The 72089-nt window shown below is 46.2% G+C and overlaps 1 protein-coding gene across 2 annotated transcripts; it reads right to left on the reverse strand.

The window, feature by feature from the left end:
• Positions 1-23847: 23847 nt before the first annotated feature.
• On the reverse strand, positions 23848-50842 carry LOC141072983 (uncharacterized). 2 transcript variants are annotated; one of them, XM_073560250.1, is made up of 7 exons: positions 50590-50842; positions 35078-35227; positions 34769-34948; positions 34562-34685; positions 32725-32822; positions 32434-32524; positions 23848-25308 (listed from the first exon to the last, which is right to left on the reverse strand). In XM_073560250.1, the coding sequence occupies exons 2-7, from the start codon at positions 35153-35155 to the stop codon at positions 24035-24037; spliced, it is 1845 nt and encodes a 614-aa protein (XP_073416351.1). In that variant the 5' UTR covers positions 35156-35227; positions 50590-50842; the 3' UTR covers positions 23848-24034. The 2 variants fall into 2 exon arrangements, with proteins under 2 accessions (XP_073416351.1, XP_073416350.1); XM_073560249.1 differs by having other exon boundaries at positions 23848-25311; positions 50590-50841.
• Between the last annotated feature and the right edge of the window lie 21247 nt (positions 50843-72089).

Consider the following 72089-nt stretch of genomic DNA (forward strand, 5'->3'; position numbering starts at 1 on the left):
TTTCGCCGACGCCATCTTTTTGGATCCCGATGTCGTCCACGCCAGCGACATGTTGTTGCGGCGACGCTATCTTGAATATCGCGGGATTTCACGAAATCCAAGATGGCGTCGCGCAAGAACATGTCGGCGGCCTGGAGAACGTCTGGATCCTGGATCGCGGCGGCGGAGGAAGATGTCGGGGCAGCGACGATGACGGTGCGAGTATGAGAAACGGAGTGAGAGAAAGGAACGTATGTGGAGTGAAAGAGTGAGTGGACATGAGTGGAGGTGAAAGGTGAGAGGAGTGTGTGTTGAGGCGGTGTGGTGTGTTGAGGGTTAACATGGCAAGAGGTGTTAACGACGTCGGCTAAATCTCGCGAGATTTCGCCGACGCCATCTTGCATTCGTGAAATTGCGTCATTTACCTCACACCGACTTGCTGTGCGGACGCTTGGCATTGCCTGTACCACCATAACTACTGCTGCCTTGGTCCTATGCCTGTTTACTGCCGGTGTCTAATTACTGGACCAATTTGCCTGTACCGCCATAACTACTGCTGCCTTGCTCCTCTGCCGGTGTCTAATTACAGGACCAATTTGCCTATACCGCCATAACTACTGCCTTTGTCCTCTGCCGGTGTCTAATTACAGGGCCAATTTGCCTATACTGCCATAACTACTGCTGCCTTTGTCCTCTGCCAGTGTCTAATTACAGGGCCAATTTGCCTCTATCGCCATAACTACTGCTGCTTTGGTCATCTGCCTGTTTACTGCCGGTGTCTAATTACAAGGCCAATTTGCCTCTACCGCCATAACTACTGCTGCCTTGCTCCTCTGCCGGTGTCTAATTACAGGGCTAATTTGCCTCTACCGCCATAACTACTGCTACCTTGCTCCTCTGCCGGTGTCTAATTACAGGGCCAATTTGCCTCTACCGCCATAACTACTGCTGCCTTGCTTCTCTGCCGGTGTCTAATTACAGGGCCAATTTGCCTCTACCGCCATAACTACTGCTGCATTGCTCCTCTGCTGGTGTCTAATTACAGGGCCAATTTGCCAATACCGCCATAACTACTGCTGCCTTGCTCCTCTGCCGGTGTCTAATTACAGGGTCAATTTGCCTCTACCGCCATAAGAACTGCTGCATTGCTCCTCTGACTGTTCACTGCCTGTGTCTAATTACAGGGCCAATTTGCCTTTACCGCCATAACTACTGCTGCCTTGCTCCTCTGCCGGTGTCTAATTACAGGGCCAATTTGCCTCTACCGCCATAACTACTGCTGCCTTGCTCCTCTGCCGGTGTCTAATTATAGGGCCAATTTGCCTCTACCGCCATAACTACTGCTGCCTTGCTCCTCTGCCGGTGTCTAATTACAGGGCCAATTTGCCTCTACCGCCATTACTACTGCTGCCTTGCTCCTCTGCCGGTGTCTAACTACAGGGCCAATTTGCCACTACCACTTCATAACTACTGCTGGGCAATTACAGGGTCAATTAGTATCTGTTTACTCTACAATACTCCAGGACGCCTTCTTCACTGCCAGATAACTGCCAAATAGACTCCTTTACCTGTGCCAACATGAGTCATAACAAAAAGTATGCCAATGCCAGTGAAAGGAAAGCAGCTTTAGCACTACGACAAAAACAACGCCGTGCTAATGAGACTCCTGAGGAAAAACACCATCGCCTTGAGAAGATTAAGGCTTATAAACGCCGTCGCCTCACACACGAATCCCCTAACTCTAAATCCATAAGATTGGCTGAAGAAGCCTCTGCACGCCGTCACCGCCGACAACAGACGGCCTCTTCCTCATCATTATTATTAGACTCACAACAGGATGCTTCCACATCAGCATGTGGAACAATTTACTGCTACACTTCATCCCATATGCCGTTCACTGACATAACTAATCAGCAATCTGTTTCTGCCCTATCAATACCACCATTCAATACCGATGCACAGTATGCCAATGCCAGTGAAAGGAAAGCAGCTTTAGCACTACGACAAAAACAACGCCGTGCTAATGAGACTCCTGAGGAAAAACAGCATCGACTTGACAAGATTAAGGCTTATAAACGCCGTCGTCTCACACACGAATCCCCTAACTCTAAATCTATTACATTGGCTGAAGAAGCCTCTACACGCCATCACCGCCAACAACAGACGGCTTCTTCCTCATTATTAGTAGACTCACAACAGGATGCTTCCACATCAGCATGTGGAACAAGTTACTACCACACTTCATCCTATATGCCGTTCACTGACATAACTAATCAGCAATCTGTTTCTGCCCTATCAATACCACCATTCAATACCAACGCACAGTTTCTTCACATACAAGCTGCAGTTAGCCCGCAGAAAGTGCAACCAAGACAAATATATGTTGGTCTCAAAACTAGGCGCACCCCATCGGTTGGACATGCACTTCTACTACAACCTCACATTTTCACTAATGATGAAAATAGTATTACCGAACACAGCTGTGGTGACATGACCCATGTATGTGAGCATTGCGAAGCTTTGCATTTTGTAGCAGAGATACCTTCTGATAACAACTTTACGCTCTGCTGTCAGAAGGGTAAAGTCCATGTACCCATACTACAATACCCTGATGTCTTTACACGTTTGCTGAAAGGGCAAAGTGAATTTAGCAAAAATTTCATGGATAATATTCGAAGTATTAACAGTTCCTTTGCTTTTGCCTCCATGGGTGCAAATATTTCACCACCTCCTGGATATGGCCCATACTGTTTCCGCATACATGGCCAGATCTATCATAGAACTGGAACACTACATCCCTCAGATGACCAGCAACGCGCATTTGCCCAACTTTACATTCTCGATACCACTACCGCAAACGAACAACGCTTACGATGTAAAGAAAATCAAAAATGTCATCCTACATTGATGAACATTATTGCCCTTCAAATCCAAACTATTAATCCTTTTGTGGAAGCTTATCAAATGTTACGTGATGTGGAAGAACAAGAAAAAATTAAATCTCTACAAAACGGAACTGTCATGCCAAACATCACTATGGCTATTAAACAAGATCGTACTCAAGACCCTCGACGCTACAATAATCCCACTGTCAGTGAAGTAGCAGTCGTGTTTCAAAATGACAATGGTGAGCCACCTTTCAATGGAGACATATTAATTCATTTAAAACCTGATCCCCATAACCCTTTAGCTCCAAAAACACAACAAATTAGTATTCTCCATAGCAATTTGGATGCCCTCCTCTATCCAATATTTTTCCCTTATGGAGACCAAGGATGGCATGATGGACTCAAACAACAAGGCAAAAGTTCGAGGAGGATCACTCAACTCCAATACTATTGCTATATGTTATCTGTCAGAAATTACTTTAATCCACTCCTCAATGGTGGTAAGCTAACACAGCAATATTTAGTAGATGCTTATGTCAAAATCGAAGCTAATCGCCTACATTACATCCGCAAACACCAAAAAGATTTAAAAGTGGAGGATTACTGCCTCCTTCAAGAACATCTACTCAAAAAATCGGTTCAAAAGGGCATCCCTATTGGGAAAACCGTCATTTTACCATCTTCTTTTGAAGGCAGTCCAAGAAACATGCAGCAGCGCTACCAGGATGCTATGGCTATTGTTACAAAGTATGGTCGACCAGATCTATTTATCACCATGACATGTAATCCTAAGTGGAATGAGATTACTACACATTTAGAACCGTGGCAGCGTGTTGAACACAGACCAGACTTGGTTGCACTTGTCTTTAAAATTAAACTGGAATCCCTCTTAAAAGACATTAGCAGTGGATTATTTGGAAACGTCACTGCAATGGTCCATGTCATTGAATTTCAGAAGCGTGGTCTCCCACACGCTCATATTTTAATTATTCTTGACAGCCTGTCTAAATTACGGACTGAGGCGGACATAGACAATATAGTCTGGGCTGAAATACCTGATGAAACAATCTACCCTCAGCTCCATAACATTGTTCTTCAACACATGATTCATGGTCCCTGTGGAGAACACAATCCTAATTCTACCTGTATGGATCTTGGAAAGTGTAGCAAAGGTTTCCCAAAACAAAACCAACCATATACCATCAAAGAAAAGGATGGCTATCCCACTTACCGCAGACCCATTGGCAAAACATATGAACACCATTCTAAGACGATTGACAATTCATGGGTAGTTCCATATAACCCATTTTTACTCACCAAATACAAGTGCCATATTAATGTAGAAATATGTGCTTCCATTCAAAGTGTAAAATATTTATTTAAATACGTTTACAAAGGACATGACAAAGCCAACCTTGAAATTTCCCAAAATAACATCCAACATGATGAAACACACCAATTTACGGATACCAGATATGTTAGTGCACCTGAGGCTGCATGGCGGATATTTGCTTTTCCTATGCATAAACAATCTCATGCCATCATTCGCCTAGCCATACATCTGCCTAATTCTCAACCACTCTATTTTCATGAGAATGACTCTGCAGACAACATCCATCAAAAGCTCAATTCCAATTCTACACTTATGGCGTATTTCAACCTTAATAAGATCGACCACAATGCACATAACTATTTCTACCGCGAAATTCCAGAACACTACGTTTGGAAACAAGGCACATGGGAACAAAGAAAACGAGGGGGTCTCACAGTTATTGGAAGAATGTATACTGTTAGTGTGAAAGACCAAAAACGCTATTATTTACGTTTGTTGTTACTGCATGTAAAAGCTGCTACCAGTTTTGACAGCATTAAAACCGTCAATGGAGTTATGCATGAAACCTTTAAGGATGCTGCGTTAGCACTTGGATTATTATTCGATGATAGCATCTGGAGACATACTTTAACAGATGCTTGCATTCTTAACATGCCTTCCCAACTTAGAGACATGTTTGCTTATATCTGTATTTTTGGCCCCCCCAGTAATCCACTTGAATTGTGGAATGAATTTAAGGACCATTTTTTACAAGACTATTGTCATACATACCACAGCAACACTGAAGAGTGTATCGATTGTGAAGGATATGCTATGAAAGATGTCCAAGATGTCCTCATAGTCCATGGAAAAACTTTTGCTGATTATAATTTACCACGCCCAGCAAAAAATATTAAACAACTCCTTAAACAATATGATAAGGATTATGAGTTAAAAAAAGCTGCAGAGATGAAAGAAACTCTTAATCAGGAGCAACTTTTTGCCTATGATGTCATTACTGAAGCTTTACAAAATAGCAGTTTAATACCAAAGTGCTTTTTTCTCGATGGACCTGGTGGCAGTGGAAAGACCTACCTATACCATCTACTTACACATCATTTAAGAGGACAAGGAAAAATTGTGTCACCTGCAGCAACTACAGGAATAGCATCTAACTTGATACAAGGAGGCCGAACAATCCACTCTCTATATGGCATACCTATTCCGATCAACGAAACATCTGTTTCCAGGATTAAAAACGATACAAATGCAGGAAAACATTTACAGAGTACAAAACTTTTTATTATTGATGAGTGCACTATGGTCCAAAAACATGCATTGAATGTGATAGATAGACTTCTACGTGACATCATGACAACAAATGTTGCTGAAAAAAATAAAACACCATTTGGAGGCAAAGTTATTGTTCTTGGAGGAGACTTCAGACAATGTCTTCCCGTCATCGCTCATGGAACAAGAATAGACATTGTAGATTCCTGCATTAAATATTCAGAACATTGGCAACATTTTACCAGACTACCGCTAATTAACAACATGCACTCCACTGATCCTGAATACAGCACTTGGTTGCTTAAACTTGGAAATGGTGAGCTGTCTAATGAACATAACCTTGGAGAGGATGTCATTGAAATTCCTCCAGACATGCTTTGCACTGGCTCTATAGTAACCGAGATCTTTGGAGACCATATTTGCATTGATGTTAATGACCAACAAAGCCTCGACACTGCTGCATCACATGCTATACTATGTCCGAAAAATGATGACGTCGATTTTCTGAACTGTAAAGTAATGGATCGCATTAGTGGTGATTATACTGTATATACAAGTGATGATTCTGTCGATGCTGATGAGGCAGAGGAATGTGAAAACTACCCAGTTGAATTTTTAAACTCTCTGACACCATCAGGAATGCCATCACATCTCTTAAAACTTAAAATTGGCACCATTGTGATGCTATTAAGAAACCTAAACACCAAGAAAGGTCTCTGCAATGGCACTCGCCTCATTGTCACTGCCTTACTCCGCAACATCATACAGGCTAAAGTGATTACTGGCTCAGCTGAAGGAGACATTGTGTTTATTCCACGCATCGATTTGTGTCCTTCAGAAACTGGGTTACCTTTTAAATTAAAACGTCGACAGTTTCCTCTAAAACCTGCTTTTGCTATGACCATTAACAAATCCCAAGGACAGACCCTCAATCGAGTTGGAATTTTTTTGCCCGAACCTGTATTTGCCCATGGACAATTGTATGTTGCATTCTCCCGAGTAAAGCAACGCAGCAACGTTAGGGTCAAAGTGGTGGATACACCACTTCAAGGACAATTGCTACCTAATAGCCCAAAAATCTTCACTAGAAATGTCGTTTACAAAAATGTCTTACTTTAGACTATTTAAGTTGGTCCTAGAATTGATAGATATATAGATATATAAATAATAGTTACATTCTAAATAGATATAGATAATAGACTTCTAAGACTTCTATACATAGCTTGATATATGTTATATATATAAATATTTTAAGCAGATAGATATATCTTACACTAATTATCTCTTTCACATATATGTCATAGACATATTTAAATCCATAAAAATATACATAGGTATATATAGATTTAAAAAAAAAAAGGCAAAAACAAAAAAAAATTTAGACAAACATACGTAGATTTCAACTACATAGCTAACACATACCTACATAACTTAGGTAATAATAATTAATTTTTTATTTATTAATAGAGTACTATTATTTCAATAGCACTTTACATACATCAGTAATACTGTCCTTCTTGAGGCTCACTATGTAAATATCTTATCCACATAAAAACATAGGTGTGATACATCTATCTACTATAATAAATGCGCTAAGCAGCTTCCGGGTTGTAACAACTTCCGTCCAGTTGTAACTGGTGATGTCACAGCACACCTCTTGCCATGTTAACCCTCAACACACCACTCCTCCTCAACACACACTCCTGTCACCTTTCACTATCTCCACTAACGTCCAGTCGCAGGATTTTAGAATACTCAAGATGGCGTGGCCGCAAGAACATGTCGCCGGCGTGGACAACGTCGGGATTTAGGATGGCGCCGGTGGAAGAAGATGTCAGGGATCGTGGAGCAGCGATGATGATGGTGTGAGTATGAGAGACGGAGTGAGAGAAAGGGTCGTATGTGGAGTGAAAGAGTGAGTGGAGATGGTGAAAGGTGAGAGGAGTGTGTGTTGAGGCGGTGTGGTGTGTTCAGGAGGAGTGTGTGTTGAGGGTTCACATGGCAAGAGATGTGTCACTATCCTCCCGATGCGATAGCATCGGGCCTTAATCTACTATAATAAATGCGCTAAGCAGCTTCCAGGTTGTAACAACTTCCGTCCAGTTGTAACTGGTGACGTCACAGCACACCTCTTGCCATGTTAACCCTCAACACACCACTCCTCAACACACACTCCTCTCACCTTTCACTATCTCCACTAATGTCCACTCGCAGGATTTGAGAATACTCAAGATGGCGTGGCCGCAAGAACATGTCGCCGGCGTGGACGTCGGGATCAAGGATGGCGCCGGTGGAAGATGATGTCGGGGATCGTGGAGCAGCGACGATGACGGTGTGAGTATGAGAGACGGAATGAGAGAAAGGGTCGTATGTGGAGTGAAAGAGTGGACGTGAGTGGAGATGGTGAAAGGTGAGAGGAGTGTGTGTTGAGGCGGTGTGGTGTGTTGAGGAGGTGTGTGTGTATTGAGGGTTAACATGGCAAGAGGTGTGTCACTATCCTCTCGATGCGATAGCATCGGGCCTTAATCTACTATAATAAATGCGCTAAGCAGCTTCCGGGTTGTAACAACTTCCGTCCAGTTGTAACTGGTGACGTCACAGCAAACCTCTTGCCATGTTAACCCTCAACACACCACTCCTCAACACACACTCCTCTCACCTTTCACTATCTCCACTAATGTCCACTCGCAGGATTTCAGAATACTCAAGATGGCATGGCCGCAAGAACATGTCGCCGGCGTGGACAATGTCGGGATCCAGGATGGCGCCGGCGGAAGATGATGTCGGGGATCGTGGAGCAGCGACCATGACGGTGTGAGTATGAGAGACGGAGTGAGAGAAAGGGTCGTATGTGGAGTGAAAGAGTGAGTGGACGTGAGTGGAGATGGTGAAAGGTGAGAGGAGTGTGTGTTGAGGCGGTGTGGTGTGTTGAGGAGGACTGTGTGTTGAGGGTTCACATGGCAAGAGGTGTGTCACTATCCTCCTGATGCAATAGCATCGGGCCTTAATCTACTATAATAAATGCGCTAAGCAGCTTCCGGGTTGTAACAACTTCCGTCCAGTTGTAACCGGTGACGTCACAGCACACCTCTTGCCATGTTAACCCTCAACACACCACTCCTCAACACACACTCCTCTCACCTTTCACTATCTCCACTAATGTCCACTCGCAGGATTTCAGAATACTCAAGATGGCATGGCCGCAAGAACATGTCGCCGGCGTGGACAATGTCGGGATCAAGGATGGCTCCGGCGGAAGATGTCGGGGATCGTGGAGCAGCGACGATGACGGTGTGAGTATGAGAGACGGAGTGAGAGAAAGGGTTGTATGTGGAGTGAAAGAGTGAGTGGACGTGAGTGGAGATGGTGAAAGGTGAGAGGAGTGTGTGTTGAGGCGGTGTGGTGTGTTGAGGAGGTGTGTGTGTATTGAGGGTTAACATGGCAAGAGGTGTGTCACTATCCTCTCGATGCGATAGCATCGGGCCTTAATCTACTATAATAAATGCGCTAAGCAGCTAACGGGTTGTAACAACTTCCGTCCAGTTGTAACTGGTGACGTCACAGCACACCTCTTGCCATGTTAACCCTCAACACACCACTCCTCAACACACACTCCTCTCACCTTTCACTATCTCCACTAATGTCCACTCGCAGGATTTCAGAATACTCAAGATGGCATGGCCGCAAGAACATGTCGCCGGCGTGGACAACGTCGGGATCCAGGATGGCGCCGGCGGAAGAAGATGTCGGGGATCATGGAGCAGCGACGATGACAGTGTGAGTATGAGAGACGGAGTGAGAGAAAGGGTCGTATGTGGAGTGAAAGAGTGAGTGGATGTGAGTGGAGATGGTGAAAGGTGAGAGGAGTGTATGTTGAGGAGGTGTGTGTGTATTGAGGGTTACCATGGCAAGAGGTGTGTCACTATCCTCTCGATGCGATAGCATCGGGCCTTAATCTAGTCAAATATAATATTTTATTAATTCAATCATAAAATTGTATATATCTAATATATAAAGCTGAATGTGTGTGTGTGTATGTGTGTTTGTCCGGGATTGGCATCTGCACCGTCGCAGCTACAGCCACAGAATTTTGCATAGTCACATGTCTGGACCCCGAGAGTGTCATAGGCTATGTTGTGAGGCGAAATTTTAACCCCGTGCATTCCAATTCACCAAACAATTTTGCCCCTATCTACAAAATGGGGAAAAAGTGTATTATTCTAATTCTTTATATGGTGTTATCGTCCTTCTGTAAAGCTGGAAATAACACAATTTATTACCGTGCCAACGGGACCACCCTCTGACACAGACTGCAGGGGGAGCCCAGTATCACACAGGATGGGATTAGATACACGGCTCAGCAGTCAGTGTCACACAGGAGAGGATTAGATACACAGCTCAGCAGTCAGTATCACACAGGAGAGGATTAGATACACGGCTCAGCAGTCAGTATCACACAGGATAGGATTAGATACACAGCTCAGCAGTCAGTATCACACAGGATAGGATTAGATACACAGCTCAGCACACAGTATCACACAGAATAGGATTAGATACATGGCTCAGCAGTCAGTATCACACAGGATAGGATTAGATACACGGCTGAGAAGTCAGTAACACACATGATAGGATTAGGTACACGGCTCAGCAGTCAGTATCACACAGCATAGGGTTAGATACATGGCTCAGCAGACGGTATCACACAGGATAGGATTAGATACACAGCTGAGCAGTCAATAACACACAGGATAGGGTTAGGTACACGGCTCAGCAGTCAGTAACACACGATAGGATTAGATACACAGTTCAGCAGACGATATCACACAGGATAGGACTAGATACACGGCTGAGCAGTCAGTAACACACAGGATAGGATTAGATACACAGCTCAGCAGTATCACACAGGATAGGATTAGATACACAGATACACATGTTGTTTATCAAAAGGCTCTTGAATGAGCTGAAAATAAAATACTATCAATACTTGGGTAATCGTTTAGTTAATTTGTGTTGCAAATCTGTAGTGTTGAATATATCATGTGAAATATTTTTATGTGCAATTTAATCATTATAATTTGTTAGAACTAACCACAGTTGGTTACTATGCCCGGGCAACGCCGGGCTCTTCAGCTAGTAAGATTATAAAATTTCATCATAATAAAATTGTATATATAAGGCTGGTTTCACACGAGCGTTTCTTAGCGCTGCACTTTGTGCGCAATAGAATCGCATACAAAAAACACATCATCATGCGTTTTTTATGCGTTTGCTTTTTTTAGGCGCATGCGTTTTAACCATTTTCTAGCCATGTTAACTCTTAGAACGCACGGGATTTTAAAAGCAGGAGTGCGCATATCCATGCGCACGCCTGCGTTCCCATAGACTGTAATGTGATTTTTTTTTGCGCATTCCATGCGCAAGCGGTTTTTTGAGACAGGTCGGATGGACCAAAAATGCAACAGGTTGCATCCGGCGCACCTAGGCGCACACAAAAAAAATGCATGCGCACGAAAAAATGCATACGAATGCGTGCATACGATAGACCATTCACCCCCATGTTAAGGATAGGGGGGCAGGACGCATGCGCATGGACGCGCACGAAGCGCAGCGCTAAAAAACGCTAGTGTGAAACCAGCCTTATATATACAATTTTATGATTGAATTAATAAAGCTTTGTAATGAATTGCAGTGTATTGATAACATTAAAGTGTACTGTATTGTGATAACTTATCCAACAGCACCATCTGAAATTCTGAAACTGAATGGGAGGAGACACAGATTAGATATTAGAAAAAACTTTTTGACAGTTAGAGTGATCAATGAGTGGAACAGGCTGCCACGAGAAGTGGTGAGTTCTCCTTCAATGGAAGTCTTCAAACAGAGGCTGGACAGACATCGGACTGGGATGATTTAGCGAATCCTGCTTTGAGCAGGGGGTTGGACCAAATGGCCCAGGAGGTCCCTTCCAACTCTACGATTCTATGATTCTATGATCTGTTGACAATGTTCTCATCACAGCTTTACTTTCTGTTTCATTTGTTGCTGTGCAATTATTCTTTGCTCATCAAGGCTTCCGTAGTTTCCCATCAGCCTCTGCATTAGCCTTGCCCACGTCTTCTCCAGCAACCATCTTGGCCTCATGTATGCTGATTATCTCTCCCTGATTTTCAGCCCATCTGGTTGTTTATCTCTACATAGCACAGTCGGTGAGTTATTATTTTCCCCTTGTTAAAGCTCACCATATAGTATTATGTAGCTACTTTGTTCTACATGTTTTATATCGAAGTAGTCATTTGATATTAGCGATATTTTCATTGTCCGCCATGTTGTGTGATTACGCTGTGAATGTCTTGCACAATGCATAACATTATGTCCGTTACTTATGTTGTGTGCCTTGTACTGAGTACTTTCATTTTTCTTGTAGTTTTACACTGATCCTATTAATAAAGGTTGTAAAGGACGCCCTGCTCTGATAGGAAAGAGTTTAGCTGTCGGTCAACTCGCTTTTCTTAAGCACAAAGTTGAGGGTGCCAGAACACTATTACACGCTGTGATATATTCCTGGAATATTCCATATGGCACTTGCTGCACTTTATATCTCCTATTTTTATTCCAGGAATGTAATGCACTGTTAGCTCTTTATTTTCTTACTATTTATACCCTTTGCTCTGTGTCCTCTCATTATATAACCTATTCATTTATAAGTGCACAGTATCTATTGACCTTATAAACTGATATCAAGTGATATATCTACAATCCATTTATATATCTATGTAATTTTGTAATTATTTGTATGTATACATGATCGATTACCAATTGTGTCTCTGTAAAAACAATCCCCTTTAACCCCTTTCCGACATCGGGCGTAAATGTACACCGATGTCAGACTCCCTTCCTTTGATGTGGCCTGCGGCGCTGAGCCCACATGTCAGCTAACAGCCTCTGACAGCGGCAATTAACGTGCACTTCCGGCAAGCGCACCGGAAATCCCGCCCAACGGTGACCCCATCACGTGATTGTGGGTCACCGATGGGTAGGCATGACAACTAGAAGTCTCCAGCAGACCTCTATGGTTGTCACTGTCGGATTTCTATGAGCGCTGCCAGTTTTGCTACATACAGGCGACCTGATCATCGACCTGTATGTAGCAGAGTCGATAGAGTTATGGCGGCTTTAGTCTCCCATGGAGACTATTGAAGCATGCCTGTGGAGACATGGGAGGGGGGGGGGGGGGGTCGGTGGGCGCCCCAGGTCGCTATCCGAAACCGCATGGACAGGGATCTTCCCACCGAACGCCCGCTCTCCTTTTAATGTGGGTAAAACGCTACTCAGACAACACAAGGTGAGGGTAAAACAGTGTGGTAATGCTTTATTGAGCCACAAAACAGGCAGATAACATATAGAACTGTCCCAGCAAAATACCCAAGATGGTGATTAGGGTCTCACCGTTCCTCTGACTCGCCGGAACGATCTTCCAGGGTCGGTATCCCGCCTGTGGCACAAACACAGAGAGGAGGTAATGACTAGCATAGAAAGATGACAGTCCATTGAGTCCATACAAGGTAAAAGGCCAGTTCATCTGAGGATCACAACCTGGCTACTCAAAATGTATCCGTGGTTCAGCGATGGTCAATGGAGCAGATCTGTATTCTTCCAACCGAGCCTGAAAACCACGAGATTGTTTCCTGTAGAAAGATCCGTGTCCCTTGTGATGGAGCCATGATGTAAAATGGCTGCTCTCCTGTTTCTGGTCCTTTGGATGTATGGATATCGTGACAGAATTTTGGGCTGTTTCTCTCTCTCAGTCTCTTTATACAGAGGCATGTAACCTATTTTTACACTTAAGTGTCCCTCATTCAGAATTTACATAAAGGGTAAGAATGGAGATGAGATCAAGTAGCATTACTTGATTATTTAAACTATTTGCATAGTTTTTCCCTCTCTGCTTTTGAAGTCAACAAACTGGCTCCATAATACAATGCATAATTAGCATATCAGCAAACATCGCTAGTGATCAAGGATAAGCACACATTAAAAGTCAATATTACAGGTTTATACAAACAAAAGTCTAGAGGCGCTTTGTACAAAAGTCTATTTTCTTGACCAACCAGAAATCAACACTTATATATGAAAACATCATACAGATAGCATTCTATTATTCTTGGTTTGCTAAAAATAGTCGATTGGTTAATTAAGATACAATGCTATATGTCATCACAATGCCAAAAGTAAAAAAAAAAGTTTAACAATATTAATAAAAAAAAAGTCTCAGGCGATGTGCCCACAGTAGCGTTTTTAAACGCTCAGGAAACGGGTTCTCCTTCCCAGAAAACGTGCGTTTTTTACTGCGATTTTTGCGCGTTTTTTTCGCGCGTCTTTTGGATTATAGGAAATAGCCAAAACTGCGGCCCTAAGCGGAAATTAATGAACATGCTGCGTTTTTTACCGCTAAGCGTTTCCTTAGCGGTAAAAAACGCATCCATTGGCACAAAAAGGCCAAAATGCATGTAAATGAATGGGATGCTTCTTTTAAGCGTTTTTGATGCGGTTTGACCCCGAAAAACGCATCAAAAATGCTTAAAAAAACGCTACGTGGGCACACAGCCTAAAAGTTCTAATCACACCCCTTTCGCCCCATTCAAAATAAAACAAAAAAAAAAATCAAACATATGCATATTTGGTATCCTTGAGTTCAGAATCGCCCGATCTATCAATATAAAAAAAGAATTAACCTGATTGCTAAACGACGTAACGAGAAAAAAATCAAAAACACCAGAATTACTCTTTTTGGTCGCCACAACATTGCATTAAAATGCAATAACGGGCGGTTAAAAGATCATATCTGCTCTAAAATGGTATTCATTAAACATGTCAGCTCAGCATGCAAAAAATAAACTCTCATCCAACCCGATATTCTGAAAAATGGAGACGGGTATCGGAAAATGGCGCATGTTGTTTAATAAACTTTGGAATTTTTTTTCAGCACTATACATGTTTGGTGTCTATGAACTTGTAATGACCCGGAAAATCAAAATGGCAGGTCAGTTTTTTTTATCATTTAGTGAACATGGTAAAAAAAAAAAAAAAATTATGGGATTGCACTTTTTTGCAATTTCACTGCACTTGGGATTTTTTTTCCCCATTTTCGAGTACAAGACATGGTAAAACCAGTGCTGTTGTTTAAAAATTCAACTTGTCCTGCAAAAAACAAGACCTCACATGGCCATTTTGACCAAAAAATAAAAAAAAAAGGTTATGGCTCTGGGAAGAAGTGGAGCGAAAAATGAAAAACCAAAAATACCTCTGGTCGTTAAGGGGTTAAACTTGGTTTTTAATTGTATGTTCCTTTATACTTTACCTAATAAAGAGGAGCTATTTTTACTGATAAATGTTTGTTTTGGGTCGTTTATTTTCTGTTGGTATTTTGTTTATCCTATAAAACTCCCATATGACCTTTCCTCCTTGAACGCACGCCGCGCGCATCATGTTTCTGTACCATGTCAATAATATATTTAGGTTCTCCACATCTGAGTTATTTTTGATGGTCAATTTACGATTTTCCTGTAATTTATTTCTCACTCTCTAGATAGGATAATGACTTCTCTCTTTGTGGGATTTTTGATGTTTAAAAAGATTGTCCACTAGTTGGACCACCCCTTCTCATTCCTCATGTTTGGTCCTATTAAAATAAAAACACTTCTACAAACCTCCCATGCTGGCACCGTTTCAGCGGTATCGGCACTTGCGTTCTTGGGTCTCTTGAGGTTTTTACGTCATGTGAGCCCTGTGCCCAATCAGCGCTGGCGTCACTGTCTCCACTTTTGGACAAATCGAGCATCATGAGGCAGTCAGAGAGCAGCTGTGGCCCAGGCTTCCTGCTGATGTTCAATACGTCCAAACACGGGTGACAGGGAAGCTGCCGCTGACTGGGCGCAGGTCTCGTGTGATGTGACAACTACACATAAGCCCCCGGGCAGTGAGTCTCAACATCGCTAAAGTGGAACCCGTACGCCAGCGGAGTAGGAGTGTTTTTATTTTAATGAGGTCAAACATTAGGAATGAGTTCACTGAAAAAAAATTTTTTTTATATATTATATTTTTATTATTTCTTGATTAGAAGATTCACAGACAAGAGGATAAAACTAAACTTTATTATATTGAGGTGACATATACACACTCTCCAAGCCTCATTTCTGTGGGTTTCGTCGTCCTCACCAAAGACGACTCATCAGGAGACTATTTAATATTGACCCATATTGAAGCGAGACTAGACAAAGAAAACCCTAAAATCATGTATCATGTTATCCGAAACAGTCAGAAGACTAGCAGTATATAGGCAGATCCTAGACTTCAAACTATATAAAGCCACTCCAGTGTGAGGAATAGATAGCATGTGAAAATACAGTATATACCGCTTAGGGAACCCTTAACTTCCAGAGATCATTTCCATATTCATACTAAATAATTGCACAGATCTCTCAGACATTACGGTCACACATACAAGTACACACCAAAAGTTTGGACACACCTTCTCATTCAATGAGTTTTCTTTATTTTCATGACTATGAAAATTGTAGATTCTCTCTGAAGGCATCAAAACTATGAATTAACACATGTGGAATTATATAATTAACAGAAAAGTGTGAAACAACTGAAAATATGTCTTATATTCTAGGTTCTTCAAAGTAGCCACGTTTTGCTTTGATTACTGCTTTGCACACTCTTGGCATTCTCTTGATGAGCTTCAAGAGGTAGTCACTGGAAATGGTCTTCCAATAGTCTTGAAGGAGTTCCCAGAGATGCTTAGCACTTGTTGGCCCTTTTGCCTTCACTCTGCGGTCCAGCTCATCCCAAACCATCTCGATTGGGTTCAGGTCTGGTGACTGTGGAGGCCAGGTCATCTGGGGTAGCAACCCATCACTCTCCTTCCTGGTCATATAGCCCTTACACAGCCTGGAGGTGTGTTTGGGGTCATTGTCCTGTTGAAAAATAAATGATGGTCCAACTAAACGCAAACCGGATGGAATAGCATGCCGCTGCAAGATGCTGTGGTAGCCATGCTGGTTCAGTATGCCTTCAATTTTGAATAAATCCCCAACAGTGTCACCAGCAAAGCACCCCCACACCATCTCCTCCATGCTTCACAGTGGGAACCAGGCATGTAGAGTCCATCCGTTCACTTTTTCTGCGTCGCACAAAGACACGGTGGTTGAAACCAAAGATCTCAAATTTGGACTCATCAGACCAAAGCACAAATTTCCACTGGTCTAATGTCCATTCCTTGTGTTCTTTAGCCCAAACAAGACTCTTCTGCTTGTTACCTGTCCTTAGCAGTGGTTTCCTAGCAGCTATTTTACCATGAAGGCCTGCTGCACAAAGTCTCCTCTTTTTTTTTTTTTTCATAAATGTGCTTATTAAACTTTTCAAAATAAGGTACAACAATCCAGAAAGATGATATACATATGAATACATCAGAATATACAGACAGGTAAGATACAACAATGTGAGGGACAAAACAAGCTTGTAATCCTAGATATCTCAAATCAGACACGTTATGTCCATTCACATTTTAGTAATCTTTGGACTAATCATTCTGAGATTGTGTAGGAAAAAGGCAGATATAGAGAAATAAAGTCAAGAAGAGGGAAAGAGAAGAGAGAAAGTGGGTAAAAAATGGGGGAAGGGGAGGGGGAAATAAACCAACCTCGGTCCCAGCTACCCTACGAAAATTATGGAAACTCAGTTAACCAGCCCGGAAACTCCGAACTCTCCTTGAATGCCTCCCAGAGGAACCACATTTGTCCCCGCTCGGTCACAGATTCATCATCTTGAGCCTTCACTCTATCCATCTCGGACACCCAATCCACCGCAGATGGAACCCTTGTCGCTCTCCAGTAACGGGGAATAATTGTTCTGGCCGCTATTAAGCAGAACTTCATAATTCCTTTCTTTATGGTTGTTATAGACCCAGGAATCAGTGAAAGGAGAGCTATTTGAGGGGATGGCTCACAGCGAACGGCTCCAAAAACAGCTTCCCAAAATGGACGTATTAGACTGCAAGACCACCATATATGAAGCATAGACCCCTCCTCATTGTCACATCTCCAGCATAAGTTTGAAATTGCAGGATTTATTTTATGGAGGAGCACAGGACACCTATACCAACGTGTTAATATTTTATTTTTCTCTTGTGATCTGCAAGAGATAGAGGTCTTGTGGGTAAGGGTAAAGATCTTCAGACGGTCTGCTTCAGAGAGGGTGATCTGCAGATCTCTCTCCCAAGCTAGGAAGACCTGTGCCCCCGTGTCTTGGGTCTGGTCAAAACCGAGAGCCTAATTCGGGGTCTACGAGCTCCCCAGACAAAACTATTAATAGCAGATTGTAACCGATTAAAGAAATAGTCAGGAATTGCTATTGGGACTGTTTGACAAAAGAAATCAGGGTAGAATGTCCATTTTGATGACGTTTATACGACCAAACCATGAGAGCTGAGAACTATTGTATTTTTTAAGATCCGATAGAGTTTTGTGTAAAAGTGGGACATAGTTTAGGGAAAAAAGATCCACTTCGTTTCTGGGGATCCAAACTCCCAAGTATTTTATAGCTTTATTTTTCCATTTAAAAGGGAATGAAGCCCTGAGTCTCTGGACCAGGTCATCAGGGAGAGATATATTAAGGGCCTCTGTCTTTGAATAATTAACTTTAAAGTTAGATACTTCTCCAAACCGTTGGAACTCTCTCATCAGCACTGGGAAGGCAATGGTCAGGTTAGTGATATAGATCAATAGGTAATCTGCATATATAGACAATTTAACATGATTCCGACCAACCTGAAGGCCCTTGATATCAGGAGCATTCCTCAGTGCGATTGCAAGATGCTCCATTGCAATAATATAAAGTAAGGGCGAAAGAGGGCACCCCTGACGTGTGTCATTAGCTATTTGTAAGGGGGATGACAAAGTACCATTAACTCTAAGTCAGGCTGTGGGGCCTTGATATAGTGCCAAAATCCTACCCTGCATGTCAGGTGCCAAACCAAGCTGTGTCAAGGCAGATCTCATAAAGGTCCATTCTAGACGATCAAACGCCTTTTCCGCATCAATGGACAATAGACATGCTGGAATTTTATGTTTACGCATATGACAGGCAAGGAGCAATGTTTTCACAGTATTATCTCTAGCCTCCCTGCGTTGTACAAAACCAGCCTGATCTGTGTGAATGGAGCCAGGGAGTAGGGGGCTTAGTCTTTTTGCAATTGCTTTGGCGAATACTTTTACATTAACATTAATTAGGGAGATAGGCCGATAATTAGCGCATAATAAGGGGTCCTTTCCTGGCTTGGGAATAACGACAATCGTGGCAGCTAAAGTTTGGGGGGCAAAAGGGAAATTCTCAGAGATAGATTTGAAGAGTTTCGTCATAAATGGAATTAAATTTGATGCAAACATCTTATAAAAGTTAGCCGGGAATCCATCCGGACCGGGGCTTTTGCCATTTGCGAGAGACCTGACTGTATCCAGTATCTCCTGTTCCGAGAAAGGGGTCTCAAGGGCCATTACGTCCTCAGATGGAAGAGGAGGAATCGGAGTGCTATTTACATAGTTATCCACTCTTTCCTGGAAGTCGGATACAGCCATGTCTGCCAAAGGTCCTCTAAGGTTGTAAAGGGAGTTGTAATAACCCCTAAATGAGTCTGCAATCTCCAAGGGGGAGTGGAGGAATTTACCTGACCCAGACTTAATGGTAGGTAAATAGGTAGTAGGAATTCGTGGGTGTAAAAATTGTGCTAAGGCCCTACCAGGCTTGTCAGAGTATTCATATAGGTATCTGTGGAAGCGGTCTCTCTGTCTTGCTGTTGCTGTATCTAGCAATAAGCTTAAGTCAGTTCTAGCTTTCAACAGGTCAGTCATGACTTGTGGATTTTGTGACCTTTTGTGTTCCAACTCAAGCTTGGATGTGCGTCAACAAATTAGGAATGGCGGAAGCCCTTTCTCTCTTTAATCGTGCCCCCTGTTGGATGAATACTCCCCGTATAACTCCTTTTAAGGCCTCCCACTGATATGACAAAGCTGTGGGGTCATCTTTGCGAATATTGAAAAAATCTGTGATTGCCATACTGATTGCCTCCTGACAAGAGGGATTTTTGAGAAGCCCCGGGTGTAAGGACCAAGTCCATTCATTCGATGTGAGTTCTGGAACTGTCAAGGATAGTAAGACTGGGGCATGGTCCGACCAAATCATCGTGTCAATTTGTGTCGTCGGGTGAAACTAGAGCAGCCGGTGACTAATTAAAAAATAATCTATCCTACTATACGAATCATGTACCGCAGAATAGAAAGTATAGTCACGTGTAGTTGGGTGGATCAGTCTCCAAACGTCAACCAGTCTATATTCCGTTAGCTTAGATTTCAGACTCTCCAACTGGGAGGGGGAGATGACCGACCTACCCGAAGAGGAGTCCAGGACTTGATCCAATGTAAAATTGAAGTCTCCTCTGACAATTACCGCACCCTCTGTGAATGCCGAGAGGTCGCGTAGGTAAGATTTACAAGTTCTGATCTGATCCTGGTTAGGGAGATAAAAATTAGCAATGGTAAATACATCTCTGATAATTTTAAGCTTTAAAAACAAATATCTTCGTTGCGTATCAGATTTAGAGGCAATTACTTGAGCCTGTAGCGACTTGTGTAAGGCAATACTAACTCCTTTGGATTTTGAGTCTGGGTTGCCGCTATGGTACCAGTGTGAGTAAAATTTATGGTTAAGTGAAGGTATCCGATCTGACCAAAAGTGGGTCTCCTGCAGAAGCAGCACATGAACCCATTTCTTGTGCATGTGATAAAGAACCTGCGAGCATTTTTCAGGAGTATTAAACCCTCTGATGTTCAAGGAACAAAGGTTCAAGGTGGCCATCGTAAACTAGTACAAGTATCAGTAGTAGGACTAGGTGGTGGTAGGGGGGGGGAAGAGGTGTTGGGTAAAGAAGAGAAAGCACTTAAGAAAAAGGATATAGAAGGAAGTTTTGAGGGAAGAATAGAAGAGAGCAGAATATAATGTGTGAAGAAATATAAACAAAAATTTCAGACGGAGCAGAATAGTCCGTCTTATTAGACCACAGGTAGCTACTCCTATGGGCTAAGAATTAAGCATGGAAATTCTCTGAAGAAAGTGTCAAAGACACACCCTAACTTGGGAGGTGACTGGACTCTAAAAACTCTAAAACAGAGCGAACAGCCAGGCCCCCACAGCAAGTTACTTATACATGTTAAACAACCAAACAGATTCAGTGCCCCAGGCCTCAAGGCTATACTGACTATGTATTGGATCCAAACAAATATCCCACAAACACAACATCATACCAGACACAACTTTGAGGTGATGAGGATCCCCGCAGGCTACTTTTCTAGTTATAGTAAACCACCATAATGCATAATAAGGCTCCACCCCGGGGACACAAGGCCCCTCGTTAGAAAACCACCAATATTCCCCGACCCAAGGAAAAGGACAGTGGAGAGAGCAAGTGATTAATATAGGACAAACTCCTCAGTGCTCAGGCGTCACCCGAGGGACCACCGGAATCACGGTGTAATTTCTTCTCCTCTTCTTCCCACGTTCCGATGGTACTCTCCCACCTCCTCGAACTCCCCCGAACCCAAAAGAGAAAAAACGGGGCCACTCCCCACAGGGTGACCGGTGGCAACCCCAGAGCCGAAGAGAAATCCAGGAGATCCGACGGGGATCTCAGGATTACCGTGCCATTGTCACCCTGAGCTTGTAGCTGAAAAGGGTATCCCCACGTGTAGGCAATGTTTTTCGCGCGCAGAGCCTCCAGGAGAGGTCGCAGGGCCCTTCTCTTAGGCAGAGTTATAGGGGAGAGGTCCGCTAGATGTTGAATATTTATTACATGAAAGTCTATAGCGTCTTTCTCCCTAGCTTTACGCATAATGTCCTCCTTAATTTGGAAAAAATGGATCCTGCAAATTACATCTCTCGATCTAGATGGGTCAGGGTGCCTTGGGCCCAGGGATCGATGAGCTCTGTCCAATTCAATATGTTCATCTGTGGATCTACTCAGCAATGAATTAAAAACATGCTGTAGGGCTGAATTCAGGTCTCGTGGGGCCACCGACTCTGGGAGACCACCCAGTCTAATGTTGTTTCTCCTATTTCTGTTTTCAGAGTCTTCTAACATGTCCATAACTAGATCAAAATTCTGTGAATGCTGATATAAGAGTTGCTGCTGAGTATGAAGCTGGGAAGATACTGTAGCTCATCTACTTTAGCCTCTAACACAGTGATGGCAGAATTTATGTTGGAAACGTCCTCTTTGAGGGAGCCAATTTACCCCTTGCATACTGCCTCCAAACGCTGGATGTAGCCTTCCATGTCAGTCTTGGTGGGGATGGCACTTAAATGGGCACGTAGTTCCCCTACATTCATAGTCAGGGACGAGGAATCCTCAGAACCCGTAAGGGTCTCAGGGCCGTCCTGGGTAGCCTCACCGTTGATCCCCACTATGCCAGTGTCAAATGTAAAGGATCCATTAAGTGTGCTGTCTGCAGTCCCTGCTCCCCTCAGAGATTCGTCTGGAGCAGAGGAATGAGTTAATTGTTTAGCAGCAGGAGCTGGCCTGGAGGGGGAGGAGAGGGACAGGGAGTCTTCCACTCTCTGGATGCCTGTAATGCTACCGATTATCCCCAGTTGTTCTGTCCAGCTTCGCACTTTCTGTGTGTTTGTTTTCCCTGTGTGCGTCCTCCATGTGATGATCTGGCTGCAGCAGCAGACAAGCGTGCACCCTTCGGGCCTCGCACATCAGATCTCTCTTCAGCGGCTGCCATAGCTGCACGTGTGGTCTGTTTTCCTGCGCTGCTTGGGGCTGTTAGATACCGAGTAATTCCAGGGTCAGCAGATCCGCAGGAAGGCTCCCGTGGTGCCTGAGAGCGAAAACCGGCTTTATCTCTCATGTAGAGGCCGGGGGACTGCCTGTTCTTGCTAAATCTTTGCTGTAAGGGCTCTGGGAAGCAAGAGCTCTCTCTCTCTGTGTGTCTGCCCTGCTCCATGAACAGGTCACGCCCCCACAAAGTCTCCTCTTAACAGTTGTTGTAGAGATGTGTCTGCTGCTAGAACTCTGTGAGGCATTGACCTGGTCTCTAATCTGAGCTGCTGTTAACCTGCGAATTCTGAGGCTGGTGACTTGGATAAACTTATCCTCCGCAGCAGAGATGACTCTTTGTCTTCCTTTCCTGGGGCGGTCCTCATGTGAGCCAGTTTTTTTGTAGCGCTTGATGGTTTTTGCTACTGCACTTGGGGACACTTTCAAAGTTTTCCCAATTTTTCGAACTAACTGACCTTCAAGTAATGATGGCCACTCATTTTTCTTTACTTAGCTGCTTTTTTCTTGCCATAATACAAATTCTAACAGTCCATTCAGTAGGACTATCAGCTGTGTATCCATCAGACTTCTGCACAACACAACTGATGGTCCCAACCCCATTTATAAGGCAAGAAATCCCACTTATGAAACCTGACAGGGCACACCTGTGAAGTGAAAACCATTTCCGGTGACTACCTCTTGAAGCTCATCAAGAGAATGCCAAGAGTGTGCAAAGCAATAATCAAAGCAAAAGGTGGATACTTTGAAGAACCTAGAATATAAGACATATTTTCAGTTGTTTCACACTTTTCTGTTAATTATATAATTCCACATGTGTTAATTCATAGTTTTGATGCCTTCAGAGTGAATCTACAATTTTCATAGTCATGAAAATAAAGAAAACTCTTTAAATGAGGTGTGTCCAAACTTTTGGTCTGTACTATATCTCTAGTCTTTATAATGATATTGCACTCATTCCCTGACAGACCGCAGCATGGTGATTAGTTAGAAGCTGCTAATGATCTTTGAAGTTGGTAAGTTTTCCCTGAATGGTTCATATTGGGCCGTCTGAAAACGGAGTTTAGTCTAGGACAATTTATCTGCACTACTAATTGACAGCTGTTACAATACCAAACTAGGGCAGTCCCTATAGGAGAAAAAAACAATAATCATACTGTATTTACACATACTTTCTATTCCTGAGTGGCGTATAAACTTACAAAGTATATAGTTTGAAGTCTGGGGGTTCCCTATATATGACTAGTTTTCTGACTGTTTTGAATAACATGATTTTAGGGTTTTCTTCGTCTAATCTCGATTGAATATAGGTCAATATTAAATAAAGTCTCACGATGAGTCGTGAGGACAACGAAATCCGTAGAAATGAGAGGTTTGGCTAGTGAGTGTGTATACGTCACCTCAACCTATATACTAAGATGTGGGGTATATGTTTTTTCTATTAGTCACCTTCTGACTAACCTTCAGGGGGTAAATTGTGGGTATAGTTTTACATTTGGAATGAATAAAGTTTATTTTTATCCTTTTGACAGCAAACAAGAGAAAACCCCTTTATGAAGATCCAATTTCGGTTAAAACTATTCGAAACATTATAAACATAAAAAAAGGCTTCTCCCCTACGTGACATCTCTGATGATTATTAACAGTTGATTTCCAAGTAAAATGTTTCCCACATTAAGAAAATGAAAAAGACTTCTCCCCTGTATGGGTTCTCTGATGGCGATGAAAACTTCTTTTCCATTTAAAACATTTCCCACATTCTGAACATGAAAAAGGCTTCTCCCCTGTGTGAGTTCGCTGGTGATTAACAAGATACTCTTTCCGGTTAAAACATTTCCCACATTCTGAACAGGAAAAAGGCTTCACTCCTGTGTGAGTTATTTGGTGTGTAACAAGAAGTGCTTTCTGGTTAAAATATTTCCCACATTCTAAACAGGAGAAAGGCTTCTCCCCTGTGTGAGTTCTCTGGTGGTTATCAAGATGCTGTTTCCAGTTAAAACATTTCCCACATTCTAAACATGAAAAAGGCTTCACCCCTGTGTGGGTTCTGTGGTGAGAAACAAGCTCTGATTTCTGTTTAAAACATTTCCCACATTCTGAACATGGAAAAGGCTTCTCCCCTGTGTGAGTTTTCAGGTGTATAACAAGATTCCCTTTCCAGCTAAAACATTTCCCACATTCTGAACATGAAAAAGGCTTCTCCCCTGTGTGAGTTCGCTGGTGAGTAACAAGCTCTGATTTCTGTTTAAAACATTTCCCACATTCTGAACATGAAAAAGGCTTCTTCCCTATGTGGATTCTCTGGTGCTTAACACAATATGATTTATTGTTAAAACATTTCCCACATTCTGAACATGAAAAAGGCTTCTCCCCTGTGTGAGTTCGCTGGTGAGTAACAAGCTCCGATTTCTGTTTAAAACATTTCCCACATTCTGAACATGAAAAAGGCTTCTCCCCTGTGTGAGTTCTCTGGTGAGTAACAAGCTCTGATTTCTGGTTAAAACATTTCTCACATTCTGAACATGAAAAAGGCTTCTGCCCTGTGTGAGTTCTCTGGTGGGTAGCAAAATTTGATTTCTGTACAAAACATTTCCCACATTCTGAACATGAAAAAGGCTTCTCCCCTGTGTGAGTTCTATGATGCCTGTCAAGATGTGCTTTCCTGTTAAAACATTTCCCACATTCTGAACATGAAAATGACTTCTTTGCTTTAGGAGCAGTTTGTTTTGTATTGCCTCTTTTGTGACTTAGATATTCTTTAGAAGTTGCTAATGAATCAGAAGATTGGACCTGTTTCATAGGATTAGATGAAAGATCTTTGCTGGGAATGGATGACGGTATATATGGAGTAACACCAATCACTTCAGTTGTATCTTGTAGGATCTCAAGATCATCAGATTTACAAATTGAAGATGTCAGCTGTCCCTCTAATCTCCAGATACAGTCATCTGCTAAGATAAAAAACAATTATTTTTAATAAAATATCCTTAAGTTTTATACTTTTGAACATTTCTACTTAAACTGTCTTAAATGGCAAGCTATGTAAAAAACTTTACTTATTTACCAAAACAATGACAGTTCTCAGTCTAATAGAAAACCTTTATAGGATGAACCAGTAATGCGTGGTGTTAAACTGTTTATTCATTCTGCCTCCCAAATATCGAATAAAAAGAAACCAATGTAGGCGGAAAAAATACCAATTCTCATCTCAAAAAAAAAAACAAGTCCCTACTCGGGTCCATCATCTGTCAAAGGAAAAACAGAGGTTCCCAAACTATTAGTGGCTTAAAGGCTGTTGAAAAGCAACAGGGTTTCTATAAACCAATCCAGCAAAATCCGCTCTCACTTCTGAGTCTTGCAGTGTGCTCAAACATTTAGGATCCTTGTATTTAGCAATATTATAGTGAGGAGAATCCACTTAATATGCGGTGTGTGTCTACTGGAGCACATTCTGGACACCATGTGTTGGGTAGTAAAATGGAAAATGTGTAATTTTCACTCATTACAAAAGTAATAAATAAAAAAATTATAAAAACAGAACAAATTGAAGTCAGACATTGCTTTTCAACCATGCTTCCATAGCATGGGCGGACATACCGCCTGTGCGGCCGGAGGCGGAGGGGGCCCCTGCAGGGCGGCAAATAGTGAGGGCAATCTGGCCTCTTTCTCCGGGCCCGAGGCTCCGGGGCAGGGCCGGCGTCAGCACCCGGCGTACCCGGGCAAATGCCGGGGCCCTGGCGAGATGGGGGGCCCACTCGGCACCTGAACAAGTTTGTTTTTATTTATAAGTCCGGGGTCGCTCCCCCGCCCTCCGCAAAACATCATTCTCACCACTATCTTTTTTCATGTAAGAGCGCGCGGTCCACGTTACCACTCATTAAGGTCATGAATATGGATGCCACTCCTCTCCCACAGGTGTGGCACCCATATTCATGACCTTAATGAGCGGTACCACGTGACCGTGCGCTCTCAAAGGAAAAAGGTACTGAAGCCTGGACTCAGTTGAGCGGCGTTGAGAATGAGCGGTGGCGGGGCCGGGGGGAGAATGAGCCGAGGGAGAATGAGCGGGGGGGCCCAGTGGGAATGAGCCCCCGGGGGAGATGAGAGTGAGCCGGGGGAGGAAATGAGCCCAGCGGGGGAGATGAGTGAGCCGGGGGGGGGAGAAATGAGCCCAGTGGAGATGAGAATGAGCCCAGTAGAGATGAGAATGAGCCCAGCAGGGGAGATGAGCCCATTATTCTCTATGGGGCATTATATGGGGCCCATTCTATATGTATAGAGCATTATATGGGGCCCATTATCCTGTTTGGAGCATTATATGGGGCCCATTATCCTGTTGGGAGCATTATATGGGGGCCATTATCCTGTTTGGAGCATTATATGGGGCCCATTAGCCTGTATGGAGCATTATATGGGCCCATTATCCAGTATGGAGCATTACAATAGAGATCACTCATGTAATGTAAGAAGTAAGTGATATCTTTGGCATTGTACTATACCTATATTTCTTTACCGTATCTGTGCATCATGAATTGTGGTACGTGTTAAAAGGGCCCACTGAGACACTTTCGCCCGGGGCCCACAAAAACCTGGAGCCGGCCCTGCTCTGGGGGGCCCCTGGCCAGATTGCCCTCATGTGCGGCGGGCAGGGAGAGATCCCAGCAGCTCCACTGCCTACAAGAGAAAATATGCAGGGATCCGTCCTGCTTCCTGCCCGGCGCCTGCACTTCCTGTCTCTGACACAGACAGCAGCGCCGCTGGATGACATCATCATTCAGCAGCCGGCTGTGCCAGAGTGAGCAAGCAGCCGGAGGCGGTGATGCTGCGGACAGGTGAGAGGTGCTGTGTGTGTGTATGTGTGTGTGTGTATATAGAGATGAGTGGTGGTGTGTGCGTGCTTGCATGCGTAGCGCTGCGGGGGAATGTGCTCAGAGGTGAATGGTGCTGTGTGTGTCTGTGTGTGCGTGTGGAGAGGGGAGTGATGGGGTGATGGGGAGATCTCATAGAAGGCCACTTCAGAATAGTCCAATGTTTTCCTCTTAGCCATTCTTGGGTGCTTTTAGCCTTGTGTTTTGAGTCATTATCCTGTTGCAAGACCCATGACCTGCAACTGAGACCAAGCTTTCTGACACTGGGCAGCACATTCCTCTCTAGAATCCCTTGATAGTCTTGAGATTTTATTGTACCCTGCACAGATTCAAGACACCCTGTGTCAGATGCAGCAATGCAGCCCCAAAACATAAGAGCCTCCTCCATGTTTCACAGTAGGGACAGTGTTCTTTTCTTGATATACTTCATTTTTCCACCTGTGAACATAGAGCTGATGTGCCTTGCCAAAAATTCCATTTTTGTCTCATCTGTCCATAAGACATTCTCCCAGAAGCTTTGTGACTTGTCAACATGTAATTTGGCACATTCCAGTCTGTTTTTTTATGATTTTATTTCAACAATAGTGTCCTCCTTGGTTGTCTCCCATGAAGTCCACTCATACAATGACGGATGGTGCGATCAGCCACTGATATTCCTTGAGCTTGAAGTTCACCTTTAATCTGTTTAGAAGTTTTTAGACGAATCTTTTCCCTTATGCTGGTCAATTTTACTTCTGGTAGGTAGGACATTCTTGCGCTGGAATCTGTCATGATCCAGGTTGGATCTGACAGATTAAATATACAAAGTAACCTTTTTTTCCTTTGGCTGTGTGCCAAAGGTGGTTTTTCCCCCCGGTGGCCATTAGGGTCATTGCACTCTGGTTACCTTAGTTTGTGCACGTGATTATGTAACAGGTGTTGGATCCGGTCAGATGAAAAGATGCACACAGGTGGTGGGCTCTGCAGTGGTGGGCTCTGCAGTGGTGGGATTAGTTTCCGCATCGACCATTTCCCTAGTGGGGGTTTAGGTGCAGGGCGAGTCAGTCTAAATCCACCCTGCTGGAGGCGCTGTGTCCAGCCACGCGTGACCGTGACATTATCACCAACCATACTTTTTTTTTCTGGTGAGCCTTGGCCATGTGGAGACCTGTGAGCAATTGCTGCTGGGCCTCACTGAGGTGAGTGGGGAGCTGCATGGTGTTGAAGCAGTTCCAGCAGCAGTAATCAGGGTCTGGGGCCTTCCCTCTGGCTCAACTAGAAAATCAAAACTGCGGCTCTGGCAAAGAAGCCCCCTAGAGTCGCTGCTGGGGAGCAGGACTTGTTCACACAGGCGGACGTACCCAGACAGGTGGGTGGAGTTGGTCCCCATGGTGCTGTGTGGGGTTCCCCGAGGTGAAGGGGTACGTCCCTGTAGTGAGCAGACTGGTGTTATAGTCCGCAGGGTTTATGCAAAATCTTCCTTACCACCGAAGAAGCAGCCCCCTCCTGGTCGTTTGGAGGAAGACGACCAGGGATAGAATTTTTCCTCCATATCCCAGGCCCCTTCCTCTCTAGTGTGAGCAGCAGGTGTGCTGCAGGGAAGTGCGGGCAAATCTCAACCCTCGCCATTATCCAACCCTGGGAGGCGCAGACCTCGTGGTGTAAAGGGTTGGAGGGTGGTGTTCCCTTGGTGAATAGCGGGGGTGTAAGTGTGGTGACACAGGGGGACGCCTCTGTTGTCGATTCCAGAATGAGTTCACCAAAATATGACAAACGAATGTGTGGCAATAAACGTTCAGGTCCGGACCTGTGTGTGAACGAGCATGTATGGGTGGCCACCAAAAAACATCCTGTGGAAGTGTGTTGCGGAGTCTTACCAACTCATACTAAACATTCACACACAACTCGTTCCCCAGGTCGGCGCTTTGGAGATGAGTGGTGCCTCCAGAACATACATTGCCAATACCAGTGGTGCGTTTGTCATAAACCTGAAGTGCAGGTAGTTGCAGGGGTGAACTCTGGATCTGGGCATCCCCGCTGTAGGTGGTGCCCTCATGAGGAGTGGTCTTGAGGGTCCAGAGGCCCCTCATTAAGGGGAGGGTACTGTCATGATCCAGGTTGGATCTGACAGATTAAATGCACAAAATAACCTTTTTTTTTTCCTTTTGCTGTGTGCCAAAGGTGGTTTTGCCCCCCCGGTGGCCATTAGGGTCATTGCACTGTGGTGGTTTCAGTGTTAGTTTTACCCCCGGTGGCCATTAGGGTCATTGCACTCTGGTTACCTTAGTTTGTGCACGTGATTATGTAACAGGTGTGATTGTTCTATAAAAGAGTGTCAGGTGTTTCAATCACTGTTGGTGATAGTTCCTCATTTGCAAGCAAGCCTGGGTGAAGAATGGAGCTGAAGGAGAGTCATGGGCAGCTCAGTGAGAGTCCTGGAGTGTCAGCTATGGTGTCTGCAAGGAGGGCTGGCATGGCCTGGTGGAGTGGCAGCTATGGTGTAGAGCTGCACTCATGATGCTGGACTTTGTTGCTGGAAAGCTGGACTCAAAATGCTGGACTCTGGCAGAAAAGCTGGACTCAATTGCTGGACAGCTGCACGCAGGTGGTGGACTCTGTTTGCTCCAAGGCTGCACTATGGTGTTGGATCCGGTCGGAGGAAAAGATGCACACAGGTGGTGGGCTCTGTTGCTGAGAGCGTAAGCAACAGAGCAAAGCTAAGTGGTGTTCCCCCTGTTTTGTCACTTTTCCTTATGTGTGTTTAGTGCAGTGGTGGGATTAGTTTCCGCACCGACCATTTCCCTAGTGAGGGTTTAGGTGCAGGGCGAGTCAGGGTTTTTAGGTTCCTGATCGTCACCCGGTGCGGAACCGGCCTAGGGAACGTTAGGAGTGTAGAGACACTGACTCAGGGGAGTGCAGGAGGTCTCCACGTCCCCGTTCCCTATTGCAGGGCCACCATTGTTATTGTTACCCAGGTTTTTCCCTTATTGTTTAAATTCGCCTTACTGGAGGCGGGGTTTCCAGATTTACGTGTTACGTGTATTACCTAAATTTGCCTGTTGGATGCGGCGTATCCAGCCGCACGTTTTATTATTTAAATTCGCCCCACTGGAGGTGGTGCATCCAGGGTCACGCGTGTCATCTAAATCTGCCCTGCTGGAGGCGCTGTGTCCAGCCACGCATGACCGTGACAGAATCTAGCATGACCCCCAAGAACTTTGTTCTTGGTTTGGGAACCAAGTGTGACTTTTCCCAGTTTATAATCCATCCGAGCGTCTGCAGCGTGGATATTACGGACTGACAGTCGATTCTGAGCTGCTCTATTGAATTTGCTACTACCAAGAAGTCGTCTAGATAGGGGATCACCGTGATATATCTCTTCCTTAGTCAGGCTACTACCTCTATCGTAAGCTTGGTGAAGATCCTGGGGGCTGATGCCAGGCCAAAGGGGAGGCAACAGAATTGATAATGATGTATTCTGCCTTCTCTTTTTACCACGAACCTTAGGTATTTTTGATGATCTGGATGAATTGGAACGTGGTAATATGCACGCTTTAAGTCTAAAGTGCACATTACCACGTCTTTGCCTAACAGGGGTATTGTGGATCTTATGGACTCCATCTTGAATTTTTTGTACCTCAATCATCTGTTCAAGGGCCTGAGATTTATTATTGTCCTTGATTCCCCCGATGGTTTTTTTATCGAGAAGAGGCTTGAGTAATGACCCCTGCCCTCTTCTTGAATAGGAACTGGACTGATTGCTGCCATCTTTAGGAGGTCCTGAATATCGGACCATATGAGGGAGGCTGAAGATATAGGGGAACTGGATACGAGGAACCTTTCTGGTGGGCGGTCTTCGAACTCTATCCTGTACCCCTGGGCAATAACCTGAAGAATCCACGGACTCGTGGAAATCTTTTGCCAATTCTCCAGGAACCTCCTTAGCCGTCCCCCTAGTGTGATGGCGTCATTTTTTCCAAGAGCCTGATCCTGAGTAGAATATCTATTTCTTCCTCTGCCTTCTCCCCCCTTGGGATAGCTCCATCTTCATGACTTCCCTTTCCCTCTATAGTCTGACCTCTGGCTATAACGGGGCCTCCGAAATGGCTGGTATTTTTTACACTTTTCCTCGGGAAAACCTTTTTTCTCTTCAGAGGCCTTTTCTAGAATGTCGTCTAAGACAGGCCTGAATACCTTTTCCCCTGAGAAAGGGATGGAGCAGAGCGTACTAACTGACGCTGTGTTGCCGGCCTCACTCTGGAAGTTCACCCTCCCCCGTGGGGAGTGACGCTGCCCCTGACCCGGAAGTGAAGCGTGACGCGGCCGGAAGCTGGTGCTGGTCACGCTGGGACACCCCTGGCAACGCTGCTTCCTCCGGGACCCGCCTGAAGGACCCTGCCGCCGGTGTTCATAGAGGCGGACTCGGACCTGGAGGTCTCCGAGGCAAACGTGCTAGGTCGAGAGCCCCCATCAGAGGCAAGCGACCCCTTCCTCAGGAGTAGCGCTGCACTGAGGTATGCTGAGGGACCCTCTGGTCGGGTGTCAGCTGCAGACTCGACGGGGTGGGAAGGTTAAGGCTGAGCCCCCCGATCCTCACCATCTGCTTGGAGTGGCCGGAGGTTCTCTCGTCGATTCTATCCACAGTGGGACAGGAAAAACACTGAAGGGTGATGGGGGAGGGTCCTTTTTAACTAGTTGTTTCTTGTCCCGCTGAGGGTAAGAAGGACGTCCTCCATGGTGCTGTCAGGTGGGTGACCTGGAAAGTGAAGTTTGGCCAGAAAGACTGGACCTGGTCTTGTAAGGACCATATGAGAACATGCAGCAGCAAAGAAGGGACAGAAGGTAGATTCATTCAATAAGACATCAGGGTTATACTCTATGCTCTCTTACAGGCCCATCATAAAACTTTTCTTCAATTGATTTCCTAACTTGTTAACACATTCTACGTACACTGTCATTTGGCTGTGTAGTTTACAGATCTGGGTAGGTAAGCATCAGCTTCTTCTAATCCCAGGAGGTAGGTGGATTCTCCAGTTTGTAAGTTCTATAGAAAAAGGCTTTCAATGCCCAAAGTCATTTGAACAGTTTTGGATGAGGAGAATGTTGTGGTCTCGAGGCAAAATGATGATCACAGTAATACGGCTGGACTACACCACCCATAAAGCAACCACAGCCGGTGATTGAGAGGAATCTGTGACTTATCTGCATTTAGTTGTTACTACTAACCTGGGTAGTCATATGTAGGAATCTCCTCTTTACACCACTCATCATCCCTCACATATGTCTCTGTAGTATTAATAGGGGTCAGATCTTTACCCTAAAAAAGAAATATTGTAAAAGTCACAGACAGATGGAGAAGTCACATCCAATATCAGCTTGAATCCTGCCATCTCCACCGTTATCATTACACAAATATAAACCATATAATACTGGTGGATAAAACAAGACTGAGCACAAGACCTTCACAGCCGTCTACACATCATAGGGGAGATCTCATGACAACTTTTCTCCATCTACCTGATGATCCTGAGGAGCATTGGCATCTTCTTGCTTATAGTCCTGTGGAAGAAGAGGATGGAGACATCTCTCTGGTGTTGTCATGTTACTGGAGAGATCTGGAGGAAACACATACAGGGATTTAATTCATTCTTTACATACAGATAATTGTAGGACGTACAGTCATATGTTAAAGTTTGGGCACCCCTATTAATGTTAACCTTTTTTCTTTATAACAATTTTGGTTTTTGCAACAGTTATTTCAGTTTCATATATCTAATAACTGATGGACTCAGTTATATTTCTGGATTCAAATGAGGTTTATTGTACTAACAGAAAATGTGGAATCTGCATTTAAATGAAATTTGACCGGTGCAAAAGTATGGGCACCTCAACATAAAAGTGACATTAATATTTCGTAGATCCTCCTTTTGCAAAAATAACAGCCTCTAGTCGTTTCCTGTAGTTATTAATGAGTTCCTGGATCCTGGATGAAGGTATTTGTGACCATTCCTGTTTACAAAACAATTCCAGTTCAGTTAAGTTTGATGGTCCCCGAGCATGGACAGCCCGCTTCAAATCATCCCACAGATGTTCAATGATATTCAGGGCTGGGGACTGGGATGGCCATTCCAGAACATTGTAATTGTTCCTCTGCGTGAATGCCTGAGTAGATTTAGAGCGGTGTTTTGGATCATTGTCTTGCTGAAATATCCATCCCCTGCGTAACTTCAACTTCGTCACTGATTCTTGCACATTATTGTCAAGAATCTGCTGATACTGAGTTGAATCCATGCGACCCTCAACTTTAACAAGATTCCCGGTGCCGGCATTGGCCACACAGCCCCAAAGCATGATGGAACCTCCACCAAATTTTACTGTGGGTAGCAAGTGTTTTTCTTGGAATGCTGTGTTTTTTAGCCTCCATGTATAACGCCTTTTTGTATGACCAAACAACTCAATCTTTGTTTCATCAGTCCACAGGACCTTCTTCCAAAATGTAACTGGCTTGTCCAAATGTGCTTTTGCATACCTCAGGCGACTCTGTTTGTGGCGTGCTTGCAGAAACGGCTTCTTTCGCATCATTCTTCCATACAGCTTCTTGTGCAAAGTGCGCTGTATTGTTGACCGATGCACAGTGACACCATCTGCAGCAAGATGATGCTGCAGGTCTTTGGAGGTGGTCTGTGGATTGTCCTTGACTGTTCTCACCATTTTTCTTCTCTGCCTTTCTGATATTTTTCTTGGCCTGCCACTTCTGGGCTTAACAAGAACTGTACCTGTGTTCTTCCATTTCCTTACTATGTTCCCCACAGTGGAAACTGACAGGTTAAATCTCTGAGACAACTTTTTGTATCCTTCCCCTGAAAAGCTATGTTGAATAATCTTTGTTTTCAGATCATTTGAGAGTTGTTTTGAGGAGCCCATGATGCCACTCTTCACTCTTCATAGGACAATCAAATAGGAGAACTACTTTGCAAGTGGCCACCTTAAATACCTTTTCTCATGATTTGATACACCTGGCTATGAAGTTCAAAGCTCAATGAGGTTACAAAACCAATTTAGTGCTTCAGGAAGTCAGTAAAAAGTAGTTAGGAGTGTTCAAATCAAGAAAATGATAAGGGTGCCCATACTTTTGCACTGGTCAAATTTTGTTTAAATGCAGATTGCACATTTTCTGTTAGTACAATAAACCTCATTTGAATCCAGAAATATAACTGAGTCCATCAGTTATTAGATATATGAAACTGAAATAGCTGTTGCAAAAACCAAAATTGTTATAAATAAAAAAGGTTAACATTAATAGGGGTGCCCAAACGTTAACATATGACTGTATGTATTTAGTCCTGTCTATTACCTGGTGATGTGAGGGGCTGGTGATCTTCCATCATAACACTCTTGTACAGATCTTTATGTCCTTCTAAATACTCCCACTCCTCCATGGAGAAATAGATGGCGACATCCTGACACCTTATAGGAACCTGACACATACAATGATACCGTCATCCCCCCGATCCCTTCATAGCGTTACTGTATAATGTCCCAGCATTCCCAGCAGTGTCACCTCTCCAGTCAGCAGCTCAATCATCTTGAAGATGAGTTCTAGGATCTTCTGGTCATTGATGTCCTCATGTATCAGGGGGTGAGGTGGAGGCCCCGTGATTGGGCTCAGGGGTCTTCCCCATCCCTCAGACACAGGGTCCTGACAGCGCTCACTAGAGGTCTTCTTCACTACTGTGTAATCCTGGTTATGGAGAGACACATTAATAAATCTCACTACAGACATTTCCAGAGTCCTCACCTCTCCAGTTCTGTCCATCTGTTATTCCCATAGATAAGAATGATGTAATGTGACGTCATCAGAATCTCTCACCTCTCCAGTAAGCCGGAAGAGGATCTCTAGGGTGAGGTGTAATATCCTCTCCGCCATCTTGTCTCTGTCCATATCCATCTTTGATGGGTAAATCAGGAAAACTTTCTTCTTATATAGATCTTCACTGAGAGGATCCGATATTGTAGAGACCTGAATGAGAAGATGAGCCGATGTAACATCATAAAAATCCTGTGTAATAATACAATTACTGGAGATAATAAGGGAAACATATGAGATTTATTATTTTACAGTATTTAGCTTCCTTCTTTACATCTAGTAATAAAATCTATATATTTTAAGCCACAGACAACAGTTTCTTCCTCTGAGTCGGCAGCTGAATACATTTATCATACTCATTTTCCAATTCTCGTCTCATTTACCGACACTGGAATTGACATTAACAATACTGCAGGAGATTGTTAGCACCACGCCGGATCCCTGCTCTGACAGGCAGGGCCTCCGGCATGTCACTACACTCACCCACACTGCAGTCAGGTCTCCCCTTTCTCGTGCTCCGCATGCTTCCAGCCGGGCCTCTAGCCATGTCCTTAGAGCACTCTTAAAAGGCCAGCGCGTGCATTTGCTATTTCCTCCCCTGCCAATGGCTGTGGGGCAGTATGTATATATTGCTTCCTCCTCAGTGAGGAGCTGCCAGAGCAACCTTCCTGTTCTGCAGTCTAAGTTGAGTAAGGTTGCGTACCAGTCCTTGCTGCACTCTGGTGCAGATCCTGCCTGATGCACACTGATTTTAACTCTACCTGCTGCACCATCCAGTCTGTACTTCTGAGTCCAGCTGCCGAGAGTCCGTTGGTCTGTCCTGGAGTGGCACCTGGCGTGCATTGGGAACCAAGCCTAACCACCATCAAAAGATCTAGTTAACAGTCCGATGCTCACTTAGTCATGCCCCTCAAGGCTCTCCATGGTCCGAGGCACAGTGGTTCCACAACCACGTCCGTGACAGTTTGCTCAGGACCTGGTCCCCACTGGATCCCGGATTCCGTCTGATCAGACCATGTACCAAGAGCTCTGCTGACAGAAAAGCATACAGGAGAAATTGTCTATGCAGTTGCAGTCCCCGACTACCAAGTTGGAGGCCTTAAACATCTCTCCAGAGTCTCCCCATGTTCATGCAGCTGTGCCTTCTCCAGAGACTTCTAAGTCAGTCTGCTTAGTTCGAGCTTTAGGTCCCCAACTTGCAGCTCCACCACGTTTTGAAAGCAATCCTTAGCTCTGCCGTGGGTTCAATCAGTGCCGGCTACATTTTGAACTCCTTCCTCATCACTTCCCATCAGACTGAACAAAGGTAGAACTTCTTATGTCGCATCTTGGAGGGGAGGCCCTGGCGTGGTTGAATCCATTATGGTAGAGAGGACCCCATCATCTCCAATTTCTACATATACATAGAAGACTTTCGCAAAGCATTCAATGAACCCGGGCGAACCACCCCGTCAGCTTCCACTCTTTTTCGCTTATGCCATTCCAACTCATTTGTGGGTCAATATGCGGTACGCTTCCGTACTCAGGCGTACAAACTTGGTTGGAATAACGAAGTGTTGGTGGTAACATTCTGGGAGGGGCTCTCTTGAAACATTAAGGATGAGCTAGCTGGTTGTGAACTACCAACTACCTTCAACGACCTGGTCTCCCTCGCCATCCGTACAGACCTTCGTTTCCAGAAGTGTGACCATGAGGTGGCACGTGAAAGAGGATTGCGGCGTCTGGCTCCGTCCTTTCAAAGACCGGTTGTTCCTCCAGCCTCCCTTGTTGAGGCCTCACCAGAACCCATGCAGGTCGACCACTTTGCCCTTGCCAGTCGGCGACAGAGGGATCTCCGTACTAAAGGCCAGTGACTGTATTGTGGAGACATAAGCCACTTCATTCACACCTGTCCGGTGAAGTCGGAAAACTCCAGCATCTAGGGTCGGTAGGAGAGGCCTCCTAGATGGAAAAGACACCTCTCAACCCCTGACTCTTACTGTGGCCGTGACAACCGGTGAATCCCAGTTTATTGAGACAGCACATGTGAATTCCGGGGCAGTGGGAAATTTTGTTCTCCACGCTGTAGTGGATCACTTCCAAATCTCAGTTCGTCCATACCTAAACCCTCTGGCTATAACATCTATTGATGGGAGAACTCTTTGGGAGATGGTTCGTCTGGTTACTGAGCTGCTTGTGGTCTGAATCGGGATGCTTCATACGGAAAGAATAGTCTTCAATGTACTTCCTCACGTCTCATGTCTTTCTTTTAGGTCTACCATGTCTATGCCAACACAAACATGAGTTGAACTTCACAACTGGAGAGGTGCTCCTCTGGGGACATTCCTGTCATGAGAAGTGTCTGGTTCCACGTCCGGCTAAGGTCCCGTCTTCTCCAGCATCGCTGCCAGGCTGTTTGCATATTGGTCCTTTGCCAATTTATTTAACAAAAAGAAAGCAGAGACTTTGCCGCCCCACAGGCCGTATGACTGTCCTTTCGACTTAATTCCCAGATCTACACCCCCTAAAAGTCGAATTTACACTCTGTCCCCAGCCAAGACTCAAGCTATGTCGGACTACATTCGGGGGAATTTGGCTAGGGAGTTCATTCATAAGTCCTCCTCTCCTGCTGGGGTTGGGTTTTTCTTTATTAAAAAGAAAGATGAATCACTCAGACCCTGTATAGACTATCGTGGCCTCAAACAGATCACGGTGAAAAATAAATATCCTCTCTCATTGATCCTTGAGTTGTTTGACCGATTAAGAGATGCTAGGATCTTCACCAAATTAGATTTAATGGGCGCCCACAATCTAATCCACATTCGCTGGGAAACGAATGGAAGACGGCTTTCAACACCAGGTACGGACATTATGAATACCAAGTGATGCCCTTTGGGTTCAGTAATGCACCGGCAGTTTTTTAAGCGTTCGTCAATTATATCTTCCGGGACCTGCTTTATTCCTGCGTTGTTGTGTATCTGGACGATATTTTCCCCGGATCTGGCCTCCCACAGACGAGCAGTTCGGCAAGTTCTTCAGCGTCTTAGGGAGAATTGGCTTTACCCTAAGTATGAGAAATTCATACAGTCCTCCCTTCCCTTCTTTGGTTACATTATCTCAGATACCGGACTCAGGATGTATCCTGAGAAAGTCTCTTCCATTTTTAAATGACCGCTGCCATTGGGGTCAAAGCAATCCAGAGATTCCTTGGCTGTGCTATTATCGACAATTCATTCCTCACTTCTCCATACTGGCTGCTCCTATCTCTGCTATGACCAGAAAAGGAGCCGATCCAAAGAACTGGTCCTCCAAGGCTGAGAAGGCCTTTCACTCTTTTAAATGGTCCTTTTCCACTGCTCCCATGCTGCATCATCTGGATTTAAACAAACAGTTCTTCCTAGAGGCGGACACATCCTAGTTAGCGGCTGGAGCTGTGATCACTCAGAAATCTTCCTTGGGATGCTGCCTATCCTGCAGTTTCTTTTCTAAGGCCCTCTCTGCTCCAGAGCATAAGTACTTCATTGGTGATCGAGAGTTACTCCCCATTAAGATGGCTTTGGAGGAGTGGCAATATCTGCTGGAGGGTGCAGTCTATCCAGTGGTTATCTACATGGACCATGAGAACTTGGCTTACCTCCAATCTGCCCAGAGGCTCAAGCCAGGTGGTCTTTGTTTTTTGCCTGCTTTAACTTTTTGTTGCATTTCAGGACCGGTAACAAGAAAGTCAGAGCTTATTCCCGCTTTGCCCTCTTTCGCTCTTTTCTGTCCATTGACCAAGAGGAGGATACTCAATTTATCATCGAACCATCCAAGATGGTCACTGTCGCTTCAGTCAGCCTGTCATGAACTCCCCCAGGAAAAACCCCTGTGGCTGAATCCGAGAAGGAGCGAGTTTTATCATGGGGCCACTCATCCAAGGTGGCTGGTCACGCAGGACAAAGGAAGACATTACAATTGTTTTCTCGCCACTACTAGTGGCCATCCATGAGGAGGAAGATATATGCTTACGTGGCTGCTTGTCTAATTTGTGCTCACAATAAGGTCCCAAGTCAACATCCTACTGGTTCTCTCCTGCCGTTACCCGTGCCATGGCAGCACATAGCAATGAACTTCACTACAGATTTGCCAGTATACTAGGGTTGCACCGTCATCTGGGTAGTCGTGGATCGCTTCTCCAAAATCGCTCATTTTACCCCATTGTCTGCTCCTGAACTGGCTGACAGCTTCATCAAACATATTTTCCACCTGCATGGATTTCCTCGTCACATTGTGTCCGATCGAAGTTCGCAGTTCACTACCAGATTCTGGTGAGCTCTCTGTAAACATCTGGGTATCGTCTTGGACTTCTCCTCGTCCTATCATCTGCAGTCCAATGGGCAAGTGGAGCATGTCAACGAGGTCCTGGGCAACTACCTGCGACACTTCATCAATGCCCACCACAACGATTGAGTGAAATTACTTCCTTGGGCTGAGCTGTCGTACAACTATCATGTTAGTGAAGCCTCAGGAGAATTTCCTACCTACGTTGTGTTCGGTCAGCAACCCAAGGTTCCTCTTCTGGTGACAGTTCCTTCTGATGTTCCTGCGGCAGATGTGCTCTCCAGGGATTTTGTAAAGTCGTGGGAGGATGCCAAACCCACTTTAGAAGCATCCTCCGCCCGTATGAAGAGACATGCAGACAAAAGGCGCCTGGATCCTCTGTGCTTCCGCCCAGACAACAAAGTATGGTTCTCGTCCAGGTACAGTACGTCCGACTGAAGGTTCTCTCTTACAAGTTGGGTCCTCCTTTTATCGGACCTTTTGAGGTGCTGAAGTGGATCAACAAGGTCTCCTATAAACTGAAGTTGCCTCCTTCATTACGGATTCCAAATTCGTTTCATGTCTCTCTGCTGAAGCCGGTCATCCTGAGCCCCTTCTTCAAGGATCCCAGTACTATGCCCGTGCCAACTGCCTTGGATGATGTTTTTGAGGTGGAGAACATCTTGGCCATGAAAAGGGTGAGAGACAAGACCTTCTTCTTTGTTGACTGGAAGGGGTTTGGTCCCGAGGAGAGATCCTGGGAGCCTAAGAAGAATATTCATCCTCCGATTCTCCTCTGGAACTTTCTTGATGGCTTGAAGAGGAGGGGGCATAAAGTGGGGTACTGATAGCACCACACCAGATCTCTGCTCTGACACGGCGTGTCACTTCACTCAACTGCTCTGCGGTCGGTTCTCCCCTTTCTCGCACTCTGCATGCTTCCAGCTGGGCCTATAGCCATGTCCTTAGAGCATGCGTGCGTGCTCCCGCCCTCTTAAACAGCCAGCGCATGCACTTGCAATTCCCTCCCCAGCCAATGGCTGTGAGGCAGTATGTATATATTGCTTCCTCCCCACTGAGGAGGTGCTTGAACAACCTTCCTATTCTGCAGTCTAAGTTGCATAAGGTTGTGTACAAGTCCTTGTTGCACTCTGGTGCACATCCTGTTTGCTGCACTCTGATATGAACTCTGCCTGCCACACCATCCAGTCTGTCCTTCCAGGTCCAGCTGCCGAGCATCCGTTGTTCTGTCCTGGAGTGGCACCTTGCATGCATTGATAGCCAAGCCTAGCCTCAACATCAGAGGCTCTAGTGAACAGTGTGGTGCTCACTTAGTCACGCCCCTCCAGGCTCTCTGCGGTCCAAGGCACAGTGGTTCTACAACCACGTCCGTGACAGAGATATTAATTACATGTGACATGAGAAATAACTACTTCATGATGAGGACAACATCTTCAACTATAGCTCTAGAAACATATTTGGCCAGAGTCCGTCACTGACTCCATCCCCACCGGCCGTCTATATGAAGGTTTCCCGTCTTCCCTGCACTGTAATCTTCTATCACGTTAGATCTCAGGTCTGAGTCACACACAGAAGTTTGAGGCTTTTATAAAAGAATTTTTATTTGCACAAACACCGAGGACAGAAATTATCTGATCCCAAAGTCTCCATGTACAGTGATTTATGGGGTTTATTCCTGGCCTTACATTTTCCTATGTTACAAGAAAAATACCAGAAAAAAATAAGATATTAAAATGTTTCAAAAGGAAATTGGCTCCAACAATTCTTGTAAAAAGAAAAAAAACAAAAAAAGGAAAAGACACAGTCATTTTTTAACATGTTAACCCCTTTATAACCGGAAGTATTTCATTTTTGGTTTCTGGGTTCATGTGGCGGTATATAACTTTTGTTACAAGCCACAATAGTCAAGCAAACCTAAGCTAAGGACCTCACCCTGCTCAATGTCTCCTTCATGCTTCCTGCCTGGAATCCATATTCTCACTGCCATTATATCTTTGCTTTCCTTCAGAACGCATCTGATGTCTCCGCCTGGCACACAACATCATATCAATTCAGGACTGCACTCAGATAGACCAGAAAATACTGACGTGTGAATGAGGCATTACACAGCATAATGGGCCCTACCAGCCACACATTGAGTATGAGAGCCCAAACAGCTCTTCTCTTAATATTATACCCTCACAACTCCTGATATTTAAAAAACACACACTACTCATCCAACCCTGTTCCCGAGGTGCGCTGCTCCAGTCTGTGCAGTGTTAGTAATGAGGCTCCATACTACAGGTGTAATGTAGTGACGTCATTGTGCCTGCATTCCACGGAGTCTCAGGCTCACAAGTGATGGCTAAATTGTGGATCAGAAGCTTTTGACTCCCTGATTCACTATTCTATTCAATGGTATCACTGTCATAGGAATGTGGATATCCCTGAAATTATGATGATGGGAAGGAAAGGGTGACCAATACAAAATCCCACTGAGCCCTTCCAAATCATAGGCATCATAGCGACCGAGTGAACTACTGTTTTGGTTGATACACTCTGCCTATCCAACTGTAGTATGGTAAATAATTCATAGATCCTGGGTTCATTAGTATTTGTCCCAAGAATGAGGACTATACTATATAAGAATAAAGATTATTATGTATGTGTCATGTCATCATGTCAGCTGTGTACCGCCGGAGAGTCAGCGCTTCGGAGGAAGAGGCATAAGCAGGGCGCCTGGGAACAAGACGAGGTGAGTATGTGATTTTTTTTTGTTTACTTTTTCATGTGTATGAATATGGGGGTGAACATGGGGATTCTCTGGGGGTGACAGCACATGGGGATTCTCTGGGGGTGACAGCACATGGGGGGGTGACGTACAGCACATTGTGATTCTATGGGGGTGATGTACAGCACATGGGGATTCTATGGGGGTGATGTACAGCACATGGGGATTCTATGGGGGTGACGTAAAGCACATGGGGATACTACGGGGGTGACGTGCAGCACATAGGGAGGCTATGGGGGCGACATGCTGCACATGGGGAGGCTATGGGAAAGCTGTTGTTAGGCGTCAGGTTTCTGTATCGTCTCTGCAGGAATCCAGAGCCTCACATTCTGCGGTCTCCTGCTGTCTACCTACCACAGAGGAGATTGCTTTGCAGCAGATCGCTTCAGAGACTAAGTCCCTCTGTTCTCCTACTGGGCTTGCTCACGAGACGATCTCCCATTGGAGATTGGGAGTCATGTGCCCAGGTCCTGCTCCAGATTTCACTGGTCTATCTCGGAGATCTGGAAGCTTCCGGAGGGTTCCGGCTATAAAAAGCGTTCATGACCGTTCGGCCATGTGCTAGTATAGTCTCTAGTTGCTACTGTGTGAATGATGATGGATGTATGAACCTGCGAATGACTCATTAAGATCCCCTTCCTTTGATATTACGAATGTGTACAGGGACTTAGATTAGAGTCAGCGCCAGCGCGTGGCAAGCCTCAAGCCACTACAGCATCATCCACAGTGCTAGTGTCCGACATTGCGCCTGCTTCCTTGCTTTGTCGACTAGCGGCAGTGTTCTACGCCGCGCTGCAGTTGCAGCCCTCTTTGGCGTCTGCAGTAGCGATGTCGCACGCACAGTAGGTCTAGAGGGACGCAGCTCCTCTGTCTTGGGTCCTGCTCCTGTGACCAGATACCGTGTGTGCATTTACCTGAGTCCTGTGACACTAACAGGATCAGCCTTTTGTGTTTACCTCTGCTGATACCTCTGTTTGCAAATAGAGATTGCTTACCGCACTTGGGTGACGTTCAACCCATGCGCGATATACCGCCATATTGTGCATCTGCCATTACCTAGCAGCGGTGTAACACCTACTGCACGGTGGACCCCGAGCGGTGAACGCACTTTATTATTTATTTTTATTTAGTGCGTTCCGCCGTTCCTAACAGCTGTATACTGTCATGCAATATATGGGGAGGCTGTGTGGGGCTCAATCAGTATATGGGGATGCTGTGGGGGCCTCATGCAGTATATGGGAGGCTGTGGGGGGCCTCATTCAGTATGTGGAGAGACTGTAGGGCTCATGCTGTATATAAGAAGGCTGTGTGGGGCTCATGCTGTATATGGGGAGGCTGTGTGGTGCCTCATGCAGTATATGGGGAAACGGGCTCATGCAGTACTTGGGGAGGCTGTGTGGGGCTCATGAAGTACATGGGGAGGCTGTGTGGGGCTCATGAAGTACATGGGGAGGCTGTGTGGGGCTCATGCCGTATATAGGGAGGCTGTGTGGGGCTCATGAAGTACATGGGGAGGCTGTGTGGGGCTCATGCCGTATATAGGGAAGCTGTGTGGGGCTCATGCCGTATATAGGGAGGCCGTGTGGGGCTCATGCCGCATATGGGGGAGGCTGTGTGGGGCTCATGCTGTATATAAGGGGCTGTGGGGGTGTTTAAAGATATATAGGGGGTGTCCGCCTACTTAATTCTGATCAATTTTAAGTGATACAATTAATATTAATTGTATTAACATTGAGTAGAATTAATTTCAAGCTATTGGTTCAGCCCTCCACAATAGTCATGGTCTCTCATATGGCCCCTTGGGAAAATTAATTGCCCATCCCTGTTCTAGAGTAATCATTCTTGGTAATTCATGGTGGGTGCAACCTTTACAGCTTTTCATGTTACTCTGTTGCCGCTGGCCTCTGCAGATCGCAGACAAAAAGGATTCCTGTGGCCTGCTGGGGTAGGTGACGAAGGCAGCAACTTTGTGCTGTGTCACAACTGCTAACAGTGTGGGCGTCTTGAGAATGCAGATCCTGACAACAATGTAGCAGCCAAGGCGGCCCAAGACCAGACAGGCCCTTCTAGAATTTGCCAGAATTGCCCGATGGCCAGTCTGGCCCTGCCCCAGTGTATGCAGGACTCTGCTGTGCTGGATGAGGGGTAGTTTCTGTGTGGGGTCAGGAGGGGTTTACAGGGTGGATGTAGCAGAGCCGCGTGTGTACGAGGTGTACAGAGGTGAGCCTCGCACGTACGTGTACGGAGGGGAACCGCGTATGTACAGAGCAGAACCGCGTGTGTACGGAACGGAGCAGTGTATCCGTACAGACTCCTCAGATATCTTGCCCACACTAAGTACATACTATAGAGGATATACCTGTGTGACTCCACAGCACAGGAGGAGGATATATTCCTGTACTTACACAGTTTACCACTCCCTGAACTGTCCGTAGATCCTAGTTTGCTCTTTGCTCCCTGAACTGTCCGTAGATCCTAGTTTGCTCTTCTCTCTCTGAATGGTAGGCACGGTACTAAATAAGGAATGTGCCTCTGACTGTGGAGCCCATATGGTTAAACCTAGAAAAAATATGGTTCAGTGCCTAACTCCATCCCTTCCACTACTCCCCAGGTGATGCACTAATTGGGATGCCCAGCTGTCCAATGGAATTAAAGGGGAAGGCTCCTCCAGCCGCACCTACATGGGTTAAATTCAGATGCCCAGGTCAGTGACTTCCTTTTCTTCCAGCTGACCCTGGAACCCCTTGCAGCCATGTCTGAAGCCCTGTTGGAGACCCTACGGCGGAGAGCAGCACAGGAAGGAAAGCACTGGCTTCAAGTCCTTATTACTGACCTCAGTGCTCACCTCCTATGGGGGACTACATTATAATCCTATGGGGGGGCTACATTATAATCCTATGGGGGGACCGCATTATACTCCTATGGGGGGACCGCATTATACTATATAGAGCACTATGGTGTTTGCATTATACTATGTGGAGCACTATGGAGAGCATCATACTAAAAAAATGCTGCCTATTCATTGAGTGATTGGATTGTTCTCGGCAGCACATTGCCAGCTGTAAGTTGCTGATAACATGATACTGTATGGGGACAGATTGATCTATTAGTGATTGTTCTGTTCCCCATCATTGTTCCTCAGCCGTTGGAAAGAGGCCGGGAAACAAGATGAACGGCTTCAATATTGTGGGTAACACTCGTATAACGGCCTGAACTCAGCGCACGTAACTACAACCGAAACGTGTCTGTGTGATGTGGAATATGTGAGCAATGGGGCCCCACTGTGTACATAACCGGCCCTACCTGCACCCAGTAATGGGGAATCTCCAGCACCTACCTCCACCTGCAGAGCCGCACTCCACATATATGGCCGCACTGTGCGCACAGGACCTGTGATGAGGTCACAGGAGGGGAGGAGTCAGGGGTCACATGATCAGGGGCCTCAGTGTATGCAGGACTCTGCTGTGCTGGTTGTCATGGTGCTGGATGAGGGGAAGTTTCTGTGTGGGGTTGGGAGGGGTTTACGGGGTGTACGGAGCGGAGCCGCGTGTGTACTGGGTGTACGGAGCGGAGCCGCGTGTGTACGGGGCGGAGCCGCGTGTGTACGGGGCGGAGCCGCGTGTGTACGGGGTGTACGGAGCGGAGCCGCGTGTGTACGGAGCGGAGCCGCGTGTGTACGGAGCGGAGCCGCGTGTGTACGGAGCGGAGCCGCGTGTGTACGGAGCGGAGCCGCGTGTGTACGGGGTGTACGGAGCGGAGCCGCGTGTGTACGGGGTGTACGGAGCGGAGCCGCGTGTGTACGGGGTGTACGGAGCGGAGCCGCGTGTGTACGGGGTGTACGGAGCGGAGCCGCGTGTGTACGGGGTGTACGGAGCGGAGCCGCGTGTGTACGGGGTGTACGGAGCGGAGCCGCGTGTGTACGGGGTGTACGGAGCGGAGCCGCGTGTGTACGGGGTGTACGGAGCGGAGCCGCGTGTGTACGGGGTGTACGGAGCGGAGCCGCGTGTGTACGGAGCAGTGCCTTATGTGTGTGGGTCGCCCTCCCAGGGCTGTGGGGTACTCGGTACCGGACCGGTATCAGCGGAACGTGTCACAGCAGCGGTGACCCGGACCATGGCCCTGGGCGCCCATGTCAAATGGCGTGTTTGGTGTAGATAATTTATATATAGTTCGTGACGCCACCTGTGGTGTTCGGCAAGATAGATGTTAGGCCGACGCTGCATGCAGATTCTCTGTGACTGGTGGTGTGGTGCAGCTGAGATGGTGAAGCTCCCCACAGGTGGAGCTGTAGTCCCAGAGCAGTGTAGATGAAGTAATAGAGGAGAGGCGCAAGTGATATAGGTGCTGGTACCCAGGTGAAGCGGTGTGGGAATAAGTGGAGGACACTGGGGCATGTAGTTCCAAAGCTTTACTCACAGTCTGCAGTTCACACAAGTGCCTGCCTCCGTGCCGTGTCGTCCGGGTCAGGGCCTCAGTCAACCCCCAGGCAAGATCGAAAGCTCCCTTCCAACACTCCGCCAACATGTACCTTCCTCAACGTCTCCTTTATAGCACCTTTGTATGAAGCTCTCATGGTACTGTGTTATCCTGGAGTGCCTCCTTTCAAACAGATGTTCTCTTAACTCCACTTGTACGGCAGACAGCTGTAGCCTGCTTTGGGGACTCCTTCCTAAGTCCCGGCTCTCTGTGTTGCTGTTGTGCCCCAAGTCTTTGATGGGAGTAAGGCATTTACAGTTCTCTACTCCTCCGGTGTCTGTTGCAGGATATTAAGGATCCGAACAACCTCGGGGACCGGGCCCCGGCCTTGCGCTGTGGACTGGAAAGGGTTCTCTCTAACCCAGTTCCCACCATCCTTCCATACTCCTTCGTTCCGTGCTATGCTTCCCTTCTTATGGAAGGTTAGGTGATCATGATCAGTCTCTTTCAGTCTACTTCTAGTTCCTTCCCGGTGCCAGCAGGCCCAGATCACTGGGACCTGCTGCAGCACTCCTTCATTCCTCCATCCTTGCTCACTCCCGACTCACTAACCAACTAACTTAACTCTTCCCACTCTTTATGTACTCTCACTCCACCCGCCTCCCAACACGTCTAGTGTTTCCAAGCAGGGAGTCACTAAAGGTGCTCTGCTATCCTCCTAGCAGCATGCCGCAATTTTACTGTGCTACACTACTTATGGTGAGGGGTGCAGGTGTTGGAGCGTGGTTAGGAGTTCCCACCTTACCTGGATGGTGGGGCATCACACCTCTGGTGAGGTGCAATACCTCTGTGGCGACTGAAGCCTCAGGGGCGCCACATGTGCAACGTGTACGGAGCAGAGTCAGGTGTGTACTAGGTGTACGGAACGGAGCCATGAATGTGTACAGAGCGGAGTCGTATGTGTGTGCATGTACTGTACAGACCCCTCAGATATCTTGCCCTAAGTACATATTACAGAGGATTATACCCGTGTAACTCCACAGCACAGTAGGATGATATCGATCCTAGTTTCCTCTTCACTCCCTGAGCTGTCGTAGATCCTAGTTTGCTCTTCGCTTCCTGAACTGTCCGTAGATCCTAGTTTACTCTTCGTTCCCTGAACTGTCCGTAGATCCTAGTTTTCTCTTCGCTCCTTGAACTGTCCGTAGATCCTGGTTTGCTCTTCGCTCCCTGAACTGTCCATAGATCCTAGTTTGCTCTTCGCTCCCTGAGCTGTCCATAGATCCTAGTTTGCTCTTCGCTCCCTGAACTGTCCATAGATCCTAGTTTCCTCTTCACTCCCTGAGCTGACCATAGATCCTAGTTTGCTCTTCGCTTCCTGAACTGTCCGTAGATTCTATTTTGCTTTTTGCTCCCCGAACTGTCCATAGATCCTGGTTTGCTCTTCGCTCCCTGAACTGTCCATAGATCCTAGTTTGCTCTTCGCTCCCTGAGCTGTCCGTAGATCCTAGTTTTCTCTTCGCTCCCTGAACTGTCCATAGATCCTAGTTTGCTCTTCGCTCCCTGAACTGTTCGTAGATCCTAGTTTGCTCTTCGCTACTTGAACTGTCCGTAGATCCTAGTTTGCTCTTTGCTCCCAGAACTGTCTCTAGATCCTAGCTTGTGCTTTTCTTCCTGAACTGTCCTAGTTTGCTCTTCTCTCCCTGAATGGTAGGTACGATACTAAATAAGGAATGTGCCTCTGACTGTGGCACCCATGTGGCTAAAGCTAGAAAAAATATGGTTCAGTGCCTAATTCCCTCTCCTTCCACTACACCCTAGGTCAGTGATGCCTTTTTGAGACCGAGTGCCCAAACTGCAACCTAAAACCCAATAATTTATGACGAAGTGCAAACCCGTGCCAAATGCCCCATCATGATCCCCTTCATGTAGAAATGCCCCACCAAGATCCTCTGCATGCAGAAATATACCCCATCATGATCCCATTCATGCAGAAAAATTCCCCATCATGATCCCCTTCATGCAGATGTATGCCCCATCATGATCCCCTTCATGCAGAAGTATGCCCCGTCATGATCCCCTTCATGTGGAAATATGCCCCATCATGATCCCCTTCATGCAGAAATATGCCCCATCATGATCCCTTTCATGCAGAAATATGCCCCATCATGATCCCCTTCATGCAGAAATATGCCCCATCATGATCCCCTTCATGCAGAAGTATGCCCCATCATGATCCCCTTCATGTAGAAATATGCCCCATCATGATCCTCCTCATGTAGAAATATGCCCCATCATGATCCCCCTCATGTAGAAATATGCCCCATCATGATCTCCTTCATGTAGAAATAAGCCCCATCATGATCCCCTTCATACAGAAATATGCCCCATCATGATCCCCTTCATACAGAAATATGCCCCCTCATGATCCCCTTCATACAGAAATATGCCCCCTCATGATCCCCTTATTGTAGAAATTGCCCATTCCACCACCTCCATCATTTCCTCCTCCCCATCATTACCCTCTCCCCATCACTCCCATCATTGTCCCTCTCCCCATCACAGCCATCATTGTCCCTCTCCCCATCACTGGCCCTCTCCCCATCACTCCCATCATTGTCCCTCTCCCCATCACCACCATCACTGGCCCTGTCCCCATCACTCCCATCATTGTCCCTCTCCCCATCACTCCCATCATTGTCCCTCTCCCCATCAGTGGCCCTGTCCCCATCACGCCCATCATTGTCCCTCTCTCTATCAGTGCCATCATTGTCTCTCTCCCCATCACCACCATCACTGGCCCTCTCCACACACACCAGCGGCCACACACACACACACCAGCGGCCACACACACACACACACACACACACCAGCGGCCACACACACACACACACACACCAGCGGCCACACACACACACCAGCGGCCACACACACACACCAGCGGCCACACACACACACCAGCGGCCACACACACACACACACACACCAGCGGCCACACACACACACACACACACCAGCGGCCACACACACACACACACACACCAGCGGCCACACACACACACACACACCAGCGGCCACACACACACACACACACACCAGCGGCCACACACACACACACACACACCAGCGGCCACACACACACACACACACACCAGCGGCCACACACACACACACACACACCAGCGGTCACACACACACACACACCAGCGGCCACACACACACCAGTGGCCACCCCACCCCCACACACAGCAGCGGCCACCCACACACATACTCCAGCGGCCACCCACACACACACACACACACACACACCAGCGGCCACACTTGCCTCTCTGCGGTCTCCGCACACCAGCAGCATCCTTCCTGTCACTTCCTCACACATTGAGAGGCGCGGCTGGTTGGCATCATCATTTAGCTCCGCAGCCGTGCCGCACAATATGTGTGAGGAAGCTGCAGCTCTGAACAGTGAGGCAAGGCCTTGGCGCGTGCCAGCTGAGGGGGCTATGCGTGCCCTGTCTGGCATGCGTGCCATACGTTCGCCATCACTGCCCTAGGTGATGCACTAATTGGGATGCCCAACTGTCCAATGGAATTAAAGGGGAAGGCTCCTCCAGCCGCACCTACATGGGTTAATTTCAGGTGCCCGGGGTCAGTGACTTCCTTTTCCTCTTGCTGACCCCTAGAAACTTTTGTGCCCCGAGGACCCTGTAACCCCCTGCAGCCATGTCTGAAGCCCCAATGGAGACCATGCGGCGGATAGCAGCACAGGAAGGTAAGCACTGGCTTCAAACCCTTATTACTGGCCTCGGTGCTCACCTCCCTGCGCCCTCTCTTGACTCCCTGTCTGTGCCTTCGGCTGGGCCTCTGGTGTCACCTTCCTCCCCTGTGGCACCATCCACTCCCGCTCCTTCTGCTCTCACCCTTGGCTGTGCTGCCCCGATGGCCTCCCTTCCGTTTGGATCCCTTACGTCCGCGTGCCCCCGCACCTCCTCCCCCACGGTGGTCCCATGCGCTGGCCCATATGATTCTTTACCCGGCATTGAAATGTGGTGCTCCTCAACCCGGGCCGCCTACTGACACTCCCGTCTTCAGTCGACGCTCCAGGTGCTGTTCCTATGGTGGGGAGAGGAAGTCGGTCCACGCGGTGCCCCCGCCCCCCAGAACGGCTCCTGGTCGGCGGGGAGGCTGCATTCTCAGCTCCACATCCTCGCGGTTCCTGGGCTCCTCCTGTTTTTAACCGGCTTCAGGCGTATCACGACCAGGCTCCGCCCACTTCACCCCATCCCTTCCGGTCACCTCCAAGCCCCTTCCGGGTCAACCCATACCCGGCCTGAAGACTCAGCCACACTGCCTGCATGGGGGGACATGAAGACTGGGCTGCGATCCCTCGAAGCAGCTGCAGAGCGCACTGATTGGTCCAACCAGACTGATCAGCACGCCCTCCAGCTTCAGAAAGCATGCAGTAGTAATAAAAATGTAATTGCACCAAGCACTATTGATGCATCCACATCACCCCCTATAACTTTCCAAATAGCTAATAAAGGATCTACATTAACCTCCGCCATCCCATACACCACTCATAATATTGAATATGGTAACGGAATACCACCGCTCATGTTAAACAGTACAACATTACCAGTTATGGCCCGGCTGTAACCCACCCCTTATTGCAGATATAAATGCCCCCAACACACCCCATAACTGCAACAGACCCAGGCATAGACGCCGCAGGGTGTCCGCATCCTCTGACCATTCCCGCCATCATTCCCGCTGTCGCTCTGAGACGTTCCTCCTGTTACCACTGCAGACACAGCTCACATAGGAGCCGCCACAGATCTCGGTCATCTAGATGGCATTTTCCAACCACATCAAAATGGTCCGATGCATCGCAGAGACCCAATAGGCAGGCTCAGGCACACGACAGATGCCAGCAGTCATGTGCCCCTTCAGGGGTTGCCAGCTGGGGAGTCCCATCTCCGTCTCTCAGGGCCTACAGCCAATTCAACCACCAGACCATCGCCCTAGCGGGAGCCGGTGTCCCTCCATCACCTGGAGTCACTCAGGCTCGGACACACGACACGCCAGCAGTCATGTGCTCTATTAGGGACTGCCAGCCAGGGAGACCTATCCCCATCTCCCAGGGCCTCCGGCCAATTTATCCACCAGACCCGTCACTCAAGCTGGAGGTGAATTTCCTCCATCACCCGAAGTCACCCATCCTACGTCAGTGGTGAGTGTTTTGAAGCCAACAAAAACCATGCAGTACAGAACATTACGTATAACACAGGAAAATGAGCTAGCCTCAGCTATTAAGTCGCTGGTTCAACACTTCATGCGTCCATGCGGTTAAACTGTCGACATTACGACACCTCAGTCAGGGGGCTTACACAAAGATGCGTTTTTCTGTGGGATTAGCCGCTAGGTCCACACATAGATCAAGAGACTCGACAAAAAATATGGAACAACAATTATGTCGAAATATGGTAGTTATTATCAGCCAACCAACAGACCGTAGATAAGGAAAGGAGGACAAGCGAACAGTTATATGATAGAAATAGGCCAAAAATGGCATTAACAATGAATAACTGGCTACAGGCGTTTGCAGTTCTAGGATGCATTATGGGCCAAAAGCATCCGGAGCGTTGCTCCGAATTATACATATACCAAGATCTGATATGTAATTCGTACAAGTCCCATGCTGGTTCTGCCTGGCGGCAGTATGATGAGAAGTTCCGCAGGCGGTTGGCACTTTAGCCCGATATAGGTTGGGGAGTAAAAGTGACAGATGTGTGGCTGTGACTGATGCTGACACAGAAGCAGCCCCCCTTTCCATCTACGACCACAAACTTCTCCGCAGCTGCAGGTCAACACTCAGTGGTCCTACGAAAACCCGGGGCCTGCTGGCTATTTAACGAGGGAAACTGCCGTTTCCACGTATCATGCAGATATAGGCATGACTGCTCAGCTTGTGGGGGAAGACACCCAGCAAGGTGTACTCGTCAGGCAAACAAAGCATCTACAAGGCATAACCCCAGTGGACCCCTGGCTAAACCTCTACCCCAATAAAGAAGTGGCACAGCAATTACACTCTGGTTTTAAAGATGTTTGTTTTTTTCTCTTCGCCACGGCAGCACCCACTGAGAGAGGGGATCCGCCCCCAGGAACAGGAAACCTACAGAGAGATAAATGGAGTGGTCCCCCTCGCTCCCTCAGTTTGGTTTCCTGTTCCTAGGAAGGAACCCACAGAGAAGAGGATTCCTGGCCTGGTAGCCGCCCGCGGCATTATATGAGCAACGGGGGCCCCAGAGCTGGAAGCAGCACGGGTGGATCCGGAATAGGAATCCCCCCTCTGCTGGTAATGCGGGTGAGGCCATGGTGAGGAGTGCATGGCTCACCAGAAGGTGCATTGGAGAAGCACCTTGGAAATCCCTAGGAAGGGATTGCGCATTACAGAGCGCGGCACAGCGTCGGGGGTGCGGGGAACCCCTTCCCCCCCGCCCCTAAAGAAGACCGGGGTTAGCAAGGCCAGGGTGGAAAATGATGCCCTAGGCTTGTGCAGGACGCAAGGTGTGCCACAGGCGCTTGAGACGAATACCTGGTATGTAGCGGGTCCGGCAGTGCAGGGGCGGCGGTCGGGAGAAGACCGCGGTGAACGCGCGGCCTGGAGAAGTATGGCCGGCGCCATTGCGAGGAGGCCAGGCGACCCAGAAGTGGAGGGGCACTTCCGGGGTAGGAAGAGGTAGCGCAAGATTGTGGGCGCGACTGCGCATGCGCAGTAGCGCAAGAGAAAATTAATGGTCTCAGGGAAAAAAAAAAAAAGGAAATAAGGAGAGGAAGTGAGACCGGGAGGCTGCATAAAAGCACCGGCCAGACGCACACCGGTGTGCAGCCATGTCGTCAGCAAACGACCCAGTTTCGCTCCTTGAGGAGCAGCTAGGAGAATCCTCTCAAAGCGGTACTCGGAGAAACAGCAACACCAGAAGGAGCAGCAGCTCCAGAAGAGAGACCAGCGGACGCTCTAGACAGAGCGAAACTTCAGAAAAGAAGCGGAAGAAAGCACCTCATTCCTCACCTCAGCCTGAGCCTCGAGCCCCACAGCCGGTATTGAGCTGACGAAATTCACAGGTGAGTGTTTTGGGTCAAGCTCTTAGCTGATGGCGTTCCGTTCTTCTGTCTGTTTATATACCCTTAGGCCAAAAGAACGGAGAAAAATAAACACAGGGAATGTGCATTATGCTCCCAGCCCTTCCCAGATGGTCACCCTAAACGATTATGTCAATTATGTATTGATCAAACACTGCGGGAGGAGTCCTCCGGTAAAAAAGAGGATATTCGTATGATTATCAGAGAAGAACTACAGGCCTTAGGCGGTGCTAGTAGTTATGCTGGGCAGACCTCTGTTAGCGGAGTAAGATCACCGACATCAGGGTCTCCTTCGGACACTGGGGAATTGGATTCAGTTAGGTCTCAGGAATGCCTAACCACGGAAGAGGAAGAGCAGGCTTGTTTTCCCACTGACAGCGTGAACAATTTGGTCAGATCCGTGCGGAATACCATGGGGTTATGTGACGTTAAAGAACCCAAAACCCCGCAGGAGATTATGTTCGCGGGCATTGTCCAAAAGAAAATCAAAGCCTTCCCCGTAGTACCGGCTATTAAAGAACTGATAAAAAAGGAATGGGAAGGACAGGGGCTAAGAGCTTTCATCCCTTTAGCTTCCAAATGAAAATACCCCTTTGACGATGATGAGCTGGCGTCTTGGTCTAAGCCTCCCAAAGTGGACGCAGCAGTGGCCTCCACCTCCCGCCGTTCTTCCCTACCGGTAGAGGACACAGGATCATTGTCTGATCCAATAGACCGCAAGGCAGACACCTTCCTCAGACTGTCTTGGGAAGCATGCATAGGGGCCTTTAAGCCGGCTATAGCAGCCACTTGCACGGCAAGGTCCATGATAGTATGGTTGGATGAGCTGGAGGATAAAATAAAGAGCGGAGCATCTAGAGATAAGCTTCTTTCCTCCATTCCCCTAATTAAGGGAGCAGCTGCCTTCCTATCCGACGCCTCGGCTGACTCCCTCCGTCTATCTGCCAGAACAGCGGGTTTAACCAACACAGCCCGAAGGGCCCTATGGTTGAAGGGGTGGAGAGGTGACGTACAAACTAAAACCAAGCTCTGTACTATGCCGTGTCAGGGTAAGTACCTGTTTGGCACACAGTTGGATGACATCCTAACAAAAGCGGGGGAGAGGAAGAAAGGATTCCCTAACCCTTACATTCTCTTTAACAGGAGAGCCTTCAGGAAGCCTCCATTTGGGAAGAAAAAAGATTTCAGATGCCAAAATAAGGATGCCAAACAGAGAGGCAACTTATTTGGAAAGCGTCCCTTTAGGCCAGGGGACAGGTTCCGGTAGCGATAAAACACCGGTAGGTGGCAGGCTACTAGAATATAGTCATCAGTGGCAGAAAATAACATCGAACTCTTGGGCCATTAATATCGTGTCATCGGGCCTAAGGCTAGAATTTGTTCGGTGCCCACCGAACTCCTTCCTATTGACTTCCCTGAAGTCCCCAGCACAACAGCAAGCCTTGGAAATAGAACTAACGGGGCTCTTGTCTAAACAGGTTCTGATAGAAGTGGCAGAACAAGAGTGGGGAACCGGATTCTATTCTCCCCTATTTTTAGTACCTAAGCCGGATGGTTCCTTTAGAACGATAATTCATTTAAAAAAGCATAATTCATTTCAAAGGCTACGGGCCTTTAAAATGGAATCGATACGCTCAGCAATTAAGATCTTGTTTCCTAGGTGCTATATGGCAGTATTGTACCTAAAAGATGCCTATTATCATCTCCCCATATACAGAGGGCACCAGAAGTTCCTTCGTGTGGCAGTCTTGATAAAAGGCCAGATACGACACTTCCAGTTCACGACAATGCCGTTCGGATTATCCATGGCACCCCGCGTTTTTACCAAGCTGATGCTAGAGACACTAGGCTGGCTGGTCAACTGGGAAAAGTCCAGACTGCAACCGGTAACCTGTCAGACGTTCCTGGGCCTTCAAGTAGACTCTGTAAGTCAGAGATGTTTTTTACCAGAAGTAAAAACACGATCCTTGATTAACAAAGTACGGGGGCGTGCGATAAGAGCTCGATAACCTTGCGAGAGGGCATGTCCTTATTAGGCTCCCTAATATCATGCATTCCGGCGGTACAATGGGCCCAATTCCATTCCAGAAAATTGCATTGGGCCATTTTACGAGAAACAGAGAGACTACATGGGCGGTTGAATGGGAGAATATCCCTATCACCGGAGGTAATCAGCTCTTTAAGGTGGTGGTTAAACCCTAACAATCTAACAGGAGGTGTTCCATGGTGAATTATCCCCTCTAGAGTGGTTACCACGGACGCTAGCCCCTCGGGATGGGGAGCCCATCAAGGAGAAAACATGGTGCAGGGTCGGTGGTCTGAACTCGAAACAGAGAGCTCATCGAATATGAGGGAGCTAAAAGCAATATACACTCACTGGCCACTTTATTAGGTACACCATGCTAGTAACGGGTTGGACCCCCTTTTGCCTTCAGAACTGCCTCAATTCTTCGTGGCAGAGATTCAACAAGGTGCTGGAAGCATTCCTCAGAGATTTTGGACCATATTGACATGATGGCATCACACAGTTGGCACAGATTTGTCGGCTGCACATCCCTGATGCGAATCTCCCGTTCCACCACATCCCAAAGATGCTCTATTGGATTGAGATCTGGTGACTGAGGAGGCCATTTGAGTACAGTGAACTCATTGTCATGGTCAAGAAACCAATCTGAGATGATTCGAGCTTTATGACATGGCGCATTATCCTGCTGAAAGTAGCCATCAGATGTTGGGTACATTGTGGTCATAAAGGGATGGACATGGTCAGCAACAATACTCAGGTAGGCTGTGGCGTTGCAACGATGCTCAATTGGTACCAAGGGGCCCAAAGAGTGCCAAGAAAAAATTCCCCACACCATGACACCACCACCACCAGCCTGAACCGTTGATACAAGGCTGGATGGATCCATGCTTTCATGTTGTTTACGCCAAATTCTGACCCTACCATCCGAATGTCGCAGCAGAAATCGAGACTCATCAGACCAGGCAACGTTTTTCCAATCTTCTACTGTCCAATTTCGATGAGCTTGTGCAAATTGTAGCCTCAGTTTCCTGTTCTTAGCTGAGAGGAGTGGTACCCAGTGTGGTCTTCTGCTGCTGTAGCCCATCTGCCTCAAAGTTCGACGCACTGTGCGTTCAGAGATGCTCTTCTGCCTACCTTGGTTGTAACGGGTGGCAATTTGAGTCACTGTTGCCTTTCTATCAGCTCGAACCAGTATGCCCATTCTCCTCTGACCTCTGGCATCAACAAGGCATTTCCGCCCACAGAACTGCCGCTCACTGGATTTTTTTTCTTTTTCGGACCATTCTCTGTAAACCCTAGAGATGGTTGTGCGTGAAAATCCCAGTAGATCAGCAGTTTCTGAAATACTCAGACCAGCCCTTCTGGCACCAACAATCATGCCACGTTCAAAGGCACTCAAATCACCTTTCTTCCCTATACTGATGCTCGGTTTGAACTGCAGGAGATTGTCTTGACCATGTCTACATGCCTAAATGCACTGAGTTGCCGCCATGTGATTGGCTGATTAGAAATTAAGTCTAAACACACAGTTGGACAGGTGTACCTAATAAAGTGGCCAGTGAGTGTATTTTGCCATATCTAAATTTCTTCCGCAGCTAAAAGGTACCCACACGAGAATCCAGACAGACAACATCACCTCAGTGGCATACATAAACCGGCAAGGAGGTACGCGATCAGGACCACTCATGTCTATCGCGGAAGATATTCTAAAGATGGCCGAATTACATCTCCACTCCTTGTCCGCCACCCACATCAGAGGAATAGACAATTCCAGAGCGGACTATCTCAGTCGCCAAACTTTACACCAAGGAGAGTGGTTTCTCAGCCAACGCATCTTCAAAATGATAACGGCCACATGGGGAAAACCAGACATAGATCTGTTCGCGACAAGAGCCAAAAGACGCGTAGAAAAGTTCGCTTCGCTGTACAGGGAGGACAATCCAGACGTCCTCGATGCCCTGCAGATACCCTGGACATTTCAACAGGCCTATGCCTTCCCTCCTATGATATTGCTACCGACAGTGATCAGGAAGATAAGGGAGGAGGGGGCAAGGGTAGTCCTAATAGCCCCTTTTTGGCCCAAGAGGCCGTGGTTTTCATGGTTGAGGGCGATGTTGATAACCGACCCATGGATCCTCCCGCTACATCGGGACCTTCTCTCCCAGGGACCCTGCCACCATCCCCAAATCAAATCCTTGCACCTAGCAGCATGGAATTTGAAAGGAGTCTACAGTATTAAAATTAAGGGGATTCTCAAATAATCTTATTAATACGCTACTAGAGAGTAGAAAGGAGTCCACAACAAAAATTTACGTAAAAATCTGCAAGAAATTCTTAACCTTTCACACCGCAAAACTTTCCAGTGAGGTGCCCATTAGAGCTATTCTAGAATTCCTGCAGAGGGGCCGTGAGCTAAGACTCTCGGTTAACACCCTGAAGGTTCATGTATCCACTCTAGGGGCCTTATATAATCATAATGTGGCAGGCAATAGATGGGTAACCCGGTTTATTTCAGCTTGTCAGAGGGCAACTCCAGTCCACATCCCTCAGGTGCCTACGTGGGACCTTAACTTGGTCTTAGATGCATTAACTCAGGCCCCTTTTGAACCTATGCACCTGGCATCATTAAAATACCTTTCATATAAAACTGCCCTATTGGTAGCCCTAGTCTCGGCGAGAAGGGTTGGTGATCTCCAGGCACTATCGGTAGATCCCCCATTCCTGTCAGTAAGTCATGACACACTGGTGTTAAAAACAGACCTGTCCTATCTCCCCAAGCGTGCTACTAGATTTCATAGAGCCCAAGAGATCTGCCTACCCTCCTTCTATGAGAACCCAGGGACACCAGAAGAAGCTAGATTTCACACACTAGATGTCAGAAGAGCAGTCCTGACCTACTTAGATAGAAACAGCCCCTGGAGGCAGACTAGGTCTCTTTTTATTTCCTTCCAGGGTAACAAGAAAGGGACTGGAGTTACGAGAAGCACGCTGTCCAGGTGGATCAGAGATGCGATCACGGTGGCATATTTAGCAAAGGGAGAAGACCTTCCACGGGGAGTAAAAGCGCATTCTACTCGGGCCATATCATCCTCCTGGGCAGAGAGAGCAGGCATTCCAATTGAGCTAATATGTAAGGCTGCAACTTGGTCTTCTCCATCTACATTTTATAACCATTATAGACTAGACTTATCATCCTCTGACGACTTAAACTTCAGTAGAGCAGTCCTTAGCTCAGTGTACCCTCCCAAGTGACTATCTCTGAAAGTCTCTCAGTGGGTGCTGTCATGGCGAAGAGAAAAATCTGTATTACTTACCGGTAATACTCTTTTGTAGAGTCCACAACAGCACCCGTTCACTTCCCTCCCTTAATTTAGAAACTCACACGTGGTTCTCCTTGGTGGTGGAAAAAAAGGGAATAAAAAAAAAGAAAAAAATGGGAAAAGGGAAAAAAGTATAGATAAGGGATTTCTTAGGTTGTATAGCAATAGATCATAGACTCATAGAATCATAGAATCGTAGAGTTGGAAAGGACCTCCTGGGCCATCTGGTCCAACCCCCTGCTCAAAGCAGGATTCGCTAAATCATCCCAGTCAGATGTCTGTCCAGCCTCTGTTTGAAGACTTCCATTGAAGGAGAACTCACCACTTCTCGTGGCAGCTTGTTCCACTCATTGATCACTCTAACTGTCAAAAAGTTTTTTCTAATATCTAATCTGTGTCTCCTCCCATTCAGTTTCATCCCATTGCTTCTAGTCTTTCCTTGTGCAAATGAGAATAAAGTTGATCCTTCTACAATGTGACAGCCCTTTAGATATTTGTAGACAGCTATTAAGTCTCCTCTCAGTCTTCTCTTTTGCAAACTAAACATTCCCAAATCCTGCAACCTTTCCTCATAAGACAGGGTTTGCAGACCGATCACCATTCTGGTCGCTCTTTTCTGAACTTGCTCTAGTTTGTTGATGTCTTTTTTAAAATGTGGTGCCCAAAACTGGACACAATATTCCAGATGAGGTCTGATCAAAGAGGAGTAGAGGGAAATAATGATTTCACGTGATCTAGACTGTATGCTTCTGTTAATACATCCTAGAATTGCATTTGCCTTTTTTGCTGCTGCATCACACTGTTGACTCATATTCAGTCTGTGATCTATTAGTATACCCAAGTCTTTTTCACATGTGCTGTTGCTTAGCCCTATTCCTCCCATTCTGTATATGCTTTTTTCATTTTTATTGCCAAGATGTAGTACTTTTGCATTTTTCCCTGTTAAAAACCATTCTGTTAGTTGCTGCCCACTTCTCCAGTTTATTTATATCTTTTTGAATCCTCTCTCTCTCTTCTCTAGTATTAGCTATCCCTCCTAGCTTTGTGTCATCAGCAAATTTAATCAGTTTACCCTCAATTCCTTCATCTAAATCGTTGATAAAGATGTTGAACAATACAGGGCCCAGGACAGAGCCCTGTGGTACCCCACTTGAGACATTCTTCCAACTGGATGTGCAGCCATTTACGACCACTCTTTGGGTGCGATCACTAAGCCAGTTATGAATCCACCTAACAGTTGCCTTGTCCATTCCATACTTAGTCATTTTTTCAATAAGGATTGTGTGAGATACTTTGTCAAATGCTTTGCTGAAGTCAAGATATACTATATCTACAGCATTTCCTTGATCCACCCAATCAGTGATTCCATCATAGAAGGAAATTAAGTTAGTCTGACATGACTTATTAGTTACAAACCCATGCTGACTGTTTAATCACTTCATTCTTATCCAGGTACTGACATACATGTTGTTTAATAATTTGTTCAAAGATCTTTCCTGGTATAGAAGTCAGACTCACCGGCCTATAGTTGCCTGGGTCCACCTTCTTCCCCTTTTTGAAGATAGGAACAACATTTGCTCTTCTCCAGTCTTCTGGGACTTCTCCTGTTCTCCAAGAATTTTCAAAGATTATGGAGAGGGGTTCAAAAATTTCTTCTGCTATCTCCTTCAGTACTCTGGGGTGTAATTCATCTGGACCTGGAGACTTGAATTCATTTAGGTTAGCTAAGTGTTTCCTCACTATATTTCTGTTTATAGATATCCTGGATTCTTCTATTCCCTTAATAGGACAGTGAAGAACAGTTGATGTTACATTTCCTTTCTCAGAGAAAACAGATGCAAAATAGGAATTTAAAAGTTCGGACTTCTCAACATCCTGTCTTACCATTTCATCATTTTCATCCTGTAAAAATCCTATAGCATCTTTGACTTTTATTTTACTTTTGACATATCCCCAAAATCCTTTATTATTGCTTTTGACATCTCTTGCAAGCCTCAATTCATTTTCAGCTTTAGCTAATCTGATTTGTGCCCTGCAGGTTCTGCAGACAGCATTATATTCTTCTTTAGATATGCCTCCCTCTTTCCATTTTATAAAAATTTTTTTTCTTCCTTTTTAGCATGTGCTTAAGATCTGTGTTCATCCATCCTGGCTTCCTTAAATGCTTCTATTCTTCCCTCTTTTCGGAATTGTTAACAATTGTGCTTTGAGAATTTCATTTTTCAAGATTTCCCATTCTTCCTGGACATTTTTGTCTTTAAAGATATCCAGCCATTGGATCCCTCCAATTCTCTTTCTGAATCCCTTAAAATCTGCCTTTCTGAAATCTAACCTTGACGTCTGAGTCTTCACAGGTCTTCCTCCTCTAGTTATCCAAAATTCTAAAATAGCATGGTCGCTATCTCCTAGGGTCCCAGCCACTTTTACCTCCTCAACCATTTCCTCCCTGTTTATAAGGATTAGATCCAAGGTAGCAGTTCCCCTTGTTTTCTCCCCTACCTTTTGGAAGATAAAGTTGTCAGCAAGAGAGGATAAGAATTTCCTTGACCTGTTAGTTTTGCCTGAGAGAGATTCCCAACAAATGTCTGGATAGTTGAAATCTCCCATGACAACTATGTCATATTTTTTGGAGAACTTGGCTATTTGATGCATAAAGAGTTCCTCCATATCTTCAGCTTGCACAGGCAGCCTGTAGTAAATGCCTACAATGGTGTCCTTTCCATTGTTCTGCCCTTGTATTCTTACCCAAACAGTTTCCACAGAACTCCCAGTCTCTGAAGCTTCAATCTCTGTGCAGATATACGCATTTCTAACATACAATGCGACACCTCCTCCTCGTTTATCAAGTCTGTTTCTTGCAAATAAGTTGTATCCTTCTAGTCTTGTATGCCAATCATGTGTATTGTCCCACCAAGTTTCAGTGATTCCAATGACATCATATTTCTTTTCCTGTGTTAGTAGTTCCAATTCTCCTTGTTTGTTGCCCATGCTTTGTGCATTAGTATAGAAACATTTTAGTTTGTGATTGGTTTCTCTTTCTCCAATATTTGTATTAATTAGATTCTTTTGTCTTTGTTCTTCCTTTCCACTTCTAATAGCAGAGTTCTCAATAGCATTTGTCAGGTGTTTGGCTTTTTCTGGTCTTTTGCTTCCCTTCCCGTGTTGTTCTAGTTTAAAGCTCTCCTTACAAGTGTAGCAAGGCGACTTCCAAATACATGTTTTCCAGTCTTCATAAGGTGCACCCCATCTCTAGCCAGTAGTCCATCATAAAGGTAATTCACTCCGTGATCCATAAATCCAAATAGCTGCTGACGGCACCATCGACGTAGCCAGTTGTTCACCTGCAGAATCTTATTCCACCTCCTTGTTCCATGGCCATCCACTGGGAGGATGGAAGAGAAGACCACCTGCGCTCCCAGTTCTTTCACTTTCTTGCCTAAGTCTTCAAAGTCTCTGCAGATGGTTTCCAGGTCGTTTCTTGCGGTGTCATTTGTCCCCACGTGTAGTAGCAGGAATGGGTAGTCATCTGTAGGTCTGAAGAGTCCTGATATCCTGTCAGACACATCTTTAATTTTTGCACCTGGAAGACAGCACATTTCTCTTGAAGTTATATCCGGTCTGCAGATAGGGGCCTCTGTTCCTCTCAACAGGGAATCCCCCATGACGCCCACTCTCCGTTTCTTCACAACGTTTTTCTTTCTCCATCCAGGAGGATATTTATAAGTGTCAACTATTTGGCTACCAAATTGACTAAAACATGTATGGCGGTTCCTCTTGGTTCTCTGTAATCCAAACTGAGGGAGCGAGGGGGACCGCCCCATTTATGTCTCTGTAGGTTTCCTGTTCCTGGGGGCGGATCCCCTCTCTCAGTGGGTGCTGTCGTGGACTCTACAAAAGAGTATTACCGGTAAGTAATCCGGTTTATCCCTTTCAAATTCAGTAGAACATCAACCTTTTCCAATAACCTAAAATCCGCTTGCGAATTCCCCAACATATTGCATCAAAAACTCAAAAAGGAGGTTGAACAAGGAAAAATGGTGGGCCCCTATCAATCACTGCCTTTTCAAAATATCAGAATATCACTGTTAGGCATTATTCTTAAAAAGGAACCCAGAAAATATCATCTAATTAATCATCTGCCACACCCAAAAGGTGAATCCGTTAACGAAGCTATCCTCCCAGAAGACGCTTCCATGACATATGTGTCTTTTGACAATCCGGTATAATTAGTCCACACAGCTGGGCCCGGTGCACTGCTAGCAAAATCAGATATACCGTAGAGTCAGAATTCTGCCTATTACCCGTGCACCCTGAATCAGGGGCTGGCTGGCACTTTTCAGCCTGGGGGGCAATCACAAGGCAGTGGCCCTCCAGTTGCGGTGCTTTTGCCCTGCTTATCTCTGACTGCTGCATTAAAGATTGCTACGTAGACAAGGTAACTGACTGGAGCTTACTACAGAGATATGGGAGCAGAACCAAGCTTACTACAGAGATATGGGAGCAGAACCAAGCTTACTACAGAGATATGGGAGCAGAACCAAGTTTACTACAGAGATATGGGAGCACAACAGAGCTTACTACAGAGATAAGGGAGCAAAATCAAGCTTGCTGCCTACATAGATACTGTAACAGAAGGAAGCTGACTACAGAGATATGGAAGAAGAACCGAGCTTACTACAGAGATATGGGAACAGAACGGAGCTTACTACAGAGCTATGGAAGCAGAACCAAGCTTACTACAGAAATAAAGGAGTAGAACAGAGCTTACTACAGAGATAAGTGAGCAGAACCGAGCTTACTACAGAGATAAGGGAGCAGAACCAAGCTTACTACAGAGATATTGGAGCAGAACAGAGCTTACTCCAGAGATATGGGAGCAGAACCGAACTTACTCCAGAGATATGGGAGCAGAATCAAGCTTACTACAGAGATATGGGAGCAGAACGGAGCTTACTACAGAGATATGGGAGCAGAACCGAGCTAACTACAGTGATATGGGAGCAGAACGGAGCTTACTACAGAGATATGGGAGCAGAACGGAGCTTACTACAGAGATATGGGAGCAGAACGGAGCTTACTACAGAGATATGGGAGCAGAACCGAGCTTACTAGAGAGATAAGGAAGCAGAACAGAGCTTACTACAGAGATAAGGGAGCAGAACAGAGCTTACTATGTCTACTACAAGATACAGAAACAGAACCAAGCTTATGGCATACATATTGTACCAGAATCTAGATTACTACATCAGTACAGTATCAGAACCAAGGTTACTGCTTAGATATGGTACCATAACTGAGCTTACTTACAAACATACAACGCCAGAAACACGGACATTTAAACACACAATATGACAGGGGCATTGCCAGGGTCCTTAAAAGTCAAGAGCCCAAGCCACAAAAAGCATGTCTCCCCATAAGACCAACCTTTAGCCATTTAAAATAGCATGTATATACACTCACTGGCCACTTTATTAGGTACACCTGTCCAACTGTGTGTTAAGACTTAATTTCTAATCAGCCAATCACATGGCGGCAACTCAGTGCATTTAGGCATGTAGACATGGTCAAGACAATCTCCTGCAGTTCAAACCGAGCATCAGTATGGGGAAGAAAGGTGATTTGAGTGCCTTTGAACGTGGCATGATTGTTGGTGCCAGAAGGGCTGGTCTGAGAATTTCAGAAACTGCTGATCTACTGGGATTTTCACGCACAACCATCTCTAGGGTTTACAGAGAATGGTCCGAAAAAGAAAAAAAATCCAGTGAGCGGCAGTTCTGTGGCCGGAAATGCCATGTTGATGCCAGAGGTCAGAGGAGAATGGGCAGACTGGTTCGAGCTGATAGAAAGGCAACAGTGACTCAAATTGCCACCCGTTACAACCAAGGTAGGCAGAAGAGCATCTCTGAACGCACAGTGCGTCGAACTTTGAGGCAGATGGGCTACAGCAGCAGAAGACCACACTGGGTACCACTCCTCTCAGCTAAGAACAGGAAACTGAGGCTACAATTTGCACAAGCTCATCGAAATTGGACAGTAGAAGATTGGAAAAACGTTGCCTGGTCTGATGAGTCTCGATTTCTGCTGCGACATTCGGATGGTAGGGTCAGAATTTGGCGTAAACAACATGAAAGCATGGATCCATCCTGCCTTGTATCAACGGTTCAGGCTGGTGGTGGTGGTGTCATGGTGTGGGGAATTTTTTCTGGGCACTCTTTGGGCCCCTTGGTACCAATTGAGCATCGTTGCAACGCCACAGCCTACCTGAGTATTGTTGCTGAACATGTCCATCCCTTTATGACCACAATGTACCCAACATCTGATGGCTACTTTCAGCAGGATAATGCGCCATGTCATAAAGCTCGAATCATCTCAGATTGGTTTCTTGAACATGACAATGAGTTTACTGTACTCAAATGGCCTCCTCAGTCACCAGATCTCAATCCAATAGAGCATCTTTGGGATGTGGTGGAACGGGAGATTCGCATCAGGGATGTGCAGCCGACAAATCTGCGCCAACTGTGTGATGCCATCATGTCAATATGGTCCAAAATTTCTGAGGAATGCTTCCAGCACCTTGTTGAATCTCTGCCACGAAGAATTGAGGCAGTTCTGAAGGCAAAAGGGGGTCCAACCCCTTACTAGCATGGTGTACCTAATAAAGTGGCCAGTGAGTGTATAATTACAATATACCACTGTTGCTACCCAAAAACACACAATGCAAAGACCAATAAGATCAATATTACTACTATAAAAGGCCAAAACAATACGTCTGCACAATGCCCACTACCATCACCACCACACCGCGAATACATAATATAATATGACCATTACCTCTACATAACAAAACACTCTAAATCAGACCAATGACACCACCATACACCTTCTACTACATAATGACCGAAACACATTAAGCTGTTACTAAATAAATAAAAAAAACAATGGTGGTTCTGGCCCTGCATTCATCTACTGATGGTGGTTCTGTCCCTGCATTCATCTACTGATGGTGGCTGTGTCCCTGCATTCATCTACTGACGGTGGTTCAGGCGCTGCATTCATTTACTGATGGTGGTTCTGACCCTGCATTCATCTACTGATGGTGGTTCTGTCCCTGCATTCATCTACTGATGGTGGTTCAGGCGCTGCATTCATCTACTGATGGTGGTTCAGGCGCTGCATTCATCTACTGATGGTGGTTCAGGCGCTGCATTTATTTACTGATGGTAGTTCTGACACTGCATTCATCTACTGAAGGTGGTTCTGTCCCTGAATTCATCTACTGTTGGTGGTTCTGATGCTGCAGTCATCTACTGATGGTGGTTCTAACCCTGCATTCATCTACTGATGGTGGTTCAGGCGCTGCATTCATTTACTGATGGTGGTTCTGACACTGCATTCATCTACTGATGGTGGTTCTGTCCCTGCATTCATCTACTGATGGTGGTTCTGGCCCTGCATTCATCTACTGATGGTGGTTCTGTCCCTGCATTCATCTACTGATGGTGGCTGTGTCCCTGCATTCATCTACTGATGGTGGTTCTGACACTGCATTCATCTACTGATGGTGGTTCTGTCCCTGAATTCATCTACTGTTGGTGGTTCTGGTGTTGCAGTCATCTACTGATGGTGGTTCTGGCCCTGCATTCATCTACTGATGGTGGTTCTGACCCTTCATTCATCTACTGATGGTCGTTCTGTCCCTGCATTCATCTACTGATGGTGGTTCTGACACTGCATTCATCTACTGATGGTGGTTCTGGCCCTGCATTCATCTACTGATGGTGGTTCTGACACTGCATTCATCTACTGATGGTGGTTCTGACACTGCATTCATCTACTGATGGTGGTTCTGGCCCTGCATTCATCTACTGATGGTGGTTCTGACACTGCATTCATCTACTGATGGTGGTTCTGTCCCTGAATTCATCTACTGTTGGTGGTTCTGGTGCTGCATTTATCTACTGATGGTGGTTCTGACCCTGCATTTATCTACTGACGGTTCTGTCACTTCATTCTACTACTGGTTCTGATCATGTACACATGTAGCAAACCATAATGTGCTTCATGGCTATGTTAAAACTGAAAATTATATGGTTTCATATGTGATATCTGAGGTTCTGTAGGCAGGTCCAGGTGTGACCAGTATACAGCATTGTAAAAAAAAATCCTAGGTAATGATGAGAAGCATTACATACTTTGCTTTACTACACATCTGAAAATGCATATCCAGTTTAAAAATAATAATACATGAGCATAATATGTGATTTGTCTGATCAATAGAAACTCTCATCTGTGCTGATCCCAGTACTTTCAGGTTTTTTTTTAGCAGCTCTCGGACAGGGAATACAGTAGTAGGCATATGCCTATGAAGCAGCCGGAGGTAAACATGTTAAAGGGGTTCTTCAGTTTTAAGTTACAAGTCACTGTGTGACTGCAGACTCGTGAATCCTCACATTGCTCGCAGTGCTGTGGTGATTCAGCGGGCGTGTGACTGCAGGTATGTGATTTGCATGCATGACAACTAGCCTTGCTCAGCCTCAATTAATACACCTGTATTGAGCAAGGCCAGAAACAGTCTAGTTGTAATGTGGCCAGGTGCTGCATGGTTCTGTGTGGACAGTGCTGCATGGTGGACATGTCTGACTTGTCAGTGCCAGGCAGCGGCCACATTGGAGCTGCCCAGAGTTTTATAGAGTGTGCCAGAGATAATAGGTTGGCAATCAGTGCTGCCTCCTGTGTGTATGCTATAAGGATGCAGGACTGTCTGCCTACAGAGCCACCCCTCTGCAGCCATCATTGTGTGTCTGTATACTTGTGCCAAGCCTGCAATTGGCATTAATGATCCTTGTTCTGGATTCTTCTGTGGTTCTTGTATGTGCGTGTGATGGCGCTGTCATACTTTTGTTAGGGGGGGCGCCGTTTTGAAGTTCGCCTCAGGCAGCAGAGAGGCTAGGTTCACCCCTGCGTGGACCGTGATGCAACAGCCACTAGAAATTTTTGCAAGGGTGTTTATGATTCGAAAAATGTTTACACTCTATGATGAGGTGTCCCCCCCAGGGGAAAATGTTTTTCAGCTTATACACTTAGTGTATGGGCATTATAAGTATAGGAGACCCGCTCCTTTAAACTGCGAAAACATCTTACTGAGGCCATCCTCCACGTCTCTTCCAACACCACCACTAGATCACCAGCGTGAACGTGTTCCGTGATGCAACATCCAAGTAGTTTTATTCAAGGATGTTTATGATGCCGTTCCAAAAATGTTTACACTCTATGTTGAGGTGTCCCCCTAGGGGAAAATATTTTTCAGCCCATACACTTAATGTATGGGAATTACAAGTATAGGAGACCCACTCCTGTAAACTGTGAAAACAGTTTTAGTAGGGCATCCTCCACGTCTCTTCCGACACCACCACTAGATCACCAGGGTAATCGTGGTCCATGATGCAACAGCCACTATACTTTTTTGCCAGGGTGTTTATGATGGCCGTAAAAAAAATATTTGCACAGTAGGTTGATGTGTACCCCCCAGGGTGAAATGTTTGTCAGCCCATACACTTAGGCCTCTTTCACACATCAGGTTTTCGCCGTCAGGCGCGATCCGGCGCTTTTGACAAAAACCGGATCCGGCGAAATGCAATGCCGGATCCGGTTTCCCCCCCATTGACTTGCATTAGAGCCGGATCGAGCCGGATGGCCATGCGTTTCATCCGGTTTTCGCCGGATCCTGCAATGTGTCGCGATCCGGCGTCTGGAAAAAACGGCTACTGTAACGTTTTTTCTCTCCGGCGAAAAAGCTGGACACGCCGGATCCGGCGTGTCCGGCTTTTTAACACAATGAAAGCCTATGAGCGCCGCAATGCGCCTGATCCGGCGACAGCATCCGTTTTTTTTGGTCTGAGCATGCTCAGTAGCTCTGCCCACAAGACATATATAAAAGCAAGACAGTGGGACCCTCAGCCACACCCAACATGCCACCCAAGCCAAGAACCAGGAGCAGGAGAAGGCAGGAGACATCTGCAGGAGCACCATCAGCACCACCCCAAATGGAGCAGCATGCTGAACAACGGGAGGGGAGTCCAGCAGCAGATGAGAGACGGTAATTATCAAATCCCCCATTCCTCCAAACTAGGGCTATGGAATATCAAGATATTGATTGGCCCTTTGTTTCTCTTTATTCACCAGCCGCCCAAGAGATGCAGCAGCAGCAGCAGCAATGGCAGCAGCAGGAACACCACCCACAGCCATGGAGTCTGGCCAGCAGGAAGACAGCACATCTTCTTCTGGGAGCCCTCCCTCGCATCGTCAGCGTTTGACGGTAAGTTTTTATTTCCAAAATCCATCATCTCTGTAATATATGTCTATTCATTGCCTTTTATTTCAAAACAGGAATCACAAGATGAAGAGGAGCTCCCAGAAGAAGAAGGAAGGGGTGGACAGACACTTGGAGTGGGCTCACAATTGGTAAGTTTTTTGCATCAAACGCAGAAACACAACATCACACTACACACAACACATAGAAAACAATGTTCTGCAGACCACACACAGCAAACAAATGTCTACATCCAAAGACATAACATTTTTTGTTTTCTTCTCTAGTCTTCACAATCTGGTGCTCGGCCAAGAGGTCCTCGCAGTGCCTCCCAGGGTCGTCGGCGACAGCAACGCGGCGGTCACCAGCGTGTAAGTATAAATATTTTTGCTTTGTTTTTTTGCACTTTTTATTTCATTTCTTTTGTGGAGGCTAATTATGTTATTTTTGTCTTTTTCTTTAACAGCCTTCACAGCGTGCTCCCGACTCTGACGGTGAGGATGGAGGAATCGATGTGGACCACCTCATCGATCTCGTCAGAGAAAGGGAGCCGCTCTGGAATATGGCTGACCGCCGCCACGCTGACCTTATCGTTACCCGACGACTCTGGGAGGAAATCTGTTCGCTCCTTGTGGACCGCTGGGAGGACCTCGAAGCTCGGGCCCAGATTAAAGAGCGTAAGTATATACAGTACCGTTTGCTTGATTTAAACCAGTGTTTCCCGAACTCCAGTCCTCGTGGTCCCCACGGATCATGTGTTCAGGATTTCTATTTACTTTGGAAATCCTGAAAACATGACCCTTGGGGACCATGAGGACTGGAGTTTGGGAAACACTGATGTTGTATACTAACCACTTTGTCCTTTCTCGTTTCAGGGGAGAGAATTGTGAAGCGGTGGCGGTGTGTGAGGGATCGTTTCAAGAAGGAGTTCAATAAAGAGATGCGGGCCCAGAGTGGATCTGGAGGACGCAGGAGCAAGTACAAGTACGCACGAGCCCTGTCGTTCCTCCGGGATACAATGCTCACCAGAAGGTAAATATTACACACCACATGTGACAAAAAAATGTTAGATGTAACTTTTTTTTTTCAGCCAGGGCCATACCATGTCACTATTTTAATTGGGTTTTTTCTCTTTATTCCACAGCACGGTGAGCAGCACTCGGGAGCCTGCACGATTGGACCCTTCTGAGGCGATCCCTGAGGAGACCGGCATCGAGGGACACTTCGACCGCCCCGGTACATCTGCACCTTCCCAGCCTTCCCACACATTCGACCCATCTGTCCCATCCACCAGCACAGGAGCATCGTGGCCGCCTACATTACATGAAGCTGCTGGTGAGGAGATCGCTTTCCCTTTACCCCACCCTTCTGCCCCTGCCACCTCTAGTACACCTGCGGGTACTGGGCGGCAGCGGCAGAGGGGTCAGGAAAAGAGTTATGCGCCAGAGTTCTTGCATCTGAATGCATCTTTCCAGAACTGTCTAAAAGTCTTGTCAGAGCAAATCTCCGCAGGCTTTCAGCAGATCAACTCCAGCATTCTGGAGGTGAAGACACTTCTGCAAACCATGCATTCAGAAGCAAGATCTTCGCCAAACCACACCTTTTTCAGGTCTGTTGTGGAGCGCATGGAAACGCTCTCTCCTACCCAGCAGATGCATGTAATGCATTCATGCCACGGTGCTCTCCAGCACGTTACCTCCCAACCTCCTCCTCCCACCACAGTAGTTCCTCCACCTGCACCCACTCCAGCCACTTTCCATCCTCCCCCTCCTATTACATCTGCACCCCCTCCAGCCACTTTCCATCCTCCCCCTCCTATTACATACCATCCACCTCCCCAGTACCAGCAACCTCCCCAGTACCAGCAACCTCCCCAGTACCAGACATCTCCCCACTTCCAGCAACCTGCCCCGTACCAAACTCCTTCCCCGTACCAAACTCCTTCCCCGTACCAAACTCCTTCCCCGTACCAAACTCCTTCTCCATCTGCTCCTACAGTCCCTGCCCAACCCTCCACTCCACCGCCCACCACCTCTTCTGCCTCCCACATGTCCACCCATTCTGTAGCTTTTTCCACACCATCACCTCTAACTGTTCCTTCCCCACCACGATCCCAGTCCTCTCTCCACACTCCCAGTGTCGAAGTATCCCGCAGCCCCTCCAGCAGTATTTCCACCCCACACTACACAGAGTTATGATGTGTTTTGTAATAAAAATGCCCAGTTGGTTTCAAACCTTTATTAAAAAAGTTTTTTTAACTTTAAAAACAGTTTACAAAAAAAATATTTTAAATAAAAGTTAAATTATTGTTTACACTGGTTGTCTGTCATTTCTTTCTGCGGCGAAATATGTTTAAAAAAAAGGTTAAATACAGGGTATTTAAAAGGTAAAAAGGTATTCAAAACCAGGTATATAACTGTGGGTAAATTTTAGCTTTTTGCCACAGTTGTGTTCCTGGTTGTGTTTGAAGCAAAGTATTTCACCTAAAAAGTTGTGTTTATTGTTGGTGATTTCCTAACAATGTACACAACTTTTGTTAAAAGGTGAAATACTTTGCATAAAACACAACCAGGTACACACCTGTGGCCTAAAGGTAAAAATAGTAAGACCATGACAAGATAGCCAACTTTGGTTGGCAACGGTATATACTGTTGGTACAGAAGGTACACAAGTTTGGTTAAGGGCACAAATCTTTCACACTCTGTCATCCTGCCAGTGTACTCTGTCTTGAGGTG

This window comes from Dendrobates tinctorius, unplaced genomic scaffold, assembly GCF_039654945.1.
Source record: "Dendrobates tinctorius isolate UK_male_01 unplaced genomic scaffold, ASM3965494v1 ptg000294l, whole genome shotgun sequence".
Lineage (NCBI taxonomy): Eukaryota > Metazoa > Chordata > Amphibia > Anura > Dendrobatidae > Dendrobates > Dendrobates tinctorius.

Bases quoted from the DNA above. Each gene is read 5' to 3' on its own strand.
- LOC141072983 (XM_073560249.1), bottom strand. From the start codon at position 35,155: ATGGATATGGACAGAGACAAGATGGCGGAGAGGATATTACACCTCACC. The intron at 34,686-34,768 runs GTGACACTGCTG...TGTATGTGTCAG, and splicing joins TTGAGCTGCTGACTGGAGAG to GTTCCTATAAGGTGTCAGGA. The intron at 32,823-34,561 runs GTAATAGACAGG...TGTTTCCTCCAG, and splicing joins CCAGCCCCTCACATCACCAG to ATCTCTCCAGTAACATGACA.